This window comes from Myxine glutinosa, chromosome 1 (assembly GCF_964187855.1).
Source record: "Myxine glutinosa chromosome 1, kmMyxGlut1.1, whole genome shotgun sequence".
Classification (NCBI taxonomy): Eukaryota; Metazoa; Chordata; class Myxini; order Myxiniformes; family Myxinidae; genus Myxine; species Myxine glutinosa.
The window spans coordinates 197,994,791-198,066,879 of NC_136261.1; the positions used below are offsets into that span (position 1 = coordinate 197,994,791).

The 72,089-nt window shown below is 45.6% G+C and overlaps 2 protein-coding genes across 11 annotated transcripts in view; one reads left to right on the top strand and one right to left on the bottom strand.

Moving 5' to 3' along the window:
- LOC137432869 (phosphatidylinositol 3,4,5-trisphosphate 5-phosphatase 2A) overlaps positions 1–9,224 on the top strand; it is a 185,117-nt gene extending 175,893 nt beyond the window's left edge. Inside the window, exons 26-27 of one of the 2 annotated variants that reach the window (XM_068125143.2) lie at positions 2,733–2,848; positions 6,657–9,224. In XM_068125143.2, the coding sequence (XP_067981244.2) occupies positions 2,733–2,848; positions 6,657–6,780 (240 nt within the window). In that variant the 3' untranslated portion in view covers positions 6,781–9,224. The remainder of the gene's footprint in view (positions 1–2,732; positions 2,849–6,656) is intronic. The other variant, XM_068125150.2, reaches the window with a different exon arrangement.
- A 14,337-nt stretch (positions 9,225–23,561) lies between these two features.
- Positions 23,562–58,529, bottom strand: LOC137432879 (catenin beta-1). Of its 9 annotated transcripts, none has more exons than XM_068125198.2 (18): positions 58,347–58,529; positions 38,651–38,706; positions 37,816–37,856; positions 37,513–37,734; positions 36,818–37,071; positions 36,355–36,593; positions 35,594–35,795; positions 31,289–31,433; positions 31,082–31,185; positions 30,810–30,944; positions 30,332–30,535; positions 30,071–30,229; positions 29,451–29,570; positions 26,638–26,788; positions 25,868–25,986; positions 24,711–24,825; positions 24,358–24,540; positions 23,562–24,086 (listed from the first exon to the last, which is right to left on the bottom strand). In XM_068125198.2, exons 3-17 carry the CDS (start codon positions 37,826–37,828, stop codon positions 24,362–24,364), a joined length of 2,361 nt encoding a protein of 786 aa, XP_067981299.1. In that variant the 5' UTR covers positions 37,829–37,856; positions 38,651–38,706; positions 58,347–58,529; the 3' UTR covers positions 23,562–24,086; positions 24,358–24,361. The 9 variants fall into 9 exon arrangements, with proteins under 9 accessions (XP_067981299.1, XP_067981263.1, XP_078638459.1 ...); XM_068125162.2 differs by having other exon boundaries at positions 25,868–25,998; positions 26,635–26,788; positions 58,347–58,489; XM_078782333.1 differs by having other exon boundaries at positions 58,335–58,459.
- Positions 58,530–72,089: the final 13,560 nt, after the last annotated feature.

A 72,089-nucleotide genomic window follows, 5' to 3' on the forward strand; every position in this document is an offset into this window, starting at 1 on the left:
CTCTAAGTTTCACGTGTTCTCCTGGAAACCATTTTTTTGTTACCCTCCCCAAGTCTAAACTCAATATTCACCTAAATTGAATAAATACTTGAACATAATTCGATATATTGTATGAGAAGCCATGGCATGTGAGAGGAACAGTATCGGCGTGAAAAAGACTCTGCCAATATGACGATGTAAGTACGAGGCCGATTGACACTGCATTCTATGGTGATCATTATCAATAAAGCCAACATCTCCTAAAGTGCATTACAAAAATGTTGGGAAAAATTGACTGAAGCATAATCCATTATGAACTGATTGAATCAATGCCAAATGGAGTTGAGGAAGTTTTAAAGGCAAAAGTGGGTCACAATGATTATTATTGAATATATATAAAGACAGATTTGATTTGTTTCTCATTATAATAAGTGTTACTACAGTATAAACTTAAGAGTTCATGGAAAGCCATATAAAGTGCTTAAATTGGTTGAATATTGTAACAATTTATTTGTTATCACATGTAACCTAATATATTTGGAACTGGACATGGATTTTGCAACCCGCTGTATGTACATAGGCATATATACAACATGGCCAAAAGTATGTGGACACTCAAACTCACACCCGTATGTGCTCATCGAACATCTCATTCCAAAATCATGGGCATTAATATGGAGTTGGTCCCCCCTTTGCTACTATAACAACCTCCACTCTTCTGGGAAGGATTTCCACTAGATGTTGGAACATTGTACCTTGTCTATTCGGGTCCACCACCATACTGGATCCTCCACCAGTGTGTTAGGATTGTTCGGGTTCAGATTTAATGGGCTTATGGAGGGCTGATGGAGGGATTCGTATTACTCGGCCCGAACGAGAATGAGAATCTAAATGTCAAGCTGCCAACGTGACAACCCACATCCTGCCACATCAGCAAGAGAAAGCACATAACCACAATAACAGGATATATGTTTACAGTGAAAAGCAGATGATACTCCTGTGCATATACACTACATGGCCAAAAGTATGTGGACACCCGAACATCACCCATATGTGCTCGTCGAACATCTCATTCCATAATCATGGGCATTAATATGGAGTTGGTCCCCCCCCCCCCCCCCCCCCTTGCTACTTATAACAACCTCCACTTCTGGGAAAGCTTCCACTAGATGTTGGAATATTGCTGCGGAGATTTGCTTCCATTCAGCCACAAAAGCAGTCGTGAGGTCAGGCACTGATGTTGGGCGATTAGGCCTGGCTCACAGTCGGCGTTGCAATTCATCCCAAAGGTATTCGATGGGGTTGAGGTCAGGGCTCTGTGCAGGCCAGTCAAGTTCTTCCACACCGATCTCAACAAACCATTTCTGTAAGGACTTCGCTTTTGCACGGAGACATTGTGTCAGGGATGGTCTTCGTATCAAAGAACAACAAACACCGTATCAATGAATATGGATTGTTTATTACATACGTGCGTACGGAGAGAAACGCTCAATATACCCAGTGAGAAAATCTCTAAAATGCTCAAAGCAACACGAGTTTATTTAGGATTAATGTTTACCCCAAAGGACATGTTCTGCCGCATAAGATAAGTGTGTGGTAAATGTCAACCTGCCAACGTGACAACCCACATCCTGCCACATCAGCAAGAGAAAGCACATAGCCACAATAACAGGATATGTTTACAGTGAAAAGCAGATGATACAAAATCTACCCAGCAACAATAATAGTTCTTCCCTTTTATCCTTCTTACCCAGCATGCCCCGCTCAATTGTTAAGTAATGGACCAAGTCCTTTATTATTCCTTTATACATCAAGGTTAGTCAATGAAATCCCACAATTGTCACGCTGAAACAGGAAAGGGCCTTCCCCAAACTGTTGCCACAAGGTTGGAAGCACACAATCGTCTAGAATGTCATTGTATGCTGTAGCGTTAAGATTTCCCTTCACTGGAACGAAGGGGCTGATCCCGAACCATGAAAAACAGCCCCAGACCATTATTCCTCCTCCACCAAGCTTTACAGTTTGCACTATGCATTTGGGCAGGTAGCGTTCTCCTGGCATCCGCCAAACCCAGATTCGTCCGTCGGACTGCCAGATGTTGAAACGTGATTCATCACTCCAGAGAACAATGGTGGCTTTACACCACTCCAGCCGAAGCTTGGCATTGCGCATGGTGATCTTAAGCTTGAGTGCAGCTTCTCAGCCATGGAAACCCATTTAATGAAGCTCCCGACAAACAGTTGTTGTGCTGATGTTGCTTCCAGAGGCAGTTTGGAACTTGGTAGTGCGTGTTGCTACCAAGGCCAGACAATTTTTTATGTGCTTCAGCACTCGGCTGTCCCGTTCTATGAGCTTGTGTGGCCTACCACTTCACGGCTGAGCTGTTGTTGCTCCTAGACATTTCCACTTCACAATAACCGGACTTATAGTTGACCGGGGCAGCTCTAGCAGGGCAGAAATTTGACGAACCGACTTGTTGGAAAGGTGGCATCCTATGACGGTGCCAAGTTGAAAGTAACTGAGCTCTTCAGTACAGCCCATTCTACTGCCAATGTTTTTCTATGGAGATTGCATGGCTGTGTGCTTGATTATATATACCTGTCAGCAATGGTTGTGACTGAAACAGCAAAATCCACGAATTAGAAGGGGTGTCCGCATACTTTTGACAATGTAGTGTATATATTAATGGCGGTTCATGAAAGATAAATCATCTGCGTAAAGGTTGGAGACAATGATTTGTGTCCGGGGTGCAGGACATTACAACACAGGATCAACCAACCAGCATCAGGCAGTGGCTAGCCACCCTGGGACTGCCGCAGTATGAAAAGATGCTGCTCAACTCTGGATGGGAATCCCTGCAGTATCTCAGGTAGACACGGCTTGACCGGTCACAATTTGCTCAATTGGCAACAAAGCTATCGTATCATAACGTGGAGGCCAGTGGCAAAAGAGTGGTGGAAAATGATGGTGTGGCCCAGCTCCTGATTCAGATATTTCCCCATTAAGACTAGTTTTCCATTTGATACTGCAAGAAAAAGAAAAATTGCTTTAACTTTCTTGAACTTGCTCTCTCAACCCTCCGATCCTTCCCATCAACTCTTGGGTATGCACATTCTTCCAGTAAACCCCTTCAGATAAAACTTCCAAAAACTAGGCTGACTGCATACCCCCAACTTTTTGTTCCTTGCTTCTCCCATATGTGGAACCATCTTCCAGAAGCCGTTATATCTCTCTCTTCCCACCAGGGATTCAAGAAGGTAGTGCACCACCATCTTATGTCACCCCCAACCATCCTGACCCGTGACCTTTATTACCAGCTCCATAAACTATTGCTAACCCAACCGTCCTACTTGCATGTCGCAGTGTTCTCTCTCTGTCTCTGTGTGTGTTCACTCATTCCCTTGCTAAGGCTGGTGTTGGCTTAACGGTTAAGATGGCTGCCTTAAGATCTTAGAGCCTTGAGTTTGAGCCCCTGTCGTGCCGTTAGATAACAACAGATGGGTTGACTCAGCCTGTCATCCTTCCGAGGTCAGCAAAATGAGACCAGATTACTGGTAATAGGGGTACTGCATCAGTGGCACAGCCACACTCCCAGCAACAGGAAATAACAATACAAATCCCTTACTTATTGTGTCCAGGTTTCCCCGCAAACTTAATTCATACGATCTGTCACCCTCCTCTTCATGAGCCATGATCTTGTAGAAAAGAAATACTATGATCACTGGAATTTGTGAAGATTTGAAAATTTTCTATCACATTACTTATGTATAGTGCAAGACCAGCTGCGACCTAACAAATTCACCTTTTTATGAGGGTACCCATAACTAATAATCTAAGTATACAAGGAAAAGTATTCAAACTCAGTTGTAATTTGGAATTTATAGAACACTTGCAAAAGTACTCGTCGCTTTGCTGAAAGAGTTAATCAAAAGACACCATGTTGTACTCCACAAGCATTCTGCTATATTCACTCTATCATTTACCCGAGGTCATCTTCCATCTCCATGTAAGTCAGCTAACATCACCTTCATCAACCATCCTTGCTGCTCATATCTGACGCAAGCAAAAATCACTTCTGCTTTCCTGTGAAGTTCAGTGCTCAATGCTTTGGTTGGAACCTCATTTAAAATGAGTGGATCAAAACATTTGGAAAATTTGGAATTATTCTCACTAAGATTTCGACATCATCATAATGTATATTATCAAGTTGTTTAAACTTTCTTTATATGAGAAGATGATTTGTAATACCGGATACTATGAGGTGGCACTATAAGATAAACATTTACATAGAGAGAATTGGGTCTTCTCCCCACTCTGAACTCACTCCTTCAGCTATGGGACAAAGACAGGAACCGGAACCATGCGTTAGGTACCCTTAGCCAACATGCAAAATTTGGTTTTGGATTTGGTTCAGTAGTTTTTGAAGCATATATAAACAAATCAAGAAACAAACAAATACAAATCCACTTTTATAGTACTAGTACACCCGCTAACTACGGGAGGGGCAGAAAGGGTCATTCCTCTTTGGGGTACATAGATTATAGTCGATCTATGGTCACGTCTCAAGAACATTGGGTGTGTGTTCATTTACCAAGTTTCTTGTGAAGAGATCGCCAAGTGGTTTAAGCATTTGAGCAAGCACTCCATTCAAAACCGTTAACGAACGGCTGGCTTGGCAAGCGCTAGCTAGCTCCTTGGTAAATGAGCACACCCCGAGCTTCTCCCTTTCAGTTTCGTATGAAACAGCAGGAGCGAGTTTCAAAAGTTTGCGATGAAAAATGCCACGGTAGCGGCAGAAAGGGCCATGTTGGTGGCCATACATTATAGTTATAGGTTATATAGAGTACAGTAGATCTTCGCTCAGTTCTGTAAGTAAACCTTACTTCACGGATGTCGGGATTCCTCCAAATTTCTTCATTTAGTGTTATATAAAGAGCATTAGCGACTGTTTAAAAAGCAAATCATACGTGTTTGTGGTGTATAATTTTTTACTTCCTGTAGAAGCCGTTGCTCCCACGGAAAAGCCATTATAACTATACGCTATTTATACATGTTATCACTGCATGTGGTGGTTATCACACTTTATGTCAACTAGTACCCGACTGCAAAGCCGCAATGAGCCGGCGAAGCCAAAGCCTCTTGCCACTATTTTACCCATCACTATGGCATCAGTAGGTTAGGTAGTTGGTAGTAGGTAGGTGTAGTCGGTACCGTACCTAGTTCAAAATGACACCATTTGCATTCTGGATGAGATTAAAATTTATAAAATCTCCTTGATTAATTCGGTAAATTCCGTCTCAACTTCGGATATTTCCGGCCGTGAAAAACTATCCCCTACGGCCGCCAGATTTCTAAAAAATAATTCTTCGTCAATTTTAGAATATTTGATGCCGTTTTCAGCGTCCGAAACGGTAATAAGCTTTTTTGAAATATTTTTTCAAATGCTCGAATCTCATTAGTTCCGGTGTTTGGTGACGATTTTCGTTGAAGATAACCAGGGCCCGTGTGGTCCTGGGGAACGAGGTTGGTCTTAAAGTATTTTAATTACAAATTAGAGGTGCATAAGATTGTGAATCAAACAAAGACGGGTGAAACAAACTCCTATTGAACTTTTTCGCAATTTTTTATGCATACCTCCGCATCCGCAAGATGGCGGCCTCCATGGAGCGATTTGGTGTGTCAAAGCTTGGAATTCTCAAAGGATCCAGCAAAATCTGGCTTTTCAACATAATACGTACGCGTTCATTCACAACACCGACTTCGCCGGCTATAATCCTCAGAGGTCACGAGACGCCTTGGTTTCAAAAAGTGTCTTTAATTCACGTAAAAACTGAAAAGGAAAAATACAGCCATTCAGTACATGCTGTTAATTATGGCGGCATAACGAACTTGCTATATGATTTACACAAAACCTACTACGATACATTTTGCATCCACACAATACAATAATTTGCCTAAAGTTACTTCAAGAGGTTCGACAATAAATTGAGATTCAGCTTACCTCTATCCATCCAAATGGAGCCGATCAATTCTTTCGTTCGTCGCAGACAAAACGGTATGGCTATGGCCGGAAGAAGGCGTAAGTGCCAGAACGCTAATACAGCGCCCAGCCACCACAGGAAGTCATACTAATAATATTTGCTTAAACAACAGTTATACTGCAGGAAAAACGCCTTGGGGAAGTGGGACATTATTAGTATTAATATTGTTTTGTAATAACATTTAAAATACGCGATTATCATTAATTTTTTTTAATAAAAGCGCTTTGGAAAAACGGCACGATAAATCTTCTTTGGAAATACGCCACGATAAAGCTAATTTAACATTTATATACACCTCAATGTGCAACCCCATTGCCAGCAATAGCGGGCAAACTCGCTCGGGAGGGGAGAGAAAACGCCCTTGTGGAGAGGGGCAAATTAATGCGCTACAACCTTCATTATGTTATGTAACCCTTCGTCACCCTGTCAGGTTTGGTTGAGATTGGATAAGTAACGACAGAATGTATTGGTGTCAAAAATTCATCGGACAGACACAAATAGCGTATTTTAGTATGATGGTAGATCATTATTTCCAACGAGTTATGAAAATAATTGAGATGTGAACATTTTTTAGTCTTAATGATGACTTTTGATGACGTTGCCTCTTTTTAAAATACCTTTTGGTTTCCATTTCAGTGACCTTTCTGATGAAGACCTGATTGATGTGGGGATACAAAGTACTTGGCATCGTGGAATCATCCTTGACAACCTACCCATGTCATTTCATCCAAAATCATTTCCATCGTGTTCAAATAGATAGTTGAAGATCACGGCCAAATTATCCAAGTCATGTCTGAACACTGCAAGGCACCTCAGAGCGGCCTGGGCGAAATATGCTTTTCTCTCGGCCAGCTTGAAGTTAAACTCGAAACAGGCGCCTAGAACCATCCTTGAGCATGTTGTGGAAACTCGGCCGAGGCCCTCACTTTTTAGCCTTTATTTGCTTTTAAATTCGTTTTCTCCATAACCGCTTGAGCGAATGACACACACAACGTATTTCAACATCAGAGTACCTGGCTACCCATTGATAATTTTTTTTCAACAACGTTACATGATGATTGGATGGAAAATGGGGCCTGTGTTTCAAAAAAATCCGTTTTCTGTAGGCATGGGTTGCATGGTGTTTCATATACCAGGAATATATGGCCTCAACGTTACTTCCTTCGGACTCGGCCGAATGATCTTAAGGGCTAATCTTGGAGGTGGAATCAAAGGCAGCTTGGTTTTTCTCAGTCATGGCTTCTAAGGCAGTTTGATGCTCTTGCAGCACAAACCTATCCTAAATCTGTTGGTAGGTTTTTAAGCTCCAGATCCGTCGCAACATATGACATTCCAAGAAGTTACCAGTGACTTCATAGCATAGTGGGTATGTCTAGTTATGTGGTGTATTATCAGTTAGAAACAGTTTTTTTTGTGTATACAAAGTCTAGGATCATGGAAGAGCTGGAACATCAGGATCAGGACATAGCAGAAGAAAAGCAACAGCAGAAAGAGAGGGAGCACAGCAACAGCAGGGATGAGGGACAAAATAGAGGGAGACTTGGACAAAGAAGGCATGTGGGGAAGAATGAGGGGTAGGGGAGAATGCATAGGTTGAAGAACATGGATAGAGGAGGAAGCAAACTCTCAGGAAGGAAAAACAGGAAATTTGGTAGGAGATGGGCTTACGGAGGGTTAATGAGGAAAGAAAAGATCATGGTTTTGGATGGGGGATAATCTGAGATGGTGGTGAACAGCTGTCCAGAAGACCTGGAGGGAGATTGGAGAAAATGATGATTTTTATATTGAACAGTAAGTATAAAAAATGGACTGATCTCAGGGATAGCAAGCACACTTTGCATTGCTTTGACTAGTCTTAGTTAAATTCCTGGCAGAAAATAATTCAAATGCAAACTTATCCTGTTAACAGCAGGACGATGCATTGTAGAATTGTCCCTCCAGACCAGACAGTAAGCCCAATTTCCCAGCTGCCATGGCTCGCTTGTGGATGTTTAGCAACCCCAAGGTTCCTCTGAAAAGAACAGGTCGTTATGTTTTTGTCCTCTGGCTGAGTTATAATCTTCTACTCTAAGGATTGTTGTAAAATCAAAACTACCCAGCATGCTTGTATTTGCCAAAAGACTGAGGCAACACCTCTTTTCTGTTCCGTCAACAAGAATAGTACTTCACAGATGCAAAAAACACACGAACACCTTTCATGACTACAGGTATATATTTATTTTAACGACACATTTTCATGAAGGTGGGGTATTTGCAACGGAAATTATTCTGCAACCTAGTTTATTCCACTGATAGTGGAATAATGGAGAGAGAGAGAGAGACAGAGAGACAGAGAGACAGAGAGACAGACAGAGACAGAGACAGAGACAGAGACAGAGAGAGAGAGAGAGAGAGAGAGAGAGAGAGAGAGAGAGAGAGAGAGAGAGAGAGCTCTTTTTTGCATCTTCAGATGCATAGGGCATCCGCGGCAGCAGTTTCCGAGGATGTTGGGCACAATTCTGGAGAGGTCGCCCCTCCGATGCAGGATGAATAATAATAACAGCTTCTGTATTAATGAAAGTGTATCCATAAAGTTGTGACCTTGGGTTTCAATTCAAGTGAGCTGTTTTGTCATACTAACTTGCTCATTGTTCTAGCTCGAGGGTTTGATTACCATTGGCTGCATCATATCCCAATGTCTGACAGTGTCTGTCTGTTCACCATGCTCTGTACAGTGTCGGTTCTGTCGAAGCAGTTTCTTGTCTCGGGTTAAAATCCTGGACGGATCACCACTCTGTCACAGGATACCCCACTGAATGCAGAAACTTCGAATTTGTTCATGGTGCCGGTGATAGTTTGGCTCCTCTTGACGAAGGACACCATATGGTATATCAAACGTCCACCAGCTATTCTCAGGATGCCCAGTTTAACGTCCATTTGAGGGATATCACACGCATTGAGGTCTCGGCCTACATATCCCAATGAGTGGGCAGCACATAGGGACGCTTGGTTAGTAACAACCTCTTGACACAGTAATTAATTGGTAAAAGCCTCATTCATGATGTGATTCACTGGTCAAATTGATTCTCGTATTCATTCAGTTGTAAGTGCGGTGTGGGGTCCAAGACCACCTGTTTGAATATTAAGGATCCTCGCATACTTTATGGATTCTGTATACCTTTGGGCGCTTGTAATGATGCATTAATAAACCATCGATGAATGTCATCCTGCTCTTAATGAATTTCTGGTCTGTCGTTATGTAATCCTAATAAGAATAGAATACGATAAACTGCAATGTCTGTTTATTAAGATGCAGACACGCAGAAAGGATCAAGCACCATCTTTATTCTCGGCAACACAGGCCTCACTCGGCCCCGCCCACAGCGGCCTCGCTCCGCCCCGCCCACAGCACGACACTCCTCCCCCCTTAAATCACAGTCTTTGAAATATGCTGGTCGCATAATGCGTCTAAACTCCAGAAGAAACACTCGGGAATCGAGCCGTGGACACGACTGGCGAGGGGGAGGCATTGGAAACATGACGGCTCGTTGAAGGGATGTACAAGGGGACGAAGGGAAGAGTTTTCATTGGTCTTGGGATGTCGGGGGAGTTCAGTGTGAGCAATGTTGTGAGGCAGGGAAACTCTCAACCCACTCATGTTTATCATGGTGATGGAGCTGGTAAGCAGGAAGATAAACACAAAAGGTATTCTGGAGAGGATGTTCTATGCGGACTATCTGGCTGTTGAGGCGGAGAGTGGGTGGGAGATGCAGGAAGACCTGGGGGAGTGGAAGGAGGCATTTGAGAAGCATGGGCTGAAAATGAGTATGGAGAACACTGAGGTGACGTGGGTCAGCCAGCAGAGAAAATACATGAATATCAGGTTCGAGGGGAAGGAGATCAGACAAGGAAATTGATTTGAGTATCTGGGGGAACAGTGATCGGGGATGGTAAGTCAGACGGAGAAGTGAGGATGAGGATTCAGGTGGATGTGAATGTGTAGACGAGGGTAGAGGGTTCAATGGCAGACAGATTTCAAGGAGATTGAAAGAGAAGGTTCTGATGTTGTACGTAACGCTGGCCTACCTTTACGGTCTGAAGATGATGGCACAGTGATAGACAGAGAACACAACAGAAGCTGCAGGTTTGCGAAAGTTAAGAGGGTGGATAGGAGAATGGATGAACTAAAGGAGGAGAGTATGTGCAGATGAGCTTGCTGGGGGTGATGGGTGAAAAGATGGCTGAGATGGGCTGGACATTTGGTGTGTATGGGGGAAGAGAGAATGGCAAAGAGAGCAGATAGGTTGAGGGAACGAGGTAGGAGGAAAAAGGTAGACCACAGTTGAGATGGGAGGATTGTGTGAACACGAACATCAACAAGGAGGGGGTGGTAGGAGGGTAGAGAGAGTTGGCCGAGGACAGAAGGGAGTGGAGGAGAATTGTGGTCAAGGCAGGGCAGGAGATTGGTGCCATTGTACTTCATAAAGGGAAGAGGAGGAGAATAAGTATTCCATTCAACAACAATGATTGCAAATCAGCAAAGGAAGTAACCCCAGCACAAAGTAGTGTGCAGTAATCCTGAATTTTGAAAGTTTAACCTTTCATGAGCAGTACATGGCCACAGGTGGCATCATTGGCTGAGGCCAAAGCTATGTTGTTGATGCGATGTCCCCTGTGCATTTATTTAATTAAAAAATAATAATAAAAAGATAAGCTCATGGAAGTCACATCAGAACAATAGTATAAGAACATTGGAAAGGTGGGAAGCAGACCAAGCAAGGTAGGGACAACAGAGGGGCACATGGAGACCGAATACGATCAAAGGAAGGGGGAGAAGGACAAGCAATGGACTAACTGGTGTTACAGTTTGTGACCTTTTTCTTCTTCCTTCCCCCCCACCCCCCTGGGAGTTAGACCAAGTGGTTTGGTCCATGTGTATAAAGCCTATGATTGGCTGTGGGGCAGGGGAGTGGCCAGGAAGGTGATTCAGAGGAGTGAGTGGCCATTTTGGAGGAGGGCTCATGGCGGAGTGCTTTTTCGGAGGTTGTAGAGTGTCCAGCTGCAATCTCTCTACCTGAAGGTTGACGTTGATCGAACTCTTGCTGCCTACCACTGGGGCCTGCCTTGGGGCCTACTCGTGGACTTGCCTACTCCTACCCTCTCGTGCTGGGCCTGCCCTGGGCCTACTACAGGGCCTGCCCTGGGGCCAACTGTTGGGCCTACTCTTGGACCGGCCTACTCTTGGACTGGCCTATTCGGGTTTTTCCCTCTTTTCTCCCTTCTTGGTTTTGTGTGTAGGAAGAGATTTTCGTGTGATAAATCCATAAATAAAGACAGTGTGATTGAAGGCTTGGCTTGGTGTGCTTCAGGCTGTAACACTGGATACAAGCTCAAACACAGAAAGAGGAGGTAAGGAGAAACTGGGAATGCAACAGGAATGGAACAAAAAACGAAAGTGTGTGAGGGGGAGTGGGCAAAGCACAATAACTTGCAAAGGAAAGCCTGGGTGTGTGAAGGGTTAATGATGGTAGAAAAGATCATGGGTACAGATGGAAGATGATCTGAGATGGTGGTGAACAGCCAGCCATCTTCAAACATTGGAAGGAAGTTGGTTCCACAATTGCAAAAAAAATATATATATACCACCTTTTAGAGGCCATTTGTCCCCGCAAAACGGGGGTTGGCCTTTTTCGGGCATCGTGGTTGTTGTTGTTGTTTTTGTTGGTCCCCTTTTTGAAGCAATGTTTTACGGCCGGATGCCCTTCCTGCCACCAACCGTTTTTGTCGCCTTTTACGACAAACAGGGAATTACCAGTGAACTGGTACTCAATTAGCCGACCTCGGAAGGATGATAGGCTGTCAACCCCCCTGGCGTTAATTCAGCGATCGACCGGGATTCAAACCCAGGATACTGGGATCCTCAGCTGGCACCCTAGCCGCTAGCCCAACACCAGGCTTACATTTTTAAAAATAATATATTGTTGTGGATCTCCCGGAGCCTGTTCCACGTTGCAAAGGGGGGATTAAACCCCTTTTTCCCCTTGGGTCTACGTGTCCATGACGCCTAATCGCCACTTCCGCAGCAAGCGTGAAAAAGGGTATCGGGTCGACACCGCTCGTACCTTTCACCCACGCTGCCACGAAAGCGGGGACCGGACCTCGCACAAGCCATGCTTAATCGAGTACGCCCGAGCGGTATGCGTATCACGTGACTCGTGCCGTTACTTTTATGGAACCCGATTCGAGCGGTTTTATTCATACTATGCTAGGCCAATGGATGGAAGGGACGGGAACGATCAAATTGAAGAGGAAGAACACGATTTATTTACACAATGTACAATGATTCACAGAGACACAAAACAGGTACTTAAACAAGGTTAACTTATCCCCAGACACAGGGCCCACTCACGCACATGGGGAGAAGAAGAAAAGAAGTTCGCGCGCCAAACGCGCCTGGCGTCGTCCACTCCGGGGCAGCTCGCCCAGCGTGGCCCTCTGGCGGTCACAGCATGTATGCAGGAGAAGGCAGGCAGGGAGGGAGGAGATCACGCGTCTGTGGCCCGGAACGGGTCGTCTTCTCGAACGTGCGATTAATACAGCGCAGAGCACGGGGCACGGGGCAAGTTCGTGTACAATGACGATAATAAGCAATTGTTCAATTCCCTCGTTCTGCAGCTCCACTCGCATTCTCAAGCTCAACTTAACTCCACTGCCTGTGCACACGACTCTGACTCAATCAATGCCTCGACCCGACTCCAACTCCGGCGAACTCCGAACTCTCAACTGAGGCAGGGGGCTCGGAGCAGGGTTTTATGGCCCTGCCCCAGAGTCTCACCCGAATGTTCCATGCTCTGCCTCCCGTTGCCGTGGTAAGCCATTCCCCTCGAGTCCTGATTGGCGGCTCGTTGCTTACCGGCCACTCCCTCTATAGCGCCTCCCTTCGGCCTTGCCAGACTTGTTGAAGGCCTACCACGTGACATTTCCAGCCCAAAAGACCGCCCTACTCAACGAAAAACTAACAGGAAAGGACTACGCTTACATTCACGAAGAAATAACTGAACTATCGCGAGGCTTCATGTTGTGGTGCGTCTACCTACGAGGGGGATTAATTAATTATCCTTTATTCCAAAACCACAAATATATATATATATATATATATATATATATATATATATAAATAAATAGGAAGAAATGAAGAGGTGAACAGTGAGTCTGAACTTTGGGAGTTTCACCAGAAAGGGGTTATTGGTCGACCGTGGGCACCCTGGAGAAACCTGGGTTGGCAGAGCATGGAAAGGGCAGAGGGTGCAACAACAGAAAGGAGGCAAGAGAGGTCACCGAACTGTCTGCAATAGTGTATGGAACAGTTTTGCAAGGGTTAATAGATGAGGCATTTGGAAATTCGTTGAATGTGCCAGTGATAACTCGCATACTCTTCCCGAAAGACACCATTGGATCTTTAAGATCCACCAATCAATGCCAGCAGATTCAGTTTAACAGACATGCGCAGTTTATCGTCCATCCGAGGGACGACATGTGTAGCCTTACCCTGTATGTGTGAAACCAGCATGACCGTTTACAGCTGGGCTGGATTCAAACCCAGGCTAAACAGCTCAAAGGAGAGAGAGTATCCGGAAGATGTCCGACCAGGTGGGAGTTTAACTAAAAAGGGGTTGCAGGTGTCCTGAAGGTGGGAATGGTTGGAGACCAACATTGAAGCAGCACCACCAACAACAACAACAACAATCCTCCCACAAATTTATTTTGGCTCACCTGGAACATAATTCAGGTGAGCTTATGGGATGGAACGTCGTCCGTCAACACTTGAAACTTCTCCGAAACTGCTGATGGGATTGTGACCAAACTTGGCTAAAATGACCTTTCATGTGGTTGAACGCATTTGTTCATGGCATCCTCCCCTTCCACCGACAAGTATGTTATCGCAAGTTTCAAATGTCGCAAAAGCACTTGAATTTCGATGTGGTTTGGCCACCATTTTGGATCACAGGAAAACCTTCAATTACAACGGCACTCAGTAGAGAGCATACCTCCGCCAGGTGAAGAGTTTGTTTTGTATACCAAGTAGACCAGAAAATCACAATACAGAATCACATTGAATCAAAATAATCTGTCCATAACCTTTTGAGATATCCTGCTTTGTATCGATTTTGGCCCTATCTCCCAATGGTGAAGAATCACTTTAAAAATTCCACGAGCCGGATCCCGATCTTCACCAAAATGGAATCGATTCTTCCTCGTCACAAACACAACCTGTCGAAGAAGTTTAGTCCAAATCCGTCCACAACTTTTTGAGATGGCCTGCTATGTATCGGTTTTAGCCTGATCACTCAATGGCAAAGAATCGCTTCAAATTAAATAATTCTCATATCCGAATCCATATTCAGATCTTCACCAAAATCGAATCTTTTGTCCTTGTCAGACACCCAACCGGTCCACCAAGTTTCGTCCAAATCCATCCACAACTTTGAGATATCCTGCTATGTATCGTTTTTGGCCCTATATCCCAACGGTGAAGAATCACTTTAAAAAAAAATCTACCAGCTGGATCCGAATCCGGATATTCACCAAAATCTAATCATTTCGTCCTTGTCACATACAAGGTGACAAATTTCGTCCGAATCGGTCCACAACTTTGAGAAATCTTGTTCACAAACGGACAGACAGACATGGGTGAAAACATAACCTCCATCCACCTTTGGTGCAGAGGTAAACAATCGTCTCTCCAACCGCTTAACCCATCAATGTGAAACTTTAAAATTTGTGATCAACTGCAACAAACAACATGCATTCTAAGGCCATTTTCCCTGCTAGAGCGGGGGTTAGCCTTGCGGTCCTCATGACAATCTTCTCCATTTTGCCCTATTTTCTACATCTCCCCTTGTTAACCCCCTTGCCCGCATTTCTTCTTCCACCACCTTTAGCCAAGTCTTTCTCGGTCTTCCCCGTCCTCTACTTCCTTCTACATTCATTTCCATCACTCTTCTCAACCAGTCACTTTTATCCTTCCTCAACACATGACCAAACCATCTCAACCTGTTCCTCTTCACAGCATCAATCACAGGCTCTATTCCCATCATATTTCGCAATTCATCATTTGTCTTTCTCTCAACGATACTCCACACATCTACCGAACCATTCACATTTCCACCCTTTCCAGCCTTCGTTGCTGCTCTACGTTCATTACCCATGTCTCGCTCCCATAAATCATAACATTTCTCACACATGCAGCATACACCTTTCCCTTCAGCTTCAACGACACTCCCCTCCTCATCAGCACACCACTCAGTTCCCGAAACTTCTTCCATGCACATCTCACTCGAGCAACCGTTGCCGAGTCCGATCCACCTTCTCCATTCAGCACGTCTCCGAGGAAGCAAAATGTTTTCGCACCTTCCAGTTTCACGCCGTCTCCAAGATCCAACTCAACATTTCCTCCATCTGCAGCTCCGCTGTGCACACCTTACATTTGAATGTAGCTGCCACACTGGTTAATGACCCTCTCAGACCACTACATTTTTGATGAACCCACTCAGCGCATATTGTACATTGAATGGAGTTCACTCCTACACACTTCCTGCACACAGCACATGGCCACTTCCCAGTTCTTTCCACCTCACCACATGCTTTACCACTTGCCATTACCTTCGTCTTTCCGATATTCACCTTCAGACCTTTTGTCTCCATACATTCCTTCCACTTGTTCTTTTCCTTCAGTCCATCCATACTTTCCGCAAACACCAGATCATCTGCATACAACAACTCCCATGGTAAACCCTCCTTTACATTCTGAGCCAGCACCTCCATCACAGCTACAAATAGTAGTGGACTTGGTACCGACCCCTGATGCACTCCCACCTTCACCTCAAACTCACCACTGTTCCCGTCCTTCGTCCTTACAGCTGTGCGCGCTCTTTTGTACATTGCCATCACTACTCTGATCAACCATTCCTCCACTCCTAACTTCCTCAATGCCCATGTCACTACTTCACGTGGAACCCTATCAAATGCTTTCTCCAGATCAATAAACCCAAGAAACAACTTCTTCCTCTTCTCCATGTACTTCTCCTGCAACTGCCTTACAATAAAAAGTGTGTCTGTCGTTCCTCTTCCTGGCATAAATCTCTGTTCATTCTCTTCACACCCCAACTTCCTGCTGCCTTCAACATATCTCCCACAACCCCTGTCGGCCCTCCCACTTTTCTACTCTTCATTGCTTTTATCGCTTCCTCAACTTCCTTCTCAGTTATCTTCTCTGCCGGTCCTAAAACTGGGTTACTCTCTATGTTGCCATCCCATTCATGCTCTGCATTCAACAGCATTTCCATATATCCCTTCCATCTTCCTTTACTTCCATCTGGGTCCACAACAATTTGTCCCACTTCATCCTTCAAGCAACTCACCCCCAATCACATCACACCTGTCTTTCGCTATCTGCTTTGCAATCCTGAATACCGCTCTCTGACCCTCTTCCGAATCCAAGCATTCTCTGAACATTTTCCTGCATGCCTCCTGTGCCTTTGCAACCTTTCTTTGCAGCCTGCTTGGCTGCCTTATAACTTTCATGCTCTGCTTTTTCTGCCCCCGTACCCTTCACCTTCTGCCACTCCTTGAACTTCTTCCTCTACTCATCAATCCTCTTTCCAACTTCATCATCCCACCACCATGTTTCCGAGTGCCTCGGTGGACCTTTTGTCCATCCACATACCTCCCCAACGGCTCCCAACAGACTATCTTTCATTGACATCCAACCACTTTCAAGCTCAACCACATCATCCTCGACCATACTCAGCCTCTCTTTGAATGCCTCCCTTACTGTCACCTCTTTCAACCTCCACCTTCATTCTCGGTTCGTACTTCACCCGCCGAGCTCTCCTCGCAACTTTCACCCTTATGTCGCAGACAACCAAGTGGTGCTGTGAAACAGCCTCCTCCCCCGGGATCACCTTTGTGTCCCGGAGGTGCCCCCTATCTCGCCTACACACCAGCAGGTAGTCAACGGTTGTCGTCGACCCACCTGACGTGTATGTAACAAGCTTATTATCCTCTTTCTGGAACTGAGTATTACAAATCAACAAATCAGCTCCATCAGCAAACTCCAAAATCCTTTCACCTTCTCCATTTCTCAAACCATATCCGTAACCCCCATGAACTCCCTCAAAACCGTCCATACTCCTTCCCACATGTCCATTTAGGTCTCCTCCTACCACAACAACTTCCTCATCTTTCACGTTTTCCATCAGCTTCTCTATTGCACACCAGAACTTGTCCTTCTCTTCATAGCTCCGACCAACCTGCGGAGCATATCCCGAGATGACGTTCACCGAGAGCTTTCCAATCATCATTTTCACCATCATCAACCTATCACTCACTCCAGTCACACTCACCACACTCTGTACAAACTCCTCAGAAAACAGGACACCAATGCCATGCACGCCCTCCGGGCACCCTTGCCACATAAACTTGAATTTCTGTCCCTGCCTACCCTTCACTATTCTCACAACACTTCCCTTCCATCTCGTCTCTTGCACACAACATATGTCCACTCTTCTTCTGACCAATACTTCCACCACTTCTCCTGATCTCCCTGTCATTGTCCCTACATTCCATGTCCCAAACCTCAGAAACCGATCTCCACTTCGGGCATCAGACGTTTCGTCGTCATAAATGGCATGATTTCCACCTTTGCTTCGATCGGGTTCCCCACCTCGAGTTTTGACGAGAGGGAGTGGGGTCCCCCACGGGGTACTTCGGGCTGTACCCTGCCCATATGTCGTTGTAATTGTCATGGTTCTCTTTTTGAGGCAATGTTTTTCTGGCCGGATGCCCTTCCCGACGCCAACCCTTTTAGTCGCCTCTTTCGACACGCAGGGATACGGTGTACCTATTCTAAACCGGGGTACACACCGGGTAGTGTGACCTACTAACCACCGTTTAGAGGCCATTTTCCCCCGCAAACCGGGGGTTGGCCTTTTTCGGGGACCGTGGTTGTTGTTGTTTTTTGGTCCCCTTTTTTGAAGCAATGTTTTACGGCCGGATGCCCTTCCTGCCACCAACCCTGTTTGTCGCCTTTTTACAACGCACAGGGAATTACCAGTGAACTGGTACTCAATTAGCCGACCTCGGAAGGATGACAGGCTGAGTCAACCCCCTTGGCGTTAATTCAGCGATCAACCGGGATTCGAACCCAGGATCCTTGGATCCTAAGCTGGCACCCTAGCCGCTAGCCCAACACCAGGCTTCAGGCACCAGGCACCAGGCAACACCAGTGTGACCTACTGTGAGCCATTTATTCATTACCTCCTCCCCTTGGATAAGTTTGTTGAATGCTTGAGTTTAGTGATTGTGGAGAACATCTAGTTGCAATAGCAAAAAATTTGGAATGCCATGCTGTTTTTTAAAGTTTGGCATTTTTGCAAATTGTTTTTTTACTTTTCCAAGTAAAAAAAACTATCCAAGGGAAACAGTTTGTTAACAATGTCATTAGTCACATGGTATGGCAGTCATATTGGATCACAAGGAAACTTTTTTAAAATTCCCCTTCTCTGAAACTGCTTAACTAATCCATGCAAAACTCTAAATTTGTGATCGACTTCCCACGGTGAACATCATTTATTAACGGTCATCAGTCACATGGTACAGTTTCCCAGTGTGTACCCTGGTCAGAATAGGTACACCATATCCCTGCGTGTCGTAAGAGATGACTAAGAGGGTTGGCATCAGGAAGGGCATCCGGCTATAAAAACATTGCCTCAAAAAGAGAACCATGACAATCACAAGTACATATGGGCAGGGTGCAGCCCGAAGTGGAGATCGGTTTCTGAGGTTTGGGACATGGAATGTGGGGACAATGACAGGGAGATCAGGAGAAGTGGTGGAAGTATTGGTCAGAAGAAGAGTGGACATATGTTGTGTGCAAGAGACGAGATGGAAGGGAAGTGGTGTGAGAATGGTGAAGGGTAGGCAGGGACAGAAATACAAGTTTGTGTGGCAAGGGTGCCCGGAGGGCGTGAATGGTGTTGGTGTCCTGTTTTCTGAGGAGTTTGTAGACAGTGTGGTGAGTGTGACTAGAGTGAGTGATAGGTTGATGATGGTGAAAATGATGATTGGAAAGCTCTTGGTGAACGTCATCTCGGGATATGCTCCGCAGGTTGGTCGAAGCGATGAAGAGAAGGACAAGTTCTGGTGTGCGATAGAGAAGCTGATGGAAAACGTGAAAGATGAGGAAGTTGTTGTGGTGGGAGGAGACCTAAATGGACATGTGGGAAGGAGTATGGATGGTTTTGAGGGAGTTCATGGGGGTTACGGATATGGTGTGAGAAATGGAGAAGGTGAAAGGATTTTGGAGTTTGCTGATTTGTTGATTTGTAATACTCAGTTCCAGAAAGAGGACAATAAGCTTGTTACATACACGTCAGGTGGGTCGACGACAACCGTTGACTACCTGATGGTGCGTCGGCGAGATAGGGGGCACCTCCGGGACACAAAGGTGATCCCGGGGAGGAGGCTGTTTCACAGCACCACTTGGTTGTCTGCGACATAAGGATGAAAGGTGCGAGGAGAGCTCGGCGGGTGAAGTACCAACCGAGAATGAAGGTGTGAAGGTTGAAAGAGGTGACAGTAAGGGAGGCATTAAAAGAGAGGCTGAGTGGGGTAGAGGATGATGTGGTTGAGCTTGAAAGTGGTTGGATGTCAATGAAAGCTAGTCTGTTGGGAGCCGTTGGTGAGGTATGTGGATGGACAAAAGGACCACCGAGGCACTCGGAAACATGGTGGTGGGATGTTGAGGTTGGAAAGAGGATTGACGAGAAGAGGAAGAAGTTCAAAGAGTGGCAGAAGGCGAAGGGTACGGGAGCAGAAACAGCAGAGCATGAAAGTTGGAAGGCTGCAAAGAAAGAGGTAGCAAAGGCGCAGGAGGCATGTAGGAAAATGTTCGGAGAACGCTTGGATTCGGAAGAGGGTCAGAAAGCAGTATTCAGGATTGCAAAGCACATAGCGAAAGAGAGGTGTGATGTGATGGGGGTGAGTTGCTTGAAGGATGAAGTGGGACAAATCGTTGTCGACCCAGATGGAATTAAAGGAAGATGGAAAATATATATGGAAATGCTGTTGAATACAGAGAATGAATGGGATGGCAACATAGAGAGTAACCCAGTTTTAGGACCGGCAGAGAAGATAACTAAGGAAGTTGAGGAAGCGATAAAAGCAATGAAGAGTGGAAAAGCGGGAGGGCCGACGGGAGTTGTGGGAGATATGTTGAAGGCAGCAGAAAGTTGGGGTGTGAAGAGAATGACAGAGATCTGTAATCTGGTGGTGAAAGAAGGCCGCATTCCAGTGGATTGGGAACTGAGTACCCTCGTCCCTCTATACAAGGGGAAAGGTGACCCTCTGGAGTGTGGCTCGTACCGAGCGATAAAGTTATTGGAGCATGGAATGAAGGTATTGGAAAGGGTGTTGGAGAGGAGGATAAGGAAGAAAGTGAAGATCGACGAAATGCAGTTTGGATTTATGCCAGGAAGAGGAACGACAGATGCGCTTTTCATTGTGAGGCAGTTGCAGGAGAAGTACATGGAGAAGAGGAAGAAGTTGTTTTTTGGGTTTGTTGATCTGGAGAAAGCATTCGATAGGGTTCCACGCAAAGTATTGACATGGGCATTGAGGAAGTTAGGAGTGGAGGAATGGTTGATCAGAGTAGTGATGGCAATGTACAAAAGAGCACGCACAGCTGTAAGGACGAAGGACGGGAACAGTGGTGAGTTTGAGGTGAAGGTGGGAGTGCATCAGGGGTCGGTACTAAGTCCACTACTATTTGTAGCTGTGATGGAGGTGCTGGCTCAGACCGTAAAGGAGGGTTTACCGTGGGAGTTGTTGTATGCAGATGATCTGGTGTTGATTGCGGAAAGTATGGATGGACTGAAGGAAAAGATGAACAAGTGGAAGGAATGTATGGAGACAAAAGGTCTGAAGGTGAATATCGGAAAGACAAAGGTGATGGCAAGTGGTAAAGCATGTGGTGAGGTAGAAAGAACTGGGAAGTGGCCGTGTGCTGTGTGCAGGAAGGGTGTCGGAGTGAACTCCATTCAATGTACAATGTGTGCTGAGTGGGTTCATCAAAAATGTAGTGGTCTGAGAGGGTCATTAACCAGTGTGGCAGCTACATTCAAATGTAAGGTGTGCACAGAGGGAGCTGCAGATGGAGGAAATGTTGAGTTGGATCTTGGAGACGGCGTGAAGCTGGAAGGTGTGAAAACATTTTGCTACCTCGGAGACATGCTGAATGGAGAAGGTGGATCAGACTCGGCAACGGTTGCTCGAGTGAGATGTGCATGGAAGAAGTTTCGGGAACTGAGTGGCGTGCTGATGAGGAGGAGAGTGTCGCTGAAGCTGAAGGGAAAGGTGTATGCTGCATGTGTGAGAAGTGTTATGATTTATGGGAGCGAGACATGGGTAATGAATGCAGAGCAGCAACGAAGGCTGGAAAGGTTGGAAATGCGAATGGTTCGATGGATGTGCGGAGTATTGTTGAGAGAGAGGAAGACAAATGATGAATTGCGAAAGATGATGGGAATATTGCCTGTGATTGATGCTGTGAAGAGGAACAGGTTGAGATGGTTTGGTCATGTATTGAGGAAGGATGAAAGTGACTGGTTGAGAAGAGTGATGGAAGTTAATGTAGAAGGAAGTAGAGGATGGGGAAGACCGAGAAAGACTTGGCTAAAGATGGTGGAAGAAGAAATGCGGGCAAGGGGGTTAACAAGGAGAGATGCAGAAAATAGGGCAAAATGGAGAAGATTGTCATGGGGACCGCAAGGCTAACCCCCGCTCTAGCAGGGAACATGGCCTTAAAATGCATGTTGTAGTCACATGGTACAGCAGCCATATTGGATCACAAGAAAAACATTTTAAAATCTTCTCTAAAACCACTTAACTGATGAATGTGAAACTTAAAATACTTCATCGACCTATGGGAAAGTTTGATTGAAAAGCTGACCCTTAATATTGTCACTAGTGATGTCACAATACAGAAAGTAGGCAATACCTCGAAAAATATGAATCAGACATCTTGGAGTTGCACCTTATCAAATAGGACTAATTTGGACAAGAGGAAGTGAGGTCATACCAGAAATGGGCAATATCTCAAAAACTAAGGCTCAGACACAGCAGGGAGTTTTATGACTGATCATATCAATACTACCTAACCCAAAATATTTATATTAAATCCAGCTCTTATTTTTTACCCTGATCCATCCATCACTCAACTGTTTGACAACCAGCCAAGTGAGCTACAGGACCATTGGTCTTCCATTTTTTCAGTTTGTGTAACCACCGTCCTGAGGAAGTTAATCACACAGTTTGCTCGAGGGTTTCAAGTTGGGGGTACACGTACACACCATCTAATCATCCTGCATCCCTTCCAATGATCAGTTTGACTCACATTAACCCAAACCCTCACTTAAACTGGTACCTCCACACTTTTCCATTGTTCATTCCTTTCTTTGTCACAACTGTTAGTACGATGCCTTTTTCATGTCACTCCACACTTCCAATAACCCAAATTTTGAATGCAAAGAATTATTATTATTATTATTTTTAAATGGTTTCTCGGACTGTGGATTTCATCAAGTTTTCAACAGTCCACAGGTTTCTCATTTTTGGCTGCAGATGAGAACACTCAACCTTTTTAACTATCGGGGATGCCGCACCAAGGTGGTTGTACCTCTTCCCCCCTCCCTCCCTCCCCGAATGCAAGTATGGGGCCAAATATTCACCACTCTTCTCTGCTGCCTTAGCCTGGTGTTAGCTTAGCGGTTAGAGTGCCGGCTTGGGATCCTGGGTTCGAATCCCAGTCATCGCTGAATTAACGCCAGGGGGGTCGACTCAGCCTGCCATCCTTCCAAGGTCGGGAAATTGAGTACCAGTTCACTGGTAATTCCCTGTGTGTCGCAAGAGGCGACTAACAGGGTTGGCGGCAGGAAGGGCATCCGGCCATAAAACATTGCTTCAAAAAGGGGGCCATGATGCCCGAAAAAGGCCAACCACTGCTCTGCGGGGAAAAATAGCCTCTGAAGGTGGTTCTTTCTTTTTCTTCTTCTCTGCTGCCTGGATTCATCAAGGAAGCACGCCCAGTCAGAGCGCCGATCGGTCCTCTATGGTTTCTGTCCCTCTCCCTTCATGAAGGCGAGGGTACACCATCTTGGTGGGGGATCTCCGAGACGCTCCTGGGAGATCGATTGGCCGTCTGTGCAACGGGCCTGGTTGAGAGAACTGTCCAGGTCTATAAAACACCAACCAAGCAGGCCAGGTCTCACTTTTGGACAGCTCAAGGCGAGTGCAAAACGCTTGAAGTGATGGTGTTCCTTATTGGTTTTACAAAAACCTTTTTCTTTTTTTTTTTCCCTCTCCTTTCACCACCCAAAAATGGAGCATTCAGGAGGATACCAAATGATTGCCACGACACTTACGGCATACCAACGATCAAGGGAGATTCCATCAACAGATCGGACTTGGTACCTTGTCCACCTTCAACACAAAGTCCACAGCATATGGGAAGTAACAAGGCAAATCTTTATTTGAGAAGCTTAAAGCATTATACCAGTGACAAGCAGACATAACAAATCCGTAAAGCCGGCTTTCAAACAGACAGTTGCATCTCACTTTCCCTCATGCCAGGACATCAACCGTTTGCACATTGCACTTCTAATGAATGTTGTAGTGACTTTTAAAACAAAATAAAAAAGTAACAAATGACAAAACACTAATGCTGGATAAAATAGAAGTAGTACCATCACTTCAGTTTCTACAAAATAAAAAAGTCAAACTGATGTAGGCCGCCAAATATATCATTAACAAAATCTAACTAACACTTAAAAGTATAAGTTTTAATGCAAAGGTTTCTTTCTTCTGCCCACATGCCCCCCTGTCCCCAACCCCAAACTCACCTTCACCAATGTCTATGGAAATAAAGGTTTCTAAGTCCTAAATTTTAATATGAAAGTAAAGCTGGGGAAAACAGACACCCTTTCAATTTAGGTCTTCTGGTCCCATCCCCTTCAACGTTCGATGTCCAATCTGTGGGTACAAAGTCAATCTGTATTTGTTTAGTGTGCAGGGGAGATGCCACCTAACCCTCCCTCCTCCCCTCAGCCCCAAAAGAAGAAGAAGAAGAAGAAGAAAAAACAAAACAATTAATCTTGTTGAAAGCATGACTGAAAACAGTGGCTTGACTATGCAAAAAAAAAAAAACCCCCCATGAAGTTTATCGTTGCATTAACCATGGGGCATCAGGGTTTTGCCACAATTAACACATACACAAAGTAGAGTGCCAAAGTGAGTGACCCACCTGCTCAGAGATCCGAGTCATACCAGTTGACCTGGCCATTCTCGTGACCGGGTATGCCGTTAAGATCCATATTCGGGCCGGGTGGGCCAAGATCGGACAACATGTCGTGGAAATCACCGTTTGGGTGGGACACAAAGTCATCCAACAGAGGCTCCATTCCTATGGGTTCATTCATGTAACCACCTGGTCCAAAAACAAACAAGGCATAACAGACAGATCAAACAATGGAACCAGTGAGATGGGATACACTAAAGTTCCATTTATTAGAGGGTCTTTATATACTTGGTCAACCTTTAAATATTTGGGTCGTTCTGTTAAAGCAATCATAAGGGAGAGTCAGTGCTAAACCTTACCTGCGTTGCTCACAGGTGGCTGTGCACTGTGCAGACTGCCATGGCTGCTGTACATGGTATCTTGATGGTATGGAGTTTCTCCAGGATGCATCATATCCCCGGGAATCATCCCACTCTGAGAGCACAATGGAGTTCGCAATCTTACTATAATTCACCAAATGTCCGTCCGTCTGTCCATTCGAAGGTACCGCAAAAACGGCTCAACCGATCGTAACGATATTTTGGGTGGGTATTTCTGGGACCCCCTGGAGTAAAATAGGCTATATTGTTTTTCCAATTTTTCCAAGTTTTCCAATTTTTCCAAACACGATGGAATAATATTTACCGATATGAACAGTGATGTGGCTTTTATTGAAATTCTACAAATACTGTAGATTTTGATGACAATTATGAACCTGCCGCGAATGCGGAAGTGGACAGATTACGGCAATTAGCTGGTTTGATAATATCCAAATACAACCGTCATTCAATCGTAATGTTAAATCGTTAATTGTGTTAATCGTTTTGTTAAGGTATCAATGGATGATTGGAATTGAGTGAATACAATTACGATTTTGAATTCGTAATTGTGTTCACCCAACCGTACTGAACTTCACATCAGGATTTAAATATTTGTTTACGTCACGAATGTTGTTAAAAGTTTATTTTTTATATTAATGTTATTTCATTTGTGATTGGAGTTATGCTGTTTGGAATGAAAAAAGAGATATCGAGTTCAAGTGAATGACGAAATGCCGTGACGGTTTCTACTTTCTAAACGTGAATTCGCAGATCGCCATATGCAGATTTTCCATTGACTGGGTATGGAACAAACGCCCCCATTTGTTTGGAACGGATACGTTTTTCATGGAAGTGCTTCACGAACTTGCTGTCCATGTCTGACGTGCGACTGAAGCTGCTACAGTAATGTGGAATTTATTGGTTTCATGCTTTAGCATTCGCCGTTTCTGCATTGTCTGTTTGCTCCTGGCCTCCCACCCGTGCGTAGCACGGGTACCTCACTAGTAAATGAAACAAAGTATACAGAGGAAAAGAGAAATGTAAAAAACGGATCAATGGCAACTTTGGTACAATCCATTCCCTGCACCACAACTCAAAAGCAAGAAGGACCGTTGGTATAAATCGTGATGTCTGCATTTTCCAATCTGTGCACAAACCTCATTCCAGTTGTTGTCATCCCGAAAGAGGGAGTGAGAAAGTTCCACGGAAAGCCTTTTTTTGAAGTCCTGTGGCTTGTCTTCGGACATGCGGAAGAGCACCGCTGCAGCATATGTGGCTGTCACATCCCCACCAACGCAGAGAGAGGAGAGATTAGCAGCACAATAATATAGTTTGGCCAAGATTTGTAGAAAGTATACTTTATTTGGAATCACTTACAATTAAACCAATATACAAAGACGCTATGGAAAATATTAACCCGGGCAGACTACACATGGAGAGGAATGGTCTTGTTTTACAGCCTACCCACTCGACAACATGAATGCTTTCATTTGTATGCAGCACAAGGCAGCGGGGTAGCATCATTGGCCGATGGCGTGGATGTGCCTCTGATGCAATGCCCTTTGCTGGTTACGTCAGGAATTTGGCCATGGTGCCAGCTATAGCTCACCTACTCTTTGTGAATGACACCTTGAGGTCTTTAACGTCCAACAACGAACAGGATGCCCGTTTAACGCAATTCGAGCGATGGCACACACATTGATGAATCACCCTTCTTGTGAAACGTTGGGATAACAGTTTACAGTTGGGTCGGGATTTAAACCCAGGCTTGACAGCTTAGAGGCGATTGTGCATACCTCTACGCAATCCTGTAAGCCTTCCATCTTGTACAAGATGGCATAAACCTCCACCCACAATTCCCCTAAAATGAACTGTAACGCAAAATTATGGATCACCTTTACGACCACCACATCACATCACCACTCACCAACACCTTCATTCTGTGAGTGCAGCAGCTCCGTGAGGGGGGCAGTGGCACCCTCTGCCTCAATTATCTCAGCCGCCTCCTTCTCCTGAGCAAGCTCACAGAGGACTCCAGCTGCCACACGCTGCACGTTCTCCACGTTGGAGTAAAGCAGCTGCAGGACGTGCATAAAACTACCATCAGGCTGACCCCATTACTAATCATGGACGTGGAACTTCATACGGAAGTTATTCTGCCATTTGCAAACATGTCTTTTTTGAGTAATACTTTAAGAATAATAAAAAACAAGCGTTACGCCTAGGTCCCCCGTCAGTGAAGTGATGAGTTGACAAAGTGTAAGACGCAAGGCGGCCATCTTGGATGTTGATGTGGCGACCCAATTTTCAATAGCGTTCTTCCTTATGCGGTTACACCCACACACAAGATTAGAAGTTGGTACTTCGCTTATTTTTCAAGATATTCTGCTCAAGGTTCAGACATACATGGCGGTGGCCATCTTGGATTTTGACGTGGCAACCCAATTTTCAATTGCGTTCTTCCTTAGGCCTTGATACACCCACACACAAGATTAGAAGTTGGTACTTCGCTTATTTTTCAAGATATTCTGCTTAAGGTTCAGACATACATGGCGGTGGCCATCTTGGATTTTGACGTGGGTTGCACCCACACACCAAATTAGAATTCGGTCCTTCGCTTACGCACGCGCACGCACAGGCACACACACACACGGACGGACGGAGGAGAAAACCATAGTCCCCCTTTCGCTCCGCGGTGCGACGGGGAACAAAAAAAAACCCACCGTGGATATGAACAGACCAGAAACCAATGCAAACCCCTTCAAGCAGCAAGTGAAATAAACATACATTTGCTACCAATCAGCAGCAAATAGTGGAGTCTTTTTATGTTTTATTTTGTTTTTAACAACACTCCACTCTTTAAAATCTTGTTGTTGGAAAGATCCATTTGATCAAAATAATAGGATGAACTAGTACAGCTGCCCAGGAGGCATTACCCAAGCCCTGCCCAATAGTGAGCAGCTTTATCTGTGGAGCTTTTTGTTATTATTATATACATTTTAAAGCATTCCAGAAAGGCAGTGGTGAACTCAGATCCTGTCACCAATAACTAGTGTTCATAGAACACGATACCCTGTGCATTATTGTTGTTGTTGTTGTTGTTGTTGTTGATGTATAGCCCAGGAAAGTTCTCACAAACAAGCCCACGGCAGAGAGACAGCCGTTCAATCTCGCAGCAGCGCTCCAGAGATCCACCACATCCGGGATCGTCTTCACAAAGTCAGGTTCATGACAGAGTTAAGAGAGAGACAGAGAGACAGACACGAGAGAAAGGGCCGGCCCATGGGGACCGATCGACACTGACCCTGACTGTGCTGCCCTGCCGAATCCGGGCATCACGGAAGAATGAGGAAGATTTGGTCCCGGACTCGTGTTGACAGGGGTACAACCACCACGAAGAAGCATGCCTGATAGTTGTCCCCATGTGGTGTTCAAGTATATAAGGTACTTCAATTTAGATAAAAGAAAATAATGATTTTTAAAGATCGTTTAAAAAAATTTTTGAAAGTTTAGCGCGGCAGAAGCAGTCTTGTACATTATCCATCCTTGCACACTGTAAAAAGACGTTGATTTGCAGTTTAGGAGATGGAGGCTTTATTAACTACCACAGGACACAGCGTCAATCAGCATCATGCATCGATATATCGATGGCCTTCCCTTCCCCCAATACACATGCCTTGTGCTCTCATACTATAAATCGAGATATAGCATAGTTCTTGGAAGTATTATGAAAGCGATTTGTGTTCCACAGCGTTCACGTATACATTTGAATTTAAATAAAGGTTTAAAGAGATTTAAAGGTGTATAGATAAATTAATTCTGGGTTTTTCCGCTATTTTACCCAGCGCCTAGTACGTCACACTAACACATCACATTAGTTATACATTCCTGTTGTTTGTGTCCTTTATAACGTCCTGTTTGGAAAGATTTTCAATTTTGTTCGACTGCAAGGCAGGCAGGGTAAAAATATCATCTTGCTCCTCTCTGTGCATGCGTGATCGGGACATATTCGAAGCAAAGTACGGTTAAACGGCAAACTTGTCTTCCTATTCATGTTCTGGATTGTGTTAAAATACAACATTCAATTTAAATAAGTCATTACAGATCGTGTTCCCTGTTACACAAGTTACAGAACAAAACTTGTAGATCATGTTGCCCTGCAGAGTCAAATCGGGAGATGAAGCATGAACCACCTTTAGAGGCCATTTGCCACCGCAGAGTTGGGGTTGGCCTTTTTCGGGCACCGTGGTCCCCTTTTTTGTAGCAACGTTTTATGGCCGGATGCCCTTCCTGCCGCCAACCCTGTTAGTCACCTCTTGCGACACACAGTGAATTACCATTGAACTGGTACTCAATTTGCCGACCTCAGAAGGATGACAGGCTGAGTCAACCCCCCGGTGTTAATTCAGCGATTGACCGGGATTCAAACCCAGGATCCCAAGCCAGCACCCTAACTGCTAAGCCAACACCAGGCTTCAGGGGATGAAGTATATAAAGTACAAATAAATACGACCAAATACACAATTTCCTGTGTGGTTTGGTTTTGCTGAGGTGTTTTAGTAGCACTTAGTAATGCTGCCAATAAAATTCCCATCAAACTGGATAAATTAGACAAGTATTTGGAATTGGTCAGGCCACACTGATAACTTTGTCTCAAAACAAAACAAACCTCAACAGGTGAAGCATCTCAGTTCCCAATTCTTTGTTCCCCTTGTCTCCCCAAAATGAGAAATCACACACCTGCACAATAAGAGGAATGGTGTTGAGGCTGCGAATCACGGCCCTATTGTTTGCATCTCTGGCCAGAATGTGTAGAGCTCCAGTGCAGCCTTCCACAATTTCCTCCATGCGGATCCCGTCCTGCAGGACAATGGTTGCCCAAACATGCTAAAACCTCCAAAATACTCAAAATCTTAAATACCAAAGGCAGGAAATAGAGGTAGGATATGACCACGCAGGCCTTTCACAACAACCATAACCCTCATTTCCAAAGTCGATCAATAACAGTACAGCAAGTAAACACCTGTTTAACAAATAAATAAAGCATTAAGAACAGAAACAATCCATAGCTTATTTATCAATGCATGCATCAAACATGAAAAATTTGTACTATTTCAAAACATCAATCTTCTGAAAACAGCTCAAGTTTTTTTTTGTGCCAAAGCAATTATAACACCAAAAGACCTCAGTAAACATCTATGGCCACATTGGACCTTTGTCCCCTCAGCAAGTTACGATGACGAATGATTGCAAGGTAATCACACTATCTTTCAGTAAATAGAAAACAAATTGCTCACGAAAGCAAAGTGACATCTGGTTCTTTTAAACATTTATCTCAAATGGGAAGCTCCATGACTCACCACCTGAGGAGGAGCTCCTCCACCCGGCACGGCCTGACGCTGAGTGTCCTGGTGAGCCCTCACGAGGAGCTGGACGAGACGCGGCACTGCACCATTCTCTCGCAAGGGTGCATGGTTGGCAGGCAGCAGGGCCAGGTTACGAATCAATCCAACAACAGCCTGCAAAAAAAACAACATAAACAAGCGGCAAAGAAAAGGCCGAAGCAACAAGCGAGATGAACTCACAATGGCTTGTAATGACCCAATTTCAGCTCTTATTACCTTAATTAGTGGCCAGTGGGATGGCGGCTGCAATAGCTTCACGACAACAGGCAGCCCATAGTGCAACCGTACAGCATTCTGGGCCAGTTCGGCATCAGGATGCCTGCTGGTCATGTGACGCAGGGCACATACTGCCGGCTCGGTGATGTCCTCGCGATCTCCGGCCTGAAGTACCGTTTGCACAAGCGCTTCGATCCCACCCACCTGGAGGCATTTAAATGCGTTTGCGTTAATACAAAAATAAATGAGCAGCACAAAACTAAACACGGATTTACAGATTGGCCATCGACAACATTTGTGAAGGTTCAACGATAGGAACGTAGGGTCGAAGGAGAGAGAGAACTATTGTTAAAAGACACTGCAAACAAAGAAAACCCCCAAAGGGACATATGCAGTTACAATAAGACAACCATTTCACATCAACACCCCACATGTCCAAATCAAAATGGTGTGTGCACAGCCGTGGTGAAGTGTTTACTTGGCAGACGATCATCTTGTTGTGGTAGTTATTACACGTCAGGTTGGAGAGGATTCCAGCAGCACACGTCACAACATTAACGTCATTTGAAGCCAGTAACTGAACCAGTGTCTGCAACAGCCCTTCCATGTTCTCCTGCACACAGATTACCTGCTCCATGAGCCAAAGGACAGAGCATTCTGGCGGAACTAACGAAGGGACGAGGTAGAGTGGACATTTCAAAACCTTTTTTGGCAAAGCACAAACAGTAATATGTACGGCAAATAAGTTACCTGCTTGGTGGCTGCGTCGGAGAGGTTGCGGATTGTCCATAGACAATTTTGCATGAGGCGTTGGCTAGGACTGGCAAGATGCAAACCCAGGGCCTGCATTCCACCTAAAAACAAATCGGCAAAAAAAACTCACCTTAATGACAATTATATATCTTCGTGGGGGTGTGACAGGACAGGTTGAGGAAAGAAAGGTATGGTGGTACAGACCTGCCTCCACGATGGCAGGCTTGTTGCTGGGACAGACAGACAACACCTTCAGCACACGGCTGGTGGTCCACAGGAGTTTCTCATAACTGTATGTGCGCATAATGTGCACTAGGCCTGCAGGACCACCACTAGCAAGAATGATCAGCTGCAAGAAGAGAAGTATACGTAGTTTGTGGGAAAATGCAGAGAAAGTTCCATGGGGAACAATTAATAGTTCAATGCTCTACAACAACAACAACAACAACATGTACATAAGCACGTGTACCTGAAGTAAAAGGGTTCCAAACCGAAACACTTTGCTAATGTGTATAAAACCAATTTGCTAATGTGTATAAAACCAATTTGCTAAAGTGTATAAACACTTCAAAAGTGTGGATTAAAAAAAAGTGGTGATTGCTCGGATCCAACAGCTCTTGGGGATTATGGAGAGTGGATAACAAGAATTCCGAAAGGATCACCAGCTCCTCGACTCCATCCCTAAAGCCAAAACACCATTTTAAAGCGTTTCCTTTGAAATTAAGCCAAACTTAATTGATGCGAGTTAAGATTCTTTACCTTGGAAGTAAAGTGCGAAATATTAGGTAGACAATGTTGGAGATGGCACAAGCGTTTTGATCAGGTTGGAGCGCAGGAAGAACTAGAACGGCACTCAGTAGAGAGCATACATCCACCTGGATGGCCATATCACTCAATGGTGAAGAATCACTAAAAATTCTACTAGCTGGATCCGGATTCGGATCTTCACCAAAATTGAATCGATTCTTCCTTGTCACACCCAACCGGTCCACCAAGTTTCGTCCAAATCCATCCATAAGCTTTTGAGATATCCTGCTATGTATCGTTTTTGGCCCAATCTCCCAATGGTGAAGAATCACTTTTTTTAAATTCCAGTAGCCGGATCCGAATCCGGATCTTCACCAAAATCGAATCATTTCGTCACATACTCAACCTCTCTGCCAAATTTCGTCTGAATTCGCCCACAACTTTGAGATATTTTGTTCACAAGCAGACAGACAGACAAACAGGGATGAAAACAACCTCCATCCACCTTTGGTGGCAGAGGTAAAAATTGTTGAAACTGATTTTTGTAGAAGCAATCAGTGTTCAAAATGTTTTTAGACCATGGGGATGGGAGGTGAAGGAGAGCGTCAGGTGCGGGCACTGGTGATCAATAGGTGCAGCTCTAAATCAAGGATCTATGAATTCCTGCAGTAGTTTGTCACAGACAATACAAATGCTCTGAATAATAATCTTACTATAATTCACCAAATGTCCGTCTGTCTGTTCGAAGGTACCGTAAAAACTGCTGAACCGATCGCAAAGATATTTTGGGTGGATAATCCTGGGATCTCCAGGAGTAAAATAGGCTATTTAGTTTTCCCAATTTCAGCTTTGGTCTCCAGCATTCTCAGGTTTGGACTCCCGCATAACATTCGCGTTCGCATAACGTCCATTGTGACGATGTTCTCATTGTGACGATGTATGTGTTCACGGTAGTGTTTGACGTGACGGTGTGAACGTAATTTCGTAATGTTTTTTGTTTCGTAATCCTTTAATGAACGTTTAATGCCCTTCGATGTCCGGGGCCGCATGCGCTCTACACTGGACGGGCCAGCGTGTACCTTGCCCTTCGCCGTCAGGCTCGGGTAAACCGCTGAGCCTCATCCCTTGATGGGGACTGGGGCTTGAGACAGTGTCCCACGAACGAGGAATTGCCAGTAAGCACAAGTCATCAGCTCGCGTTGATCAAGTCCCTGCCCTTTGTACACACCGCCCGTCGCTACTACCGATCGGACGGTTTGATGAGATCCTCGGATCAGCCCCTGCACAGGCCGTTCTCGGCTCGTGCCGGTGCACCGAAAAGATGAGCGAACTTGACTGTCTAGAGGAAGTAAAAGTCGTAACAAGGTTTCCGTCGGTGAACCTGCGGAAGGATCATTATCGGGACAACATGAGAGCGAGCGAGACGAACGTGGTACGTGATCGTCCATGTACTGTTTAGCCACCATGTACTGTTTAGATTTTGATGATTTGCGTGTGATATGATTCAACGGGTGTTTATATGAATCGTTTAAAATAAAAAAGCCTTCAATTTCTGATATTCATTTGGGCTTCCAAATTAAAGCCCCACCCGTAGGGCGGGTACTGTTGCTAGTAATAATAATAATAATAATAATAATAATAATAATAATAGAGGCAACACCCCTGGTAGAATAAAGCAGTATACTACACCAAATAAAGGTATTTTAAACAGTATCACGGTATTTTAAGCCAATTTCAATGGTTGCTAGGAGATGAAAACATGTAGAATCATACCAACGTAATCATAAGACTAAACAAACAAAATTTTGGGGGTCAACCTTCCACTCCCCTCGCCCCCTCCTGTTTTACCCCCTCACACCCTGATTTTGGTGACCAAACTTTGGTACATCACAGGTGGTGAAGGTAGTGGTCAAGTTTTATCAAAATTGTGTGTGTACTTTCGGAGAAGAGAGCAAATACCTATTTGGGGAGAGGGGGGAGGGGAGGGGAGAAGCTGGACCCACTTTAACCCCCTGTACCTCTTTAGACCCTGACTTTAATGCCGTGAACAAATTTGAGTTGCAACATACCAAATATCATTTTAGCCAAGTTTGGTCACAATCCCATCAGCAGTTTTGGAAGAGTTGCAAGTGTTTACAGATTGTTAGATGGAGGACGCACCATCCCATAAGGTCCCTGGAGCTATGTTCCAGTGAGCTAATAATCATACCATAATGGTGTGTGTGTGTGTGTGTGTGTCACCTACCACTCGAAGAGGATTTGCACTAGTAAGCTGACATTTGCAGGGACTAATGAGGGCACGCTGAAATTGTACCTGTACAAGTTTTGCTCGATTCTCCCATATTATTTTCTTTGTTTGAGGGGGAAGGGGTGGTTGGAGGGGGGAGATGAGGGTGGGGGAAGAGGTGGGCTGCAATTTCCCTCCCCCTCCCCAAAGTCCGATGAGGCCTGTTTTGAAAAAAAACACGCAGCACGCATTTTTTTTTTTTACTTCATGTATAGACCGATCCGAAGGAGGGTTCAATGGACGGGCGCCCTCCATACACGCCGCCATAGCTGGGGGGGCGTCCGCTTCATTCGGCTTGCTCAGATTACATGCAGTTCCCGGTCACAGTTCACTTTGCCGAAAGAATATCAATAGAAAATATATTTGTTTGTTAGATTCGATTTATTTATTAAATTTTGTGGAAGGAGTGGGTGCTAGTTTGCTACGTATGTAACCCCCTGCCTTGCGCCTGATTTACCACTTGGATGGTATCAAACTATGGGCATGGGACATATTTTATCATTAATGGCAAATTGTGTTCATTCTTAATCTAGCGTCTTCTGATATTTTTTATAAGAAAAATCCTTGGCTTTCAAAATGAAATTATCTTGATAGTTAAAACAAAATTACTAGCTGCGTTGGTTGGCATTTATTCTTTCTTTCTTTTTTGCACACATTTAGTCATGATAGTGAGTATTAAAAAATTTGTTATTTTTAGGAAACTTACTGGGCTGTTTACATTCGGGCTGAAGTCCTTACGATTGATATGTTTCAGCCACTGCTTCAAGTTTTCAGCGGATGTGTTTGAAGATCCGTTTGGAAAGCTGTGCATTTGGTACGGCTGCAGACACTGGCAATCTTGGCGAGTCGTTGGCATGCGAATTCCACACTCTGATAGTTTCCACTTTATGAGTTTTCTGCTGTTGTTTGTGCAACCAACAACAGCACAATGCTTTCCTGATCCTTCTTTAGTCTTTCCCGTGACAAGACGTCAAACACGTATCGAGAAACACTCGAGAACGATTATCCGCACGAATTATCCACAGACCTTGGATCGGGACGCCTCCCAGTAATGGCGGACGCAGGAGCGCCGCCTACCGGCGAGGGGCCCCGATCGTCCTTATCGGATCGGTCTATATGCAGCCTTGGTTATTTTTATTTTCAGGAGCGATCGAGGCAGCGGTCTGTTGCCGATACACCACCAAAATAATGGGAAGTCAGAAGAACGTGTTGTACACTTGGAACAGGATGAGCCATAGGGTGGGTACTCTGCTTTTTATAACAAGCTGCACATGGGTGTTATAAATATAATTCACACCCGCGCACACATTTTTAAAGCCGTGTGAAAACAGAAAAGAATAAATAAACGAAATGAAGGGGGGGGGGGGGGGGTGTCAAAAAAGTTAAATGGGGATCAGCAAATCTCAATCTACAAAAAAAATAATTAACAAAGACTTTGAGCCTAAAAATAAAATAAATTGACAGCCATGAACTACCTTGCTCTCCTGGTTCCCATAGGCAAGAAGCTGCAGACAGTCTGTCGTGATAGCGAGGAACTTGACATTCGTTTTCCCCAGCAGAGCCACCATCTTCTGCAAACCCCCAGCCAGCCTCACAGCCATTTTGCTGCCCTCTTGGTGAAGCAGCAAATTATGCAGGGTAGTGATGGCGTAAAACACTATCGCCTCCACCGGAGAGCTGAAAGCAGCAAAGCTTCCATCAACAAATAGAGTGGCCTTTTATACCACAAATCCAATTTGAAATGCTTAAAAACGTCTCCCAACACAATCCATCTATATTTCCCGCTGGTCACAGCATTTGGCAAACAAAACAGAACCTTCGAGGCAATCAGGATTTTGGCATTTTTGTGGGATCGTGGCAGGAGCCAGTAACAAGACAGCAGTATGCCTGAGTAGTGGGAACGAGAATACAACAAAGGATGCTGTTTCAAGAAGATAGTGGAGTTCTTCATGGAGAACCGTTTAACATTTTTAGAATTCTCGGAGCGAAAAGTGCAGAGTTCAGAAACAAAAGGAAACTCACAACATTATCATGACCATTACCTCATATTCCTCAACAAAAACATCGCCAACGGCAATACATCACAATGCCTTCACATTTGCAAGCTCGGCCACAGACTGAAGGACGGCCAACAAATGCAGAAGAAAATGGCAAGCTGGACTTTTGCACGGACTTTTAACATTTCAGAGAACGAGCAATTTGAAGTACTTCCTGATGACTAGTAGGCACGTTGTACCTGAGCAGTTTCACCAGAGCCGGGATGCCTCCGGACTTGAAGATGGCGAGCAGACCTTGACGGTGATGAGATATATTGTGGAGTGCTCCAGCTGCACAGCGTGTGGTCTCCGCATCCTTGGCCGTCTGCGCAGCTCGCACCAACGCCGACACCATCTGGGTCGAGCCCATCATGGCATGGCGAGCGGCTTCCTTTTTGGACAGTTGGTGAACCATCATTGCAGCGTGTCCCATGACCACCTGGAGAAGGTCGCCATTTTAATACCTTCCTTCCTAAAAAGTTGCTTAACATTTATTGTTAAAAGTAATGAGGACAAGTTGCTGGTCCGGTAATAAAACTGCGCAGGCATTTAATCGGAATGCCACTTCAAACCAGAGCAACTAAACAATCGTCGGTGTGTCAATTCAGGCTGCAAACAAGAAACGCGTCCTTCGCCCTTTCAGCCCAAAATAACATCCCTTACCCCATCGTCATCGTTGAGCAGTTTGGTGAGCTCTGGAATGGCACGAGTCGCCACTTCGGCATCATCTTGGTAGTTAATTAGGTTCACAACGGCCTCCTTCAGCATTTGCGACGGCTCGGCTAGACGCTGGACGTTGGTAGGCTGGCTGGCCTCGAACTGCGCTGGAGGAATTTGCATGCCTTCTTCCAGAGTCTCGGGGAACATGGCTGCTCGGATGCGCTGGGCACGTGTCGAGGCAAAGTGACTCTCCATATCTGACGTGCACACAAACATCCGTTCCTTGGCAATGAAATAAGACAGAAAGGCAAACGTCGACAAAAACCACAAGGCACTGCCAGGGTCCAAATCAATGTGTCCAGCAAAGGTGCAAGCAATTTAAAACGTAAAAAAGTATCGAATTGATGTCACGCGAGAACACTTTGAAGATGCCCAAATATCTTTGGCCACCCCCTTAATACACCTCCTTTACATGTGAACTGCTTCCTGTCACATTAGCGTCGTAACAATTTGCCTGTCATTTCATCAATACAAATATTGTGTCGAAGAATTACCTTGCTTCGAGAAACGCGTAATCGAGTGACGACAGGCAAAAGCAACAAGTCCTACGCCAAAAGGCAAAATATACAGTCGAGCATCGAGCGATATCCCGAGGAATGTGTCAGAGCAAGGCCCAGAGATGCATCACTGGACCGTACCTGCTGCAACTGGGTCTTGGTTGAAATTCTGGCCAAAGCTCTGCTCCCACTCGAAGGCAACTCTGCCGTCGTCGTCGTCTGGGTTTCCTTTACCACTCAGTGAGGGCGCTGTGGTGTTGATTCCGGACTGGATGCCAGAATCCAGGTATGACTGTTGCTGCCAATTACTGACCTGGACTTTAGGATCCATGTCCATGACCATGTCCAGCTCTGCAAAATCCGCTAAGAACGGGGAAAAGCCACAATTACATCAACAAGCTGCCATGATAAAAAGTAAACACGAGCAACTTCCAAAACACTTACGCTGGGCAGCCATTTTCAAGACTTCAAGTTTGATTCAAGTCCTGCAAACAACAACAAGCATCACATGTCAAAAGACAAACGTCGATCAACTTTTTGGTGCACCGAGAAGCAAAAACCGACAGGCGAGACCTATTAGGAGGCGACACCTGTCACAACTTGCCGAATCACACAAGCACGACCTCAAAGCAAAGTTCCGCTGTTCGCTCGTGCTCACAGAATGACATCATTGATTGCATTAAAAGCACCTTATCAACACGAGTCTGGCAGAGTCTGGCACAGCGCACAGAACAAATAAAGGATGGACACAAATAGCTCATGGTACACAAGCACTGGATGTTATTCATATTAACGCACCACTAATTATGCACTTTTTAATGTGAATATAGAGAATGGATTTAAAATATGAATCAACTTTCAGCTTTTCCACAGGTTTTGGATAACCCACCACGAGCAAACAAGACTCGACACCATCACTGCGCAGCAAACATGACCTGCCGCTGCCACCACCGTCACCACCCCCAAACACGAACCATCTCCACAAAACAGCAATAAACACGACTTACTGCTACTACTACGACGACAACTACTACTATACCCACCACCAATCCCACCACACGCGTCCTGTGCTGCTGCCACCACCCACTATCACCACCACCACCACCACCCAAATTCACAAGTTATTGGGTACAAACAGATTTTAAAGCAACTGGGCTATGGGATTTCCTGCCACAATTAAAAAAGCACGAACATGACAACCATAGACAAAAAACCCCAAACAAAAAGGCAACTGTCACACCCAACTACAACGGAGAATAGATCCATGCATCACTTTTACCTTTTGTTGTAAAGACACGAAAAAAGACGTCAATGGCAGTTTCCCCTTGTTTGAACCTGCATACAAACACCACATGAAAACCAAGGTTTAAAAACAGGAATGACAAGCCTCCTCTCCACAAAACGAAAGTAGAGGAGAATATTTACAAATGGAACCCCTTGGCTCCACCCTTGACTTTGCAACACGCTAGTCAGGTCACCCACCAAGATAAACACGACAAAACCCACAACATGCCAGTCAGGTCACCCACCAGATCAACACCACAAAACCCACAACATGCCAGTCAGGTCACCCACCAGATCAACACCACAAAACCCACAACATGCCAGTCAGGTCATCCACCAAGATCAACACCACAAAACCCACAACATGCTCGTCAGGTCACCCACCAAGATAAACACCACAACATGCTCCTCAGGTCACCCACCAAGATCAACACCATACCAGCGAGGTCACCCACCAAGATCAACACCACAAAACCCACAACATGCCAGTCAGGTCACCCACCAAGATCAACACCACAAAACCCACCACATGCTAATCAGGTCACCCACCAAGATCAACAGCACAACATGCCAGTCAGGTCACCCACCAAGATCAAAATCACAAAACCCACAACATGCTCGTCAGGTCACCCACCAAGATCAACACCACAAAATCCACAACATGCTCGCCAGGTCACCCGCCAAAATCAACACCACAAAACCTACAACATGCCAGTAAGGTCACACACCAACATCAACACCACAAAACCCACAACGCACTAGTCAGGTCACCCAACAAGATCAACATCACAACATGCTCGCCAGGTCACCCACCAAGATCAACACCACAAAACCCACAACATGCCAGTCAGGTCACCCACAAAGATCAACACCACAACATGCTCGCCAGGTCACCCACCAAGATCAACACCACAAAACCCACAACATGCCAGTCAGGTCACCCATCAAGACCAACACCACAACATGCTCGTCAGGTCACCCATCAAGATCAACATCACAAAACCCACAACATGCCAGCTCGGTCACCCACCAAGATCAACATCACAACATGCTAGTCAGGTCACCCACCAAGATCAAAATCACAAAACCCACAACATGCTCGTCAGGTCACCCACCAAGATCAACACAACAAAACCCACAACATGCTCGCCAGGTCACCCACCAAGATCAACACCACAACATGCCAGTCAGGTCACCCGCCAAGATCAACACCACAAAACCTACAACATGCCAGTCAGGTCACCCATCAAGACCAACACCACAACATGCTCGTCAGGTCACCCATCAAGATCAACATCACAAAACCCACAACATGCCAGCTCGGTCACCCACCAAGATCAACATCACAACATGCTAGTCAGGTCACCCACCAAGATCAAAATCACAAAACCCACAACATGCTCGTCAGGTCACCCACCAAGATCAAAATCACAAAACCCACAACATGCTCGTCAGGTCACCCACCAAGATCAACACCACAACATGCTCGCCAGGTCACCCACCAAGATCAACACCACAACATGCTCGCCAGGTCACCCACCAAGATCAACACCACAAAACCCACAACATGCCAGTCAGGTCACCCATCAAGACCAACACCACAACATGCTGGCCGGGTCACCCACCAAGATCAACACCACAAAACCTACAACATGCTCGTCAGGTCACCCTCCAAGACCAACATCACACCATGCTCGCCAGGTCACCCACCAAGATCAACAACACAAAACCCACAACATGCCAGTCAGGTCACCCACCAAGATAAACACGACAAAACCCACAACATGCTAGCAGGGTCACCCACGAAGATCAACACCACAAAACCCACAACATGCTAGCCAGGTCACCCACCAAGATCAACACCACAAAAGCCACAACATGCCAGTAAGGTCACACACCAAGATCAAAATCACAAAACCCACAACATGCTCGTCAGGTCACCCACCAAGATCAACAACACAACATGCTCGCCAGGTCACCCACCAAGATCAACACCACAACATGCTCGCCAGGTCACCCACCAAGATCAACACCACAAAACCCACAACATGCTCGCCAGGTCACCCACCAAGATCAACACCACAACATGCTCGCCAGGTCACCCACCAAGATCAACACCACAAAACCCACAACATGCTCGTCAGGTCACCCACCAAGATCACCACAACAACATGCTCGCCAGGTCACCCACCAAGATCAACACCACAACATGCTGGCCAAGTCACCCACCAAGATCAACACCACAAAACCTACAACATGCCAGTAAGGTCACACACCAAAATCAAAATCACAAAACCCACAACATGCTCGTCAGGACACCCACCAAGATCAACACCACAACATGCTCGCCAGGTCATCCACCAAGATCAACACCACAACATGCTCGCCAGGTCACCCACCAAGATCAACACCACAAAACCCACAACATGCTAGTCAGGTCACCCATCAAGATCAACATCACAAAACCCACAACATGCCAGCTCGGTCACCCACCAAGATTAACATCACAACATGCTAGTCAGGTCACCCACCAAGATCAACACCACAACATGCCAGTCAGGTCACCCATCAAGACCAACACCACAACATGCTGGCCAGGTCACCCACCAAGATAAACATGACAAAACCCACAACATGCTAGCAAGGTCACCCACGAAGATCAACACCACAAAACCCACAACATGCTAGCCAGGTCACCCACCAAGATCAACACCACAAAAGCCACAACATGCCAGTCAGGTCACCCACAAAGATCAACACCACAAAACCCACAACATGCTCGTCAGGTCACCCACCAAGATCAACACCACAACATGCTAGTCAGGTCACCCACCAAGATCAACATCACAACATGCCAGTCAGGTCACCCACCGAGATAAACACCACAAAACCCACAACATGCCAGTCAGGTCACCCACCAAGATCAACACCACAACATGCTAGTCAGGTCACCCACCAAGATCAACACCATAAAACCCACAACATGCTGGTCAGGTCACCCACCAAGATCAACACCACAAAACCCACAACATGCCAGTCAGGTCACCCACCAAGATCAACACCACAAAACCCACTACATGCTAGTCAGGTCACCCACCAAGATCAACAGCACAACATGCTAGTCAGGTCACCCACCAAGATCAACACCATAAAACCCACAACATGCTGGTCAGGTCACCCACCAAGATCAACACCACAAAACCCACAACATGCCAGTCAGGTCACCCACCAAGATCAACACCACAAAACCCACTACATGCTAGTCAGGTCACCCACCAAGATCAACAGCACAACATGCCAGTCAGGTCACCAACCAGATCAACACTACAAAACCCACAACATGCCAGTCAGGTCACCCACCAGATCAACACCACAAAACCCACAACATGCCAGTCAGGTCATCCACCAAGATGAACACCACAAAACCCACAACATGCTCGTCAGGTCACCCACCAAGATAAACACCACAACATGCTCCTCAGGTCACCCACCAAGATCAACACCATGACATGCTAGCGAGGTCACCCACCAAGATCAACACCACAAAACCCACAACATGCCAGTCAGGTCACCCACCAAGATCAACACCACAAAACCCACCACATGCTAATCAGGTCACCCACCAAGATCAACAGCACAACATGCCAGTCAGGTCACCCACCAAGATCAAAATCACAAAACCCACAACATGCTCGTCAGGTCACCCACCAAGATCAACACCACAAAACCCACAACATGCCCACCAGGTCACCCACCAAGATCAACACCACAACATGCCAGTCAGGTTACCCGCCAAAATCAACACCACAAAACCTACAACATGCCAGTAAGGTCACACACCAAGATCAACACCACAAAACCCACAACGCACTAGTCAGGTCACCCAACAAGATCAACATCACAACATGCTCGCCAGGTCACCCTCCAAGACCAACATCACACCATGCTCGCCAGGTCACCCACCAAGATCAACACCACAAAACCCACAACATGCCAGTCAGGTCACCCACAAAGATCAACACCACAACATGCTCGCCAGGTAACCCAACAAGATCAACAACACAAAACCCACAACATGCCAGCTCGGTCACCCACCAAGATCAACATCACAACATGCTAGTCAGGTCACCCACCAAGATCGACACCACAAAACCCACAACGTGCCAGTCAGGTCACCCACCAAGATCAACATCACAAAACCCACAACATGCCAGCTCGGTCACCCACCAAGATCAACATCACAACATGCTAGTCAGGTCACCCACCAAGATCAACAGCACAACATGCCAGTCAGGTCACCAACCAAGATCAACACCACAAAACCCACAACATGCCAGTCAGGTCAACCACCAAGATCAACACCACGAAACCCACAACATGCTCGCCAGGTCACCAACCAAGATCAACACTACAACATGCCAGTCAGGTCACCCACCAAGATCAACACCACAAAACCCACAACATGCCAGTCAGGTCACCCACCAAGATCAACAGCACAACATGCCAGTCAGGTCACCAACCAAGATCAACACCACAAAACCCACAACATGCCAGTCAGGTCACCCACCAAGATCAACACCACAAAACCCACAACATGCTCGTCAGGTCACCCACCAAGATAAACACCACAAAACCCACAACATGCCAGTCAGGTCACCCACCAAGATAAACACCACAAAACCCACAACATGCGAGTCAGGTCACCCACCAGGATAAACACGACAAAACCCACAACATGCCAGTCAGGTCACCCACCAAGATAAACACCACAACATCCTGGTCAGGTCACCCACCAAGATCAACACCACAAAACCCACAACATGCTCGTCAGGTCACCCACTAAGATAAACACCACAACATGCTCCTCAGGTCACCCACCAAGATCAACACCACAACATGCTAGCGAGGTCACCCACCAAGATCAACACCACAAAACCCACAACATGCCAGTCAGGTCACCCACCAAGATCAACACCACAAAACCCACCACATGCTAATCAGGTCACCCAACAAGATCAACAGCACAACATGCCAGTCAGGTCACCCACCAAGATCAAAATCACAAAACCCACAACATGCTCGTCAGGTCACCCACCAAGATCAACACCACAAAACCCACAACATGCTCGCCAGGTCACCCACCAAGATCAACACCATAACATGCCAGTCAGGTCACCCGCCAAGATCAACACCACAAAACCTACAACATGCCAGTAAGGTCACACACCAAGATCAACACCACAACATGCTCGCCAGGTCACCCACCAAGATCAACACCACAACATGCTCACCAGGTCACCCACGAAGATCAACACCACAAAACCCACAACATGCCAGTCAGGTCACCCATCAAGACCAACACCACAACATGCTGGCCAGGTCACCCACCAAGATTAACACCACAAAACCAACAACATGCTCGTCAGGTCACCCTCCAAGACCAACATCACACCATGCTCGCCAGGTCACCCACCAAGATCAACAACACAAAACCCACAACATGCCAGTCAGGTCACCCACAAAGATCAACACCACAAAACCCACAACATGCCAGTCAGGTCACCCATCAAGACCAACACCACAACATGTTCATCAGGTCACCCACCAAGATCAACATCACAAAACCCACAACATGCCAGCTCGGTCACCCACCAAGATCAACATCACAACATGCTAGTCAGGTCACCCACCAAGATCAACACCACAAAACCCACGACATGCTGGTAAGGTCACCCACCAAGATCAACAGCACAACATGCCAGTCAGGTCACCCACCAAGATCAACACCACAAAACCCACAACATGCCAGTCAGGTCACCCACCAAGATCAACACCACAAAACCCACAACATGCTCGCCAGGTCACCCACCAAGATCAACACCACAACATGCCAGTCAGGTCACCCACCAAGATCAACACCAGAAAACCCACAACATGCCAGTCAGGTCACCCACCAAGATAAACACCACAAAACCCACAACATGCCAGTCAGGTCACCCACCAAGATAAACACCACAAAACCCACAACATGCCAGTCAGGTCACACATCAAGACCAACACCACAACATGCCAGCAAGGTCACCCACCAAGATCAACACCACAAAACCCACAACATGCCCGTCAGGTCACCCACCAAGATAAACACCACAAAACCCACAACATGCTAGCCAGGTCACCCACCAAGATCAACACCACAAAAGCCACAACATGCCAGTCAGGTCACCCACAAAGATCAACACCACAAAACCCACAACATGCTTGTCAGGTCACCCACCAAGATCAACACCACAACATGCTCGTCAGGTCACCCACCAAGATCAACATCACAACATGCTAGTCAGGTCACCCACCAAGATCAACACCACAAAACCCACAACATGCCAGTCAGGTCACCCACCTAGATCAACACCACAACATGCTAGTCAGGTCACCCACCAAGATCAACACCATAAAACCCACAACATGCTGGTCAGGTCACCCACCAAGATCAACACCACAAAACCCACAACATGCCAGTCAGGTCACCCACCTAGATCAACACCACAACATGCTAGTCAGGTCACCCACCAAGATCAACACCATAAAACCCACAACATGCTGGTCAGGTCACCCACCAAGATCAACACCACAAAACCCACTACATGCTAGTCAGGTCACCCACCAAGATCAACAGCACAACATGCCAGTCAGGTCACCAACCAAGATCAACACCACAAAACCCACAACATGCCAGTCAGGTCACTCACCAAGATCAACATCACAAAACCCACAACACGCTCACCAGGTCACCCACCAAGATCAACACCACAACATGCCAGTCAGGTCACCCACCAAGACGAAGACCACAAAACCCACAACATACTCGCCAGGTCACCCTCCAAGATCCACACCACAACATGCCAGTCAGGTCACCTACCAAGATCAACAGCACAAAACCCACAACATGCTCACCAGGTCACCCACCAAGATGAACACCACAAAACCCACAACATGCCAGTCAGGTCACACACCAAGATCAACACCACAAAACCCACAACATGCTCGCCAGGTCACCCACCAGGATAAACACCACAACATGCTCGTCATGTCACCCACCAAGACCAACAGCACATTATGCTAGTCAGGTCACCCACCAAGATCAACAGCACATTATGCGAGTCAGGTCACCCACCAAGATCAACAACACAACATGCTAGTCAGGGCACTCACCAAGATCAACACCACAACATGATAGGCAGGTCACCCACCAAGACCAACACCACAACATGCTAGTCAGGTCACCCACCAAGACCAACACCACAACATGCTAGTCAGGTCACCCACCAACACCAACACCACAACATGCTAGTCAGGTCACCCACCAAGACCAACACCACAACATGCTAGTCAGGTCACCCACCAAGACCAACACCACAACATGCTAGTCAGGTCACCCACCAAGACCAACACCACAACATGCTAGTCAGGTCACCCACCAAGATCAACATTACAACAACACAACATGCCAGTCAGGGCACTCGCCAAGACCAACACCACAACATGATAGGCAGGTCACCCACCAAGACCAACACCACAACATGCTAGTCAGGTCACCCACCAAGACCAACACCACAACATGCTAGTCAGGTCACCCACCAACACCAACACCACAACATGCTAGTCAGGTCACCCACCAAGACCAACACCACAACATGCTAGTCAGGGCACTCGCCAAGACCAACACCACAACATGATAGGCAGGTCACCCACCAAGACCAACACCACAACATGCTAGTCAGGTCACCCACCAAGACCAACACCACAACATGCTAGTCAGGTCACCCACCAAGACCAACACCACAACATGCTAGTCAGGTCACCCACCAAGATCAACATCACAACAACACAACATGCTAGTCAGGGCACTCGCCAAGATCAACACCACAACATGCTCGTCAGGTCACCCAGCAAGACCAACATCACAACACCACAACATGCTAGTCAGGTCACCCACCAATACCAACACCACAACATGCTAGTCAGGTCACCCACCAAGACAAACACCACAACATGCTGGTCAGGTCACCCACCAAGACCAACACCACAACATGCTAGTCAGGTCACCCACCAAGAGCAACACCACAACATGCTAGTCAGGTCACCCACCAAGACCAACAGCACATTATGCTAGTCAGGTCACCCACCAAGATCAACAGCACATTATGCGAGTCGGGTCACCCACCAAGATCAACATCACAACATGCTAGTCAGGTCACCCACCAAGACCAACACCACAACATGCTAGTCAGGTCACCCACCAAGATAAACAGCACATTATGCTAGTCAGGTCACCCACCAAGATCAACATCACAACATGCTAGTCAGGTCACCCACCAAGACCAACACCACAACATGCTAGTCAGGTCACCCACCAAGATAAACAGCACATTATGCTAGTCAGGTCACCCACCAAGACCAACATCACAACATGCTAGTCAGGTCACCCACCAAGACCAACATCACAACATGCTAGTCAGGTCACCCACCAAGACCAACATCACAACATGCTAGTCAGGTCACCCACCAAGACCAACATCACAACATGCTAGTCAGGTCACCCACCAAGATCAACAGCACAACATGCCAGTCAGGTCACCCACCAAGATCAACACCACAAAACCCACAACATGCCAGTCAGGTCACCCACCAAGATCAACACCACAAAACCCACAACATGCTCGCCAGGTCACCCACCAAGATAAACACCACAACATGCCAGTCAGGTCACCCGCCAAGATCAACACCACAAAACCCACAACATGCCAGTCAGGTCACCCACCAAGATAAACACCACAAAACCCACAACATGCCAGTCAGGTCACACATCAAGACCAACACCACAACATGCCAGGAAGGTCACCCACCAAGATCAACACCACAAAACCCACAACATGCTCGTCAGGTCACCCACCAAGATAAACACCACAAAACCCACAACATGCCAGTCAGGTCACCCACCAAGATAAACACCACAAAACCCACAACATGCCAGTCAGGTCACCAACCAGATCAACACTACAAAACCCACAACATGCCAGTCAGGTCACCCACCAGATCAACACCACAAAACCCACAACATGCCAGTCAGGTCATCCACCAAGATGAACACCACAAAACCCACAACATGCTCGTCAGGTCACCCACCAAGATAAACACCACAACATGCTCCTCAGGTCACCCACCAAGATCAACACCATAACATGCTAGCGAGGTCACCCACCAAGATCAACACCACAAAACCCACAACATGCCAGTCAGATCACCCACCAAGATCAACACCACAAAACCCACCACATGCTAATCAGGTCACCCACCAAGATCAACAGCACAACATGCCAGTCAGGTCACCCGCCAAAATCAACACCACAAAACCTACAACATGCCAGTAAGGTCACACACCAAGATCAACACCACAAAACCCACAACGCACTTGTCAGGTCACCCAACAGGATCAACATCACAACATGCTCGCCAGGTCACCCTCCAAGACCAACATCACACCATGCTCGCCAGGTCACCCACCAAGATCAACACCACAAAACCCACAACATGCCAGTCAGGTCACCCACAAAGATCAACACCACAACATGCTCGCCAGGTAACCCAACAAGATCAACAACACAAAACACACAACATGCCAGCTCGGTCACCCACCAAGATCAACATCACAACATGCTAGTCAGGTCACCCACCAAGATCGACACCACAAAACCCACAACGTGCCAGTCAGGTCACCCACCAAGATCAACATCACAAAACCCACAACATGCCAGCTCGGTCACCCACCAAGATCAACATCACAACATGCTAGTCAGGTCACCCACCAAGATCAAAATCACAAAACCCACAACATGCTCGTCAGGTCACCCACCAAGATCAACACCACAAAACCCACAACATGCTCGCCAGGTCACCCACCAAGATCAACACCATAACATGCCAGTCAGGTCACCCACCAAGATAAACACCACAAAACCCACAACATGCCAGTCAGGTCACCCACCAAGATAAACACCACAAAACCCACAACATGCCAGTCAGGTCACCCACCAAGATCAACACCACAAAACCCACCACATGCTAATCAGGTCACCCAACAAGATCAACAGCACAACATGCCAGTCAGGTCACCCACCAAGATCAAAATCACAAAACCCACAACATGCTCGTCAGGTCACCCACCAAGATCAACACCACAAAACCCACAACATGCTCGCCAGGTCACCCACCAAGATCAACACCATAACATGCCAGTCAGGTCACCCGCCAAGATCAACACCACAAAACCTACAACATGCCAGTAAGGTCACACACCAAGATCAACACCACAACATGCTCGCCAGGTCACCCACCAAGATCAACACCACAACATGCTCACCAGGTCACCCACGAAGATCAACACCACAAAACCCACAACATTCCAGTCAGGTCACCCATCAAGACCAACACCACAACATGCTGGCCAGGTCACCCACCAAGATTAACACCACAAAACCAACAACATGCTCGTCAGGTCACCCTCCAAGACCAACATCACACCATGCTCGCCAGGTCACCCACCAAGATCAACAACACAAAACCCACAACATGCCAGTCAGGTCACCCACAAAGATCAACACCACAAAACCCACAACATGCCAGTCAGGTCACCCATCAAGACCAACACCACAACATGTTCATCAGGTCACCCACCAAGATCAACATCACAAAACCCACAACATGCCAGCTCGGTCACCCACCAAGATCAACATCACAACATGCTAGTCAGGTCACCCACCAAGATCAACACCACAAAACCCACGACATGCTGGTAAGGTCACCCACCAAGATCAACAGCACAACATGCCAGTCAGGTCACCCACCAAGATCAACACCACAAAACCCACAACATGCCAGTCAGGTCACCCACCAAGATCAACACCACAAAACCCACAACATGCTCGCCAGGTCACCCACCAAGATCAACACCACAACATGCCAGTCAGGTCACCCACCAAGATCAACACCACAAAACCCACAACATGCCAGTCAGGTCACCCACCAAGATAAACACCACAAAACCCACAACATGCCAGTCAGGTCACCCACCAAGATAAACACCACAAAACCCACAACATGCCAGTCAGGTCACACATCAAGACCAACACCACAACATGCCAGCAAGGTCACCCACCAAGATCAACACCACAAAACCCACAACATGCCCGTCAGGTCACCCACCAAGATAAACACCACAAAACCCACAACATGCTAGCCAGGTCACCCACCAAGATCAACACCACAAAAGCCACAACATGCCAGTCAGGTCACCCACAAAGATCAACACCACAAAACCCACAACATGCTTGTCAGGTCACCCACCAAGATCAACACCACAACATGCTCGTCAGGTCACCCACCAAGATCAACATCACAACATGCTAGTCAGGTCACCCACCAAGATCAACACCACAAAACCCACAACATGCCAGTCAGGTCACCCACCTAGATCAACACCACAACATGCTAGTCAGGTCACCCACCAAGATCAACACCATAAAACCCACAACATGCTGGTCAGGTCACCCACCAAGATCAACACCACAAAACCCACAACATGCCAGTCAGGTCACCCACCTAGATCAACACCACAACATGCTAGTCAGGTCACCCACCAAGATCAACACCATAAAACCCACAACATGCTGGTCAGGTCACCCACCAAGATCAACACCACAAAACCCACTACATGCTAGTCAGGTCACCCACCAAGATCAACAGCACAACATGCCAGTCAGGTCACCAACCAAGATCAACACCACAAAACCCACAACATGCCAGTCAGGTCACTCACCAAGATCAACATCACAAAACCCACAACACGCTCACCAGGTCACCCACCAAGATCAACACCACAACATGCCAGTCAGGTCACCCACCAAGACGAAGACCACAAAACCCACAACATACTCGCCAGGTCACCCTCCAAGATCCACACCACAACATGCCAGTCAGGTCACCTACCAAGATCAACAGCACAAAACCCACAACATGCTCACCAGGTCACCCACCAAGATGAACACCACAAAACCCACAACATGCCAGTCAGGTCACACACCAAGATCAACACCACAAAACCCACAACATGCTCGCCAGGTCACCCACCAGGATAAACACCACAACATGCTCGTCATGTCACCCACCAAGACCAACAGCACATTATGCTAGTCAGGTCACCCACCAAGATCAACAGCACATTATGCGAGTCAGGTCACCCACCAAGATCAACAACACAACATGCTAGTCAGGGCACTCACCAAGATCAACACCACAACATGATAGGCAGGTCACCCACCAAGACCAACACCACAACATGCTAGTCAGGTCACCCACCAAGACCAACACCACAACATGCTAGTCAGGTCACCCACCAACACCAACACCACAACATGCTAGTCAGGTCACCCACCAAGACCAACACCACAACATGCTAGTCAGGTCACCCACCAAGACCAACACCACAACATGCTAGTCAGGTCACCCACCAAGACCAACACCACAACATGCTAGTCAGGTCACCCACCAAGATCAACATTACAACAACACAACATGCCAGTCAGGGCACTCGCCAAGACCAACACCACAACATGATAGGCAGGTCACCCACCAAGACCAACACCACAACATGCTAGTCAGGTCACCCACCAAGACCAACACCACAACATGCTAGTCAGGTCACCCACCAACACCAACACCACAACATGCTAGTCAGGTCACCCACCAAGACCAACACCACAACATGCTAGTCAGGGCACTCGCCAAGACCAACACCACAACATGATAGGCAGGTCACCCACCAAGACCAACACCACAACATGCTAGTCAGGTCACCCACCAAGACCAACACCACAACATGCTAGTCAGGTCACCCACCAAGACCAACACCACAACATGCTAGTCAGGTCACCCACCAAGATCAACATCACAACAACACAACATGCTAGTCAGGGCACTCGCCAAGATCAACACCACAACATGCTCGTCAGGTCACCCAGCAAGACCAACATCACAACACCACAACATGCTAGTCAGGTCACCCACCAATACCAACACCACAACATGCTAGTCAGGTCACCCACCAAGACAAACACCACAACATGCTGGTCAGGTCACCCACCAAGACCAACACCACAACATGCTAGTCAGGTCACCCACCAAGAGCAACACCACAACATGCTAGTCAGGTCACCCACCAAGACCAACAGCACATTATGCTAGTCAGGTCACCCACCAAGATCAACAGCACATTATGCGAGTCGGGTCACCCACCAAGATCAACATCACAACATGCTAGTCAGGTCACCCACCAAGACCAACACCACAACATGCTAGTCAGGTCACCCACCAAGATAAACAGCACATTATGCTAGTCAGGTCACCCACCAAGATCAACATCACAACATGCTAGTCAGGTCACCCACCAAGACCAACACCACAACATGCGAGTCAGGTCACCCACCAAGATAAACAGCACATTATGCTAGTCAGGTCACCCACCAAGACCAACATCACAACATGCTAGTCAGGTCACCCACCAAGACCAACATCACAACATGCTAGTCAGGTCACCCACCAAGACCAACATCACAACATGCTAGTCAGGTCACCCACCAAGACCAACATCACAACATGCTAGTCAGGTCACCCACCAAGATCAACAGCACAACATGCCAGTCAGGTCACCCACCAAGATCAACACCACAAAACCCACAACATGCCAGTCAGGTCACCCACCAAGATCAACACCACAAAACCCACAACATGCTCGCCAGGTCACCCACCAAGATAAACACCACAACATGCCAGTCAGGTCACCCGCCAAGATCAACACCACAAAACCCACAACATGCCAGTCAGGTCACCCACCAAGATAAACACCACAAAACCCACAACATGCCAGTCAGGTCACACATCAAGACCAACACCACAACATGCCAGGAAGGTCACCCACCAAGATCAACACCACAAAACCCACAACATGCTCGTCAGGTCACCCACCAAGATAAACACCACAAAACCCACAACATGCCAGTCAGGTCACCCACCAAGATAAACACCACAAAACCCACAACATGCCAGTCAGGTCACCAACCAGATCAACACTACAAAACCCACAACATGCCAGTCAGGTCACCCACCAGATCAACACCACAAAACCCACAACATGCCAGTCAGGTCATCCACCAAGATGAACACCACAAAACCCACAACATGCTCGTCAGGTCACCCACCAAGATAAACACCACAACATGCTCCTCAGGTCACCCACCAAGATCAACACCATAACATGCTAGCGAGGTCACCCACCAAGATCAACACCACAAAACCCACAACATGCCAGTCAGATCACCCACCAAGATCAACACCACAAAACCCACCACATGCTAATCAGGTCACCCACCAAGATCAACAGCACAACATGCCAGTCAGGTCACCCGCCAAAATCAACACCACAAAACCTACAACATGCCAGTAAGGTCACACACCAAGATCAACACCACAAAACCCACAACGCACTTGTCAGGTCACCCAACAGGATCAACATCACAACATGCTCGCCAGGTCACCCTCCAAGACCAACATCACACCATGCTCGCCAGGTCACCCACCAAGATCAACACCACAAAACCCACAACATGCCAGTCAGGTCACCCACAAAGATCAACACCACAACATGCTCGCCAGGTAACCCAACAAGATCAACAACACAAAACACACAACATGCCAGCTCGGTCACCCACCAAGATCAACATCACAACATGCTAGTCAGGTCACCCACCAAGATCGACACCACAAAACCCACAACGTGCCAGTCAGGTCACCCACCAAGATCAACATCACAAAACCCACAACATGCCAGCTCGGTCACCCACCAAGATCAACATCACAACATGCTAGTCAGGTCACCCACCAAGATCAACAGCACAACATGCCAGTCAGGTCACCAACCAAGATCAACACCACAAAACCCACAACATGCCAGTCAGGTCACCCACCAAGATCAACACCACGAAACCCACAACATGCTCGCCAGGTCACCAACCAAGATCAACACTACAACATGCCAGTCAGGTCACCCGCCAAGATCAACACCACAAAACCCACAACATGCCAGTCAAGTCACCCACCAAGATAAACACCACAAAACCCACAAAATGCCAGTCAGGTCACCCACCAAGATCAACACCACAAAACCCACAACATGCTCGTCAGGTCACCCACCAGGATAAACACGACAAAACCTACAACATGCCAGTCAGGTCACCCACCAAGATAAACACCACAACATCCTGGTCAGGTCACCCACCAAGATCAACACCAAAAAACCCACAATGCACCAGTCAGGTCATCCACAAAGATAAACACCACAACATGCTGGTCAGGTCATCCACAAAGATCAACACCACAAAACCCACAACATGCTCGTCAGGTCACCCACCAAAATCAACACCACAACACCCACAACATGCTCACCAGGTCACCCACCAAGATCAACACCACAACATGCCAGTCAGGTCACCCGCCAAGATCAACACCACAAAACCTACAACATGCCAGTAAGGTCACACACCAAGATCAACACCACAAAACCCACAACGCGCTAGTCGGGTCACCCACCAAGATAAACACCACAACATGCTGGCCAGGTCACCCACCAAGATCAACACCACAACATGCTCGCCAGGTCACCCACCAAGATCAACACCACAAAACCCACAACATGCCAGTCAGGTCACCCATCAAGACCAACACCACAACATGCTGGCCAGGTCACCCACCAAGATCAACACCACAAAACCAACAACATGCTCGTCAGGTCACCCTCCAAGACCAACATCACACCATGCTCGCCAGGTCACCCACCAAGATCAACAACACAAAACCCACAACATGCCAGTCAGGTCACCCACAAAGATCAACACCACAAAACCCACAACATGCTAGTCAGGTCACCCACCAAGATCAACAGCACAACATGCCAGTCAGGTCACCCACCAAGATCAACACCACAAAACCCACAACATGCCAGTCAGGTCACCCACCAAGATCAACACCACAAAACCCACAACATGCTCGCCAGGTCACCCACCAAGATCAACACCACAACATGCCAGTCAGGTCACCCGCCAAGATCAACACCACAAAACCCATAACATGCCAGTCAGGTCACACATCAAGACCAACACCACAACATGCCAGGAAAGTCACCCACCAAGATCAACACCACAAAACCCACAACATGCTCGTCAGGTCACCCACCAAGATAAACACCACAAAACCCACAACATGCCAGTCAGGTCACCCACCAAGATAAACACCACAAAACCCACAACATGCGAGTCAGGTCACCCACCAGGATAAGCACGACAAAACCCACCACATGCCAGTCAGGTCACCCACCAAGATAAACACCACAACATCCTGGTCAGGTCACCCACCAAGATCAACACCAAAAAACCCACAATGCACCAGTCAAGTCACCCACAAAGATAAACACAACATGTGGTCAGGTCACCCACAAAGATCAACACCACAAAACCCACAACATGCTCGTCAGGTCACCCACCAAGATAAACACCACAACATGCTCCTCAGGTCACCCACCAAGATCAACACCACAACATGCTAGCGAGGTCACCCACCAAGATCAACACCACAAAACCCACAACATGCCAGTCAGGTCACCCACCAAGATCAACACCACAAAACCCACCACATGCTAATCAGGTCACCCAACAAGATCAACACCACAACATGCTCCTCAGGTCACCCACCAAGATCAACACCACAACATGCTAGCGAGGTCACCCACCAAGATCAACACCACAAAACCCACAACATGCTCGTCAGGTCACCCACCAAGATCAACACCACAAAACCCACAACATGCCCGCCAGGTCACCCACCAAGATCAACACCACAACATGCCAGTCAGGTCACCCGCCAAGATCAACACCACAAAACCTACAACATGCCAGTAAGGTCACACACCAAGATCAACACCACAAAACCCACAACGCGCTAGTCGGGTCACCCACCAAGATCAACACCACAACATGCTCGCCAGGTCACCCACCAAGATCAACACCACAAAACCCACAACATGCCAGTCAGGTCACCCATCAAGACCAACACCACAACATGCTGGCCAGGTCACCCACCAAGATTAACACCACAAAACCAACAACATGCTCGTCAGGTCACCCTCCAAGACCAACATCACACCATGCTCGCCAGGTCACCCACCAAGATCAACAACACAAAACCCACAACATGCCAGTCAGGTCACCCACAAAGATCAACACCACAAAACCCACAACATGCCAGTCAGGTCACCCATCAAGACCAACACCACAACATGCTCATCAGGTCACCCACCAAGATCAACATCACAAAACCCACAACATGCCAGCTCGGTCACCCACCAAGATCAACATCACAACATGCTAGTCAGGTCACCCACCAAGATCAACACCACAAAACCCACGACATGCTAGTAAGGTCACCCACCAAGATCAACAGCACAACATGCCAGTCAGGTCACCCACCAAGATCAACACCACAAAACCCACAACATGCCAGTCAGGTCACCCACCAAGATCAACACCATAAAACCCACAACATGCCAGTCAGGTCACCCACCAAGATAAATACCACAAAACCCACAACATGCAAGTCAGGTCACACATCAAGACCAACACCACAACATGCCAGCAAGGTCACCCACCAAGATCAACACCACAAAACCCACAACATGCCCGTCAGGTCACCCACCAAGATAAACACCACAAAACCCACAACATGCCAGTCAGGTCACCCACCAAGATCAACACCACAAAAGCCACAACATGCCAGTCAGGTCACCCACCAAGATCAACACCACAACATGCTCGTCAGGTCACCCACCAAGATCAACATCACAACATGCTAGTCAGGTCACCCACCGAGATCAACACCACAAAACCCACAACATGCCAGTCAGGTCACCCACCAAGATCAACACCACAACATGCTAGTCAGGTCACCCACCAAGATCAACACCACAAAACCCACAACATGCCAGTCAGGTCACCCACCAAGATCAACACCACAAAACCCACTACATGCTAGTCAGGTCACCCACCAAGATCAACAGCACAACATGCCAGTCAGGTCACCAACCAAGATCAACACCACAAAACCCACAACATGCCAGTCAGGTCACTCACCAAGATCAACATCACAAAACCCACAACACGCTCACCAGGTCACCCACCAAGATCCACACCACAACATGCTCGTCATGTCACCCACCAAGACCAACAGCACATTATGCTAGTCAGGTCACCCACCAAGATCAACAGCACATTATGCGAGTCAGGTCACCCACCAAGATCAACATCACAACAACACAACATGCTAGTCAGGGCACTCACCAAGATCAACACCACAACATGCTAGTCAGGTCACCCACCAAGATCAACACCACAAAACCCACGACATGCTAGTAAGGTCACCCACCAAGATCAACAGCACAACATGCCAGTCAGGTCACCCACCAAGACCAACACCACAACATGCTAGTCAGGTCACCCACCAAGACCAACATCACAACATGCTAGTCAGGTCACCCACCAAGACCAACATCACAACATGCTAGTCAGGTCACCCACCAAGACCAACACCACAACATGCTAGTCAGGTCACCCACGACAGACATTACATCAAACATGCCGAATCCATTAAATGATGTAAACGAGTGCAACACACATTCTCCATATTGGCTTCTGATAACAAATTCGTTGACAAGTTAACAACAAAGTAGATAACACCAAGTAGAACAAAATGTGCCTTTCAAATGATAAACATTTCACCACTACACTACCGCCATTTAGCTCGACTGCGGCACCGATAACGTTGCGCCAAAGGTACAAACTATCGTCACCCAAAAGGTAACAACGGAACGCAAGTGCAAGACCTCATGGTGGTGACGATTTGTGGACCGGGTCTCGTCCGACAACGAGCGTTTCCTGTGGAGCTGATAACCACATTGTCATACCTTCCATACTCCAGGTCATAAACAAATTGCAAATTGACGTATCAGGACCTTTTACAACCAACATACCGATCAGGAGATGAGAAGGCAAACAGCCCCGCCCCCTAACCCCCGCTGCCCCTACCCTTAACTCAGCTGCCCCGCCCCTACCCCCCGCTGCCCCGCCCCTACCCCCCGCTGCCCCGCCCCTCAACTCAGCTGCCCCGCCCCTCAACTCAGCTGCCCCGCCCCTACCCCCTGCTGCCCCTCCCCTCAACTTAGCTACCCCGCCCCTACCCCCCGCTGCCCCTCCCCTCTCTTCACCGGCCTGGCGGCCTTTGTTTAGGATCCGCAGGAGGTGCTGGTAATCCAAGACGTCACCCGCGCTAAACAACAACCACAAATCACCTTCAACCACGACAACCGGCCACAACTCACAGTAACCAAAAGACACAACCGATCGACATAACTCAGAGATCAGCCCGATCAAGCCGGATAAATACACAAGTGGACGCCCCGCCGGAGGTTCCGGCCTGGAAACGCGTTGTACAAAATCACCGATCGACATATCGATAGTGCAACATACCAAGAACCTTACCAGGGAAGTTCGGTAGATGATTGATTAAGCCTCGCAGAACCCGATAGTACCCACAACCACCCAGACAACTTAAATGGCGGCTCGAACGCTTATGGGACTGGGAGGCGCCGTGTAACCATCCGCGTGCGCACCCCCTCCAGGGCACGCCTACCGACCGTGTCACGCTTTTTAACCTTCCGCTATGAATCCGAACGTGCTTCAGCTGTTATCAGGAGCCACGTTATGTTTACGTAACTGCGTCATAGCAAAAGTATTTACACGGACCGGCCCTCGAAGAGTCTAACGGCTACTACTGCGCCATTACATGGTATTATTTGTCTTTACTCGTACTAATTAAATACCTGCCCATCTGCAATACCCCCAGTACATATGGAAAACGACAACAGCACTTCGTAAAGAGCATACCTCCACCAGGATGAACAGGTTACGTTTTGTATCCCACTGAATGGTCGGATCTGGATTCGGACCTGAACCAAAATCGAATCCGCTTGATATTTTCACTTACCCAACTCAACCACAAAGTTTTGTCATAAGTCGTCCACAACTTTTTGAGATATCCCAATATATATCGTTTCTATCTCTCAATGCTGAAGAATCACTTTTAAAATTCGCTGATCCAGATATTCACCAAAATCTAATCATTTCGTCCTTGTCACATGCATAACCTCTCCACCAAATTTCATCCAAATCCGTCCATAACCTTTTACAGCGCAGTATGTATGTCTGTCTGTCTGGTGTATGTATGTATGTCCCTCACAAACGTCCACCAATTAGAGCTGAGGATCTGATCACATGACAGGAGGACAACAGGATCCTCCACTCAGCAGATCAAAGCCCGGCTACGTTGTTGTTAGACTACAGGTCTTGTTCACATATCCTGTTCACAGACAGACAGACAGACAGACAGGCAGGCCGCAGCTCCGCCCACCTTAGGTGGCAGAGGTAATTCGTTGATGTTACCAGCTAACTAGATATTGTCGATCAACCAAGTCATCTTATCACTGCGCCCTTTTTGGTTGAAATGTTTTTGTACAAAAAAAACAAAAACATTATAATGAAGTTAAGGATGTGCATGTATTTCAGCCCTAAGACCAAGTACACAGTCAAACTAGAACTGCACTCAATGGAGAGCATACCTCCACCTGGTTGGCCATATCACTCAATGGTGAAGAATCACTTAAAAAATTAAATAATTCTCATATCCGAATCCATATTCAGATCTTCACCAAAATCGAATCTATTTGTCCTTGTGACACATACCACCGGTCCACCAAGTTTCGTACAAATCCGTCCACAACTTTTTGAGATGTCCTGCTATGTATCGTTTTTGGCCCCATCTCCCAATGGTTAAGAATCACTTTAAAATTTTTAGTAGCCGGATCCGAATCCGGATCTTCACCAAAATCTAATCATTTCGTCCGTGTCACATACGCTATTGGTGTAGCGTCCGTGTCACATACGCTACGTGTCACATACTCTCTGCCAAATTTCGTCCGAATCCGTCCACAACTTTTTGAGATATTTTGTTCACAAACGGACAGACAAACGGACAGACAGGAGGTGAAAACATAACTCCCATCCACCTTTTGTGGCTCGAAGGGCAAAGCACAAGGTACAGAGTGCCACTGGACATTATCAGACAGATCTGACTGGACACATGACAGCACATGGTCAAACCAAAGGCCCAATGTATTCAAACACAGCTTAAGTTGCATTTGTGACATTCCTAATCAAATGATTGATCCCATTCATTGTCATTATCGAGATGACGCTTCGCTTAATCATTTTGTGCATTCAGTTTGTTTATATAACACGATGAATCACAAGTAAACTTTTGAATACAATGAAAAACATCTGTACATCTATTACATCTTCCAAATGATTCTCACCAATTCTGACTGGTGATGACTCATGTAACCTACACAGTATATGAAACTTCAGCTACAGATTCCATGGTCTTCTTTTTAGTTTTGTCTTCGGTATTTGGTCTATTTTCTGTCATTTTGTGTGTCATCTTATCAATTTTCTTGTGTTATTTGTTTGTTTGTTTTTACTCATAAATTCTTGCAAATTTACAAAGGGACCAAGAAGCATTTGCTTTTCTTTAGGTTTCCCTACAAGATTGTATAAGCACCTTATATTACTGTTGATTACTTGATAATTTCAATGCAACATTGATGTGAGCATGACATTGCTGTAAGCATGATATTGATGTGAGCATGACATTGATGTGAGCATGACATTGCTGTATGAATGATATTGATGTGAGCATGACATTGCTGTATGAATGATATTGATGTGAGCATGACATTGATGTGAGCATGACATTGATGTGAGCATAATGTTGATGTGAGCATGACATTGCTGTAAGCATGATATTGATGTGAGCATGACATTGATGTATGCATGATATTGATGTGAGCATGACATTGATGTATGCATGATATTGATGTGAGCATGACATTGCTGTAAGCATGATATTGATGTGAGCATGACATTGCTGTATGCATGATATTGATGTGAGCATGACATTGATGTGAGCATGACATTGCTGTATGAATGATATTGATGTGAGCATGACATTGATGAGCATAATGTTGATGTGAGCATGACATTGCTGTAAGCATGATATTGATGTGAGCATGACATTGACGTGAGCATGACATTGATGTGGGCATGATATTGATTTGAGCATGATATTGTTGTGAGCATGACATTCATGTGGCATGACATTGCTGTATGAATGATATTGATGTGAGCATGACATTGCTGTGAGCATAATATTGATGTGAGCATGACATTGCTGTAAGCATGACATTGCTGTGAGCATGATATTGATGTGAGCATGACATTGATGTGAGCGTGACATTGCTGTATGAATGATATTGATGTGAGCATGACATTGATGTGAGCATGACATTGATGTGAGCATAATGTTGATGTGAGCATGACATTGCTGTAAGCATGATATTGATGTGAGCATGACATTGATGTAAGCATAATATTGATGTGAGCATGATATTGATGTGAGCATGACATTGCTGTAAGCATGATATTGATGTGAGCATGACATTGATGTGAGCATGACATTGCTGTATGAATGATATTGATGTGAGCATGACATTGATGTGAGCATGACATTGATGTGAGAATAATGTTGATGTGAGCATGACATTGCTGTAAGCATGATATTGATGTGAGCATGACATTGACGTGAGCATGACATTGATGTGGGCATGATATTGATTTGAGCATGATATTGTTGTGAGCATGACATTCATGTGAGCATGATATTGATGTGAGCATAATGTTGATGTGAGCATGACATTCATGTGAGCATGACATTGATGTGAGCATGACATTGCTGTGAGCATGATATTGATGTGAGCATGACATTATTGTGAGCATGACATTGATGTGAGCATATTGATGTGAGCATGACATTGATGTGAGCATGACATTGATGTGAGCATGGCAATGCTGTGAGCAGGTTATTGATGTGAGCATGACATTGATGTGAACACGATGTTGATGTGAGCATGACATTGCTGTGAGCATGATGTTGCTGTGAGCCTGACATTGATGTGAGCAGGATATTGATGTGAACATGATATTGATGTAAGCATGGTATTTATGTAAGCATGCTATTTATGTGAGAATTATATTGATGTGAGAATGGCAATGATGTGAGCAGGAATTGATGTGAGCATGACATTGATGTGAACATGATATTGATGTGAGAATGACATTGATGTGAGCATCAAATTGATGTGAGCATGGCATTCATGTGAGCATGGCATTGCTGTGAGCATGATATTGATGTGGGCATGCTATTGTTGTGAGCAGGATATTGATGTGAGCATGATATTGATGTAAGCATGACAGTGATGTGAGCATGATATTGATGATATATTGATGATGATTTTGATTATTGATGTGTTTGTTTGTGTGTGTGTGTGTGTGTGTGTGTGTGTGTGTGTTTGTGTGTATGCGTGTGTGTGTGTGTGTGTGTATCTTTGTGTTTGTATGTGCGTGTGCCTGTGTGTGTGTATGTGCGTGTGCCTGTGTGTGTGTATGTGTGTGTGTGTGTGTGTGTGTGTGTGTGTGTGTGTGTGTGTGTGTGTGTGTGTGTGTGTGTGTGTGTTTGAGTGTCTATGTGTCCGTGTGTATGTGTCAATTACTATTCACAGTTTGAAGAGGCATGACCTTGTAAAGTCCTTACGAGATTGATGGCATCGCAAATCGAGGGATTGAGAGACACAAAGCAAGCGCTCAAACAGCACAGGAAGGATGACACAGGAAAAAGTACTTGGGAGTTGGGGCCCAAACAGGCGGCGAAGCCCGGGAAAGGATATGACATCACAGTATGTTGCAGAACTTAACCAGGCTTCAGTGCTTGAGGTTCGGTCAGCTCAAGAGGTAAGGGAGAGCTAGCTGGTTCCATCAACATTGCGGCAGCAGGCATGGCATGAGGAACAGTACCGGAGGTGAATATTGATTTAACCAACTATTACACCCGCTCACTACGGGAGCGACAAGAAGGGTCATTCCTCTTTGGGGTATATAGATTACAGTCGATCTATGGACGGATCTCAAGAACATTGGGTGTGTGTTCATTTACCAAGTTTCCTGTGGAGAGATCGCCAAGTGGTTTAAGCATTTGAGCAAGCATTGCATTCAAAACCGTTAAGGAACGGCTGGCTTGGCAAGCGCTAGCTAGCTGCTTGGTAAAAGAGCACACCCCGGTCTTCCTCCCTTTCAATTTCGTATAAAACAGTGGGAGCGAGTTTCAAAAGTTTACCATGAAAAATGCCACGGTAGCGGCAGAAAGGGCCGTGTTATTAACCCAACATTTGTGGGGTATATAGAGTACAGTACAGTAGATCTTCGCTCAGTTCTGTAAGTAAACCTTACTTCACGGATGTCGGGATTCCTCAAAATTTCTTCATTTAGTGTCATAAAGGTTGGTAGAATGTTATAAACCTTTTGGTAGAATATCGGTGCTGGAAATCTTACAACAAAAGACACAATTGCTGGAAAGTCCCAAAGGAGTCATGTCCCATACGTTCATGATAATCTGGTCTTTGGAAGGCCTCTCAAAGAACGTGATGAAAATCTTGATTGGGTGCTCAAAACTCTCAAGAACTCTGATCTCAAACTGAACCAGAAAAAGAGTGGATTTCAAAAGAACCAAGTCAAATTTCTGTGTCACGTGATCCACTGTCAGAGCTTCACCAACTAAAGTTCAGGCGATCGTGGACATGCAGCCGTCTGAAAACAAAACAAAGCTATGTCGGGTCCTGGGTATGATTCATCATCTAGACCGAGAGTTCTAGACCGTTATGTCAACCTATCATTGGTGATTAAGCCACTGAATGATCTACTTCGAGACGATGCTTAATGGATTTGGGATCAAAGCCAAATTCAGGCTTTTAAGACGGAAGAAGAACTGTTATCCTCTTCAAGGGCCTTAGCATTATTTGATACAAACAAGGAGCCAACCGTGAGTGCGGATGCGAGCGGCTACGGCATCGGAGCTCTCTTACGATAGAAGCAATCCAATGGAGAGTTGAGATCTGTCCCTTTCGCATCACACATGCTACGTCCTGCAGAAACCAGGTAAGTATAGATTGAAAAAGAATGCCTTTATGTAGTCTGGCATGTAAAAAAAATTGTCAATACCTGTGGGGGCTACAAACCATTTGATTGGTCATTAAGGACTTGGATCAAGTGCCTTTGAGTTGCCAACACCTTCTCATGCGGTTTAATGACATCCATGTGCCATACGTGCCAGAAAAGTCCATGGTTGTTGCCGAAGCATTGTCCCATCGTCCACTCCCAGTACCACGAGTTGTCAGAAGAAATGGTCGCAAGTGCTCATGGAGATGAGGCAGGTTTTCCAGCATCCAAGGGAGAGTTACAGGTCATCAGAAATACTTCCAGGGCCGGATCCTTTTCTGCAACGTGTGATTGACTACACTATCCATCGTTGGCCTCAATAGATGCCGAGATGGATGGCCATCCAGATATACTCGATCTGAACAGGGAAAATCGTGGACATTTGTCTGTCTTCAAAGGACTGTTATTGTATGACTACAATCGTCATACCAACCGACATTAAGGTGGGGATGCTTCAATAATTAATAATGAAGGACATCAGGGAGTGACGATGTGTAGACGGCGAGCCAATGATTGTATTTGGTGGAGTAGGGACATCAAAGACTATGTCATGAATGTGTGATCATTGTATGAAGTACCGGCCTGCTCAAAAGCGAGAGCTGTTAGTCTTTACTGCTGTAGGGGAATTTGTAGCTGAGAGACTCACAGGACTCCAATGACCGGACACAGGTTTACAAAAGGTCTGGTTTATTAACTGGTTATTCACTTCATTCCATTTACCAAATAATACCGCATAATATAATGGATCAGGTTAACTCTTTTCCAATGTCCTTCTCGTTTGGCTGATGTTCCTCTGCCACTCCCGTTGGTCAGAGCTTCTGGTAGCAAGTTCTGTCGACTCCACGTTTGCTCTCGTTTATATGGACAAACTGGACTTAATCCCCTCTCCGCTAATGCCCCGAGGTCATGCATGTACCAAGTCCTGGTATCAGCTCGCTCCCCTCCTGTTGTGAGTTCTGTTTACCAAACGATAGGGGGGTGCTTCAGCCAGGGGCTGTGACCAGGTGGACAAGAGATTATCATGTTCGGGCGCATTCCTGACACTCATTTACAAACTCGTCTTTCACAGAGTTTGCATGTAAAATGTATCTGCTTCGTTACCAGGTTAATTAATAAGTTACCAGTGCCAATTAATAAGTTACACTGAGTTACACTTCCACAATTCCCTCATCTTTTTGTTTTTGTTTATATTAACCATTAATCTAAACATCAATATAAGTAAACAATCAATCACTACAAGTAAACATCATTACAAGTATAAGTAAATAATCAGTCACTTTGGTAATCAAATTCCCTTGGGCATACACCGTCATCCTGCAAGAATCACAAAACATTTCGTTGGTCATTTACTCCTTCCATATCGTTCAATCTATTGCATTTGCATCACAAATATATTTTCAAAACAACACTTCACCATCACCAAGATACAACAATTTCACTTCATTTTCAAGTTTTGTAAAGCATCTGCACCATCTGGCAAAAAACGTTTGCCTCCACACAAATGTTGACTTTGTTTGAAAGGAAGGGCTGATCACTTGTGTTTGAATCCTGGTATGAAACATTTTCTCCTAATGTCTTCATAGCTCCTGCACTACTTCGTGTAGGATTTCGCTGTTGTGGTAACATTGCAGAGTCATAGACTGACCCTGCTCTCCTTGTAGCATTCTTGCCACTTTTTGCTGTAAACCATAGTAATTCCTGAACAAGGCCTTCACCCAGTTGTAGTCGACTTGCCTCCTCCCTCATTGTGAGTGGGCAGCAAGTATTGGTGTGACGTTGATTGGCCAGCAAGATGTGGAACAGGGGTGCCGGATGCATCCACAATGATGTTGGGACCATGGTGTTCAGGTCATTCATGGTCCTTACCAGGAGCAACCAGCAGAATCGTGCACAGCTGTTGTGACAAGGGCACAGCCGTTTTTTGCAGCTCCATGCTGGTTCCCCGGACGTTGGTGAAGTAATAACATATGTCCCCGCATTTCACAGAGGTTGCAGGTAAAATGTCGTTGTCCTGCAACTTCTGATGTGGTGAATGTTCGAAGCCTTCGAACAAGAGTAAGTGATCGCCTTTCTTTCATATGTTGCAGTGTGATCCAGGCAAATGGTCACATAAATTTCCTTGGTGAAGGTAAGCATTCATCTCCAAGTTACACGGGAGAATGTCTTCATCATTCTTTGAGAAAGAGGGTGTATGCCACGATTAACTTAATTTTTTTTAGCCACAAATTTTCTTTCTCGAACTTCTTCCCAATTCCGTTAGCAATCCCTCCAAAATGTGATCTCGTCTTATCCTTATGCTCAGTCACATCTGAATCTGCTTTCCGCACACACTGAATCAGATAGGGTACATCTTACCATGAAATCAGCATAATCATGTATATCTTCCGACAGTTTCACATTCAACAATTTGTTGTTTTTCCTTAACACAAAAAGTTATATTCATTTATATGCGTCACACAAATAATATTCAATCAGGTATGTATTTTATTACTAAACTAAGAATAGCATTGTATATGATTACAATCACAAACGGGAATACCTAATTCCCAACAACAATTTTTCCAAACCAACAAATTAAACATAATGTATTATTACCATAATTCCTCTCCACTTTTTTTCTTTTCCCTCTTTTTCCTAACAGTGTGTCACTCGTGGTGATATGAGTTCACTGATATTGTAATTGACACAACTCATAACATTGTCGTTATGCCATTATCTTAATTCTACTGTTTCATTTGCAACATCACTTGATTTAATCTTTTAATCTCAGTATTTTTTCATATCATCATAACAATCTTTCTATTTTAGGTCCATATTTGTTTATATTCTTATCAACCTCCTACGGTTTATCAATTTGTTCCAAAACACTGCAACCAAAGGTTTTAACCAAAGCTCTACCAAACTATTTCCAATTTGAACTCAAAATGCTAATTAAACAACAATTCAAAGAATTAACTTCAATGGGTCAACAAACTCATTTTATAAACAGATCTAATTTTCCCATCCAATAATTTTCCTTGCCAAATGTCATATTGCAACACTTTAATAAACCTTCGAAAAATGTCTCCCAAATCAATAAATTCCCTTTTTACTTCCCAAATACTCATCTGTAAATTACATATTCAATTTCAGTTTTTCCCTATTTGTTCGGCCTAAATGGCCACTGAAGTGGCTGCCAACATGCAGTACCGTTTTATCTACCAAGCAAGTATTCGTCCACATAAGATCTCTACCAAAATGTTGTTTGTAAAAACAAATCTGGGATTTCTGATTACATGGATGCACACTCTCAGGACATTTCAGGCTGCTTGTTAACAATCCACTACGATTAATTAATTCCTTTACCCACAATCAAATAATTAGTACAAATTGAGGATATTATCCCTATCACATTCATTTATAGATTCATTATGTTGGATCTAAATTTTCTCCCACTGCTGCAAGGAAGAACAATAGCTCTAATAAGTCTTTGTAATATCTCACTTCATTTACCCAGCATCGAAGAATTTATTTACTATCCATTCCCATCTGTTAACCAGTGACTTTGTTTGAACTCCAAAACTTAATTTGATGAATCCCATGTGTATGGTACCACTTATTGAAACCCCTACTTTTGTAGAAAATATCCAAGTAAGTGTTTTTTTTTACACCCCCTTAACTGTTGCTCATCCATTTCTATGCACCCAGTGAGTACTACTGACACCAGTATGCCAATATAGGTGTGCGAGATTAACAAATATGTTGCAGGTACACGTAACAGCGCGTTCTGAGTATAAATAACGTAACAGCGCGTTCATGGCTGCCCCTTGGTTTAAGATGCACAATGCATTCCGTTTTAAAACTCACAATAGTTCAAATCAGCAAGATTTTCTTTACTATTTTCCCATATCATCTATGCCTAATACACATCCATACATGCAGCACAATTTATATGCTGATAAAATTCAAGTTTATATATATCTATCTATAATTCCAGTAATCTCTGTCTGTACGTTTGTTTGTCTGTGACCGCTGTTTCTCGACAACCACGGGTCCGATATACTTTTAACTTGCCAGGTATATTGCTGGGGACCCGAGGATGTGCCTTTTCAAGGTTTCATATTAATCGGACAATTACTTACCGAGCTATGTCCAAAAAACGATTCAACCAATCAGAGAGCAGCGAACGATCGCGTGTGCCGAACGTGGCGGGCACACTCTGCCTCGGATGGCACATTTGAGAGCGTATTCATTTATTTCACGTTTGCAAACTATGTTGGCGTTAAACTATGTTTTACAACTAATAAAAACGAATTTGCGTTTCATTCGCTTTCCTGCGCGTTTGTGCACGCGATGGCGATTTCTTTACCAAACTCCGGAAGCCGTTCGCTTTGGACCAAACCATTGCATGTAAATAGAGGGGGGGGGGATTGTCACCACTCGCAAGCCGTTCGCTTTGGACCAAACCATTTCATGTAAATAGAGGGGGCGGGGGGGGATATAATTTTAGATATAGATATAGTACGGGCATGCCCTAGTATATATAAATCCATGAGCAGAGTATTCTGGGAAGTCAGTGTAAGACCTCTCCCAAATTTGGATAATTTTGTACTCCCTCATTTCCTTTTATGAAGCTCATATCCATAAATAGCTGTTATTCTCATATAAATTCTATCAAAAATGGAATCCCCAAATTACTCACAATTTTACTATTTAATTAATGGCTGCTCATAACCCAGCACATCAAATCTTTATATTCCATCTCCCTTGACAAAAGAGATAATGTTCATAATCAAATTTTATTTCTATTTTATTTTACGGATTCTCTGCATATTCAATCCCATCCACATAAAACTATCCATTTCCAGACAGGCACACTGTCGGTGTCAACAATCTTGTAAGATTGATACACAAAACAATAAAAAACACTAACATTGACACACAAAAATACACACACACATGCATTATGCGTATTTGTTTGCGTTGGAACTATTATTTACAGATCAAGATGGGTGTCAATTTTATTTCAATTTCATAAAATTTGTCCTTCAATTTTTTATAAATGCTAATACACAAATGGACCAAAAAGTTTATTCTTAGAAAACCCCTATGATGTCACATTGAAATTACCCTTTCAGTTCCCACAATAATTTATCCAAATTTGACTACACACCCATTTACATGTCAGTCGACCACTGACTTATCAATCGTGTGGAACAATAGTCCGAAATTCCCACCTGATCATCATGTGACCCTTGTCCCTTGGTTTAAAATTTGCAAAGCAATTGTTCCAACTTTGTAAATTTAAAATTGTGTGCCCAACATAAAAGATCCAATTTCGGCATTTGATCAATTAATTATCAATTTGCTTACAAGCAAAAGAAAAAAATGAATAATTCTTGCTCCGAAAACTTTTCAGACCCAAGAATCATCGACAGTTATTCTTGTTTGTCCAGTAATCGAATCTGTTGAGGCCAATCATCATTTGGGATTTGCAGCAATGAAGGCCTAATCATTGTCTGAGGTACCGGTACGCACTGGTACCCTTGATCTTGGTTTCTTTGTCCTTGGTTTCTTTGTCCTTGGTTTCCCTGTCGAAATTGTCTTCTGCTCAGATATGGGCATCTCCTTATCCAGTGTCCCATCTCTCCACAGTTGAAGCACCGGCTTCTGTCGTTACCTGCTCTGTCCACCTGTGCATTTGTATTGCTGGGCTGCATCTCTACATCCCTGAGTTGCCACTGCAATCTCTCGTTGTCTCCTGAAACACGAAAAAATTCTCTGTACCGTCCTTTTTGGGGAGACAACTGGAAATCAGATGGGACAACCGTCACTTTCATTCCTAATTTCGAGGGCAGTTGTGCATTTGTCCCCTCCACTGTATCCTGTATCCTTTTTATTTTAAGTTCTAGATCCGTTATCCGTTCTTGCTGTTCCCGTTGTCTGGATTCACCATCCCAAAGATGGAATGCAAGCCAGTCTACCGTTAGATTCTGTCTCTTCCTGGCTTTCAATCTTTGTTCCAATCTTTCCAATCGACTTCGCTCAAATGTACCATCTCTTGGAAACTCCTCATCATGTCCCTTTGTCCACAAATACCAATTCTCGACCTGCCTTATAGCTTCTGCACCATAACGGTCGTACATATGATGTGTACAAGTACCTTTTTGTGGAATCTCTGGTTGTCCTTGTGTATTCTTGCAGGCTCCATTTCCCATTCTGCCTTTTATCAAAGTAGCGTTGGATGTGTTGTAGTTTGTTCCTCTAAAGCTTCACTCGTACCTCCAGGAAGGGTCTCTCCACCTGTTCACCCGGTGATTTTCAGAGAATCTCCCTCAGCCGTGGCTTTTGCACAATCCAATCTCACAGATCAGTATTTGCAGATGAGCCGGAGGGTCAGTATGAAATGGGTGAATCCTCAGGTGTCCGCTCTGTTGACGGGGAAATCACACAATGGTAACCGCACATATATATCTGTATATAAACTCACCACCTTGCTCAATTTTCCCAGGTTGTCTCCACATTGTTAATATCTCGCAAAGATATCAAAGCTTCTTTCTTGAGACCGCATTTTCATCAATCAAACAATCAATATATTCAATTCAATTTATTCAGTTCAATTTATTCAGTTAAATTTATTCAATTAAATTCAATCAATTAGATTCAATCAATTAATAATTCAATTAATTTCAATTAATTCATCACTATTCATCAATAAATCAAATTAATCATTTTGGATGACTCCTTGCATAAGCCCTTTCCCCAATGATGTCCGGACAGGTCCATCCATTGACCGTCACCTCTGGTTCGTACCTCATGTTAATTGATGAATCACCGTCCTGTCCTAGGGTCATATCTGACATATTTCCCCATTTTGCCTGGTCTCCACAAATTTTCTTTGCAACCACTAAAGGCAACTCATCCTTCATTCGTGAGACAGCCAAAATAGATGGCAGATATTAAAGTTCTTTGGGAAAAATATCTCATCATTTTCCTTTTAATAGTACCCAAAATCTCTTGGCAATATAAATTTCGTAAAACTCCTGAAATGGGACTGTCAAATTCCTTCAATCATGCTAAATTTTGAAGCTCCATCGCTTGTAATACCCAATTTATCCCATAGGGCTTGAAAGTTCTTTCCCAAGTTCATGCAGCATTCTGCATTTGAACCCTATGATATCATTCATAATAATCATCATGATTTTATAGTCATGGTCCTATCATAATCATCTATTTAAACGAACATTTCCTTTATCACCACAGCTATGTGGTATAATCAACAATAGAATAAAACTGTACATAGCAACAGGCTACCTCATGGCCACTTAGTATACCTATTGACAATAAGTCATAACAATATCGAATAATCATTGAACAATTCAAAAATCGCTTCCACTGCTCTAGCCGCAGCATCCGTGATATTTGTTTGCTCATTCACTATTCCTGATTCGTCATCAAGGATCTCCATCATCACACAGCGTACTTAATTCCGCATTTTAATGAGAATTCAACAGGAATTTACGACTCAAAGGAAAAAGAACGAGCAGACCTTTTGCAGGATGATCGTTACAAAAAATCGTTACATATTTTAAAGTATTTATAATGTCGACAAATCATATCTTAATTCTTACAAGATTTTTTGGTTCTTTGAATAAATCACAGCACCGGGAGAACCAGCTCCAAAAAATGGATCTTTGTGTTTATTCAGCACCCTAGTAATTGGCTCTTTGTGTACTAATTACACAGCACCCAGGCCCCGCTCATATGGATCTTTGTGCAGCGCTACACAGCACCTGAGCAAAAGGGGTTTCATCTACATTTTCCCTATCCGGTGTACCATCCGTGATATTTGTTTGCTCATTCACTATTCCTGATTCGTCATCAAGGATCTCCATCATCACACAGCGTACTTAATTCCGCATTTTAATGAGAGTTCAACAGGAATTTACGACTCAAAGGAAAAAGAACGAGCAGACATTTTGCAGGACGATAACTGGAATTAGTCGTGAAAATATATCCAAATACACAAAAATACACACCCACACAAATAAACAACATTTATTCCGTTTAACAGAACAAACATTT

Coding starts and splice junctions, on each gene's coding strand:
- LOC137432879 (XM_068125162.2), bottom strand. Junction 25,999..26,634: donor ACAGAATGAAGGTGTTGGTG/AGTGGTGATGTG, acceptor TCTGCGTTGGTG/GGGATGTGACAGCCACATAT. Junction 24,541..24,710: donor GCCACCTGTGAGCAACGCAG/GTAAGGTTTAGC, acceptor TTTTTGGACCAG/GTGGTTACATGAATGAACCC.